Source organism: Oncorhynchus mykiss, chromosome 4, assembly GCF_057628025.1.
Source record: "Oncorhynchus mykiss isolate SJ-2025 chromosome 4, ASM5762802v1, whole genome shotgun sequence".
Lineage (NCBI taxonomy): Eukaryota > Metazoa > Chordata > Actinopteri > Salmoniformes > Salmonidae > Oncorhynchus > Oncorhynchus mykiss.
The window spans coordinates 40,678,918-40,751,006 of NC_143025.1; the positions used below are offsets into that span (position 1 = coordinate 40,678,918).

A 72,089-nucleotide genomic window follows, 5' to 3' on the forward strand; every position below is an offset into this window, starting at 1 on the left:
ACTCTCTGTCTCCTGCATTTGACTCCACACCCACGACACCCGGAGCATTACAGAATCCCGCACCTATCAAATTGATGGAGTCAGCAGGAGCAGCAGCCAACCCTCTCCCATCGATGGAGGAACGGGTTCTCCACCACACCACCGTCCTTCATCGGATCGGATCCGCGATGGATCAAGTGATGGAGAGAATGGACCGATGGGAGAGGAGTGGGCTCCTCTCTCCACCTTCGGCACCCACGGTTCCGGACTCCCCATCTCCCGACTCCAGCACCCTCCATCTGACGCTACCGAGGGCTTATGATGGAGCGGCGGCGGGTTGCCAGGGGTTTCTGCTCCAGCTGGAGCTATACCTGGCCACCATCAGACCCACTCCCTCAGGAGAAGAGAGTGTGAGTGTCCTCATCTCCTGCCTCACGGGTCGTGCCCTGGAATGGGCGAACGCGGTCTGGAATGGTCCAGACTCAGCGCGGGAGCACTACCCAGAGTTTTCCCGTCGCTTCCGCGCCGTGTTTGATCACCCTCTAGACGGCCGAGCGGCGGGAGAACGACTATTTCACCTCAGGCAGGAGAGGAGGAGCGCCCAGGATTACGCGCTGGAGTTCCGGACCTTGGCAGCCAGATCTGGGTGGAACGACAGGGCCCTCATGGACCACTACAGGTGTAGTCTCCGAGAGGATGTCTGCCGGGAGTTAGCGTGTCGGGACACCACTCTGTCACTGGATCAGCTGATTGACATGTCCATTCGACTGGATAATCTGCTGGCTGCCCGCGGGCGTTCAGAGAGGGTCCTGTGCGTTCCACCACCCAGCCCCTCCGCTCCCATTCCGATGGAGTTGGGAGGGGCTGCGCCGAGGGGTACCGGAGGAGGAGGCCTTCCCTGCACCAACTGTGGTCGGAGAGGACACACGTCTGATCGGTGCTGGGGGGGTCCGTCTGGGAGTAGAGATGGCAGGCGGAACGCTTCTCGGTCACCCCAGGTGAGTCAGCATCAAACTCACCCAGAACCCCCTGTTGGCCACATGTTTGTCTTAACTTTTTTCCTTTGCTTTTTTCCCTCTTCCCAGCATAGGGCGCTCGTCGATTCAGGCGCAGCTGGGAACTTTATGGATCGCGGACTCGCCCTTAAGTTAGGGGTTCCGCTGGTGCCGATAGATTCTCCTTTCCCCGTGCACTCCCTAGATAGCCGGCCATTAGGGTCAGGGATGGTCAGGGAGACCACGGTCCCACTGGACATGGTGACGCAGGGGAATCATAGGGAGCGTATCAGTTTCTTTATTATTGACTCGCCTGCGTTTCCAGTGGTGCTGGGGACTCCCTGGCTGGCCCGGCACAATCCTAAAATTTCGTGGAAACAGGGGGTTCTCCAGGGGTGGTCAGAGGAGTGTTCTGGAAGGTGTTTGGGAGTTTCCATCGGTGCCACGTCGGTGGAGAGTCCAGACCAGGGTTCCACGGTGTGCATTCCCCCCGAGTATGCCGATTTGGCAATCGCTTTCAGTAAAGTGAAAGCGACTAAATTACCACCTTATCGACCGGGAAGGGATTGTACGATAGATCTCCAGGTAGACGCTGCGCTTCCCAAGAGTCACGTGTACCCGCTGTCCCAGGAGGAGACGTTGGCAATGGAGACATATGTCACGGAGGCGCTGGGACAGGGGTACATTCGGTCCTCCATTTCACCCGTCTCCTCAAGTTTCTTTTTTGTGAGGAAAAAGGAGGGAGGCTTGCGTCCGTGTATCGATTATAGAGGTCTAAACGCCATCACAGTGGGGTATAGTTACCCTCTACCTCTCATCGCTACGGCGGTGGAATCGTTCCACGGAGCGCAGTTCTTCACAAAACTGGATCTCAGGAGCGCGTATAGTTTGGTGCGTATTCGGAAGGGAGACGAGTGGAAAACCGCATTTAGTACTACATCAGGCCACTATGAGTACCTCATCATGCCGTATGGGTTAAAGAATGCTCCAGCCGTTTTCCAATCCTTTGTAGACGAGATTCTCAGGGACCTGTGCGGGCAGGGAGTGGTGGCTTATATCGATGACATTCTGATCTACTCGGCCACTCACACCGCGCGTGTGTCTCTGGTGCGCAAGGTGCTTGGTAGACTGCTGGAGCATGACCTATACGTCAAGGCTGAGAAATGCGTGTTCTCTAAACGAGCCGTCTCTTTTCTGGGATATCGCATTTCCACCTCGGGGGTAGTGATGGAGGGTGACCGCATTAGGGCCGTGCGTAATTGGCCGACTCCGACCACGGTAAAGGAGGTGCAGCGTTTTCTGGGTTTTGCCAACTACTACCGGAGGTTTATCCGGGGTTTTGGCCAGGTAGCGGCTCCCATCACCTCACTGCTGAAGGGGGGCCCGGTGCGTTTGCAGTGGTCAGCAGAGGCGGACGGAGCATTCAACAAGTTGAAGGCGCTGTTTACTGATGCGCCCGTGTTGGCGCATCCGGACCCCTCTCTAGCATTCATAGTGGAGGTGGACACGTCCGAGGCTGGGGTGGGTGCCGTGCTATCACAGCGCTCGGGTACGCCACCAAAACTCCGACCCTGCGCTTTCTTCTCAAGGAAGCTCAGCCCAGCGGAGCGTAACTATGATGTGGGGGACCGGGAGTTGCTAGCGGTGGTTAGAGCTCTGAAGGTGTGGAGACACTGGCTTGAGGGGGCTAAACACCCCTTTCTCATCTGGACCGACCACCAGAATCTGGAGTATATTCGGGCAGCTAGGAGACTTAACCCACGTCAGGCAAGGTGGGCCATGTTCTTCACCCGGTTCCGATTTACTTTGTCTTATAGACCGGGCTCCCAGAACGTGAAGGCTGACGCACTGTCCCGCCTTTATGACACGGAGGATGGGTCCACCGAACCTACTCCCATCCTTCCCGCCTCGAAGCTGGTAGCCCCAGTGGTATGGGAGGTGGACTCGGACATCGAGCGGGCGTTACGGGCTGAACCCGCGCCTCCTCAGTGTCCAGCGGGGCGAAGGTACGTGCCGCTTGGTGTTCGGGACAAACTGATTCGGTGGGCTCACGTCCTACCCTCCTCGGGTCACCCTGGGGTGACGAGGACAGTGGGGAGCCTTCAGGGGAGGTATTGGTGGCCTACGTTGGCTAAGGACGTTAAGGGTTATGTCTCCTCCTGTTCAGTGTGCGCTCAGAGTAAGGCTCCTAGGCACCTTCCTAGAGGGAAGCTACAACCCCTCCCTGTTCCACAGCGGCCATGGTCACATCTGTCCATAGATTTCCTAACCGATCTCCCGCCGTCTCAGGGGAACACCACGGTTCTGGTAATTGTGGATCGGTTCTCTAAGTCCTGCCGTCTCCTCCCGTTGCCCGGTATCCCTACAGCCCTACAGACTGCGGAGGCGTTATTCACCCATGTCTTCCGGCACTACGGGGTGCCGGAGGACATCGTTTCTGATCGGGGCCCCCAATTCACGTCCCGGGTATGGAGAGCGTTCATGGAACGTTTGGGGGTCTCTGTCAGCCTGACCTCCGGTTATCACCCCGAGAGTAATGGGCAGGTGGAGAGAGTGAACCAGGAGGTGGGTAGGTTTCTGCGGTCGTATTGCCAGGATCGGCCAGGGGAGTGGGCACGATACATTCCCTGGGCTGAAATGGCTCAGAACTCACTACGCCACTCCTCTACTAACGTGTCCCCTTTTCAGTGTGTGTTGGGGTACCAGCCGGTCCTGGCACCATGGCATCCGAGCCAGACCGAGGCTCCTGCGGTGGAGGAATGGGTACAGCGCTCCAAGGAGACCTGGAGGGCCGTCCAGGAATCTCTACGACAAGCGAGTGGACGGCAGAAGAGGAGTGCTGACCGCCACCGCAGTGAGGCCCCCGTGTTTGTACCGGGGGACAGGGTCTGGCTCTCGACCCGAAACCTACCTCTCCGCTTGCCCTGCCGGAAGCTGGGTCCGCAGTGTGTAGGGCCCTTTAAAGTCCTGAGGAGGATAAACGAGGTGTGTTATCGATTACAACTCCCTTCCTATTATCGTATTAACCCCTCGTTTCATGTGTCTCTCCTCAGGCCGGTGGTAGCTGGTCCCCTGCAGGACAGTGAGGTACCGGAGGTCCCTCCCCCCCCGCTGGACATCGAGGGGTCCCCGGCGTACACGATCCGGGCCATTCTGGACTCAAGACGCCGGGTGAGGGGCCTGCAGTACCTCGTGGACTGGGAGGGGTACGGTCCGGAGGAGAGGTGCTGGGTACCGGTGGGGGACATCTTGGATCCCTCCATGTTGAGGGATTTCCATCGCCTCCATCCGGATCGCCCTGCGCCTCGTCCTCCGGGGCGACCTCGAGGCCGGTGTCGGCGCGCTGCGGGAGCCACGCGTCAGGGGGGGGGGTACTGTCACGAGTCCGACCGAGGGTGTTTCCCTTTCCCGGGCAGGTGGCGCTCGGCGGTCGTCGTCACCGGCCTATTAGCTGCCACTGATTGTTTTTCCTTCCCCTCCTTGTATGTTGAGTGGTAGCACCTGTGAATGTTTAATTAGTTTGTCTTTATTAGACAGCCGGCCCGCCTGGTTGTTGTGCGGGATTATTTCTATGTAAACCTTCGGCTCTGTGGTATAGGCACGTGTTAGTGTCCGGTCGGGATTGTTTCCCATTGTACATTTTGATTCCCTGTGTTTTGGGAACGTAACGTTTTTGTGAGCACCCTGTGGTGCATTGGTGCGATTAAAAGACGCGCAGCATTGAACTCTCTGTCTCCTGCATTTGACTCCACACCCACGACACCCGGAGCATTAGAGAATCCCGCACCTATCAAATTGATGGAGTCAGCAGGAGCAGCAGCCAACCCTCTCCCATCGATGGAGGAACGGGTTCTCCACCACACCACCGTCCTTCATCGGATCGGATCCGCGATGGATCAAGTGATGGAGAGAATGGACCGATGGGAGAGGAGTGGGCTCCTCTCTCCACCTTCGGCACCCACGGTTCCGGACTCCCCATCTCCCGACTCCAGCACTGACGCTGACGCTACCGAGGGCTTATGATGGAGCGGCGGCGGGTTGCCAGGGGTTTCTGCTCCAGCTGGAGCTATACCTGGCCACCATCAGACCCACTCCCTCAGGAGAAGAGAGTGTGAGTGTCCTCATCTCCTGCCTCACGGGTCGTGCCCTGGAATGGGCGAACGCGGTCTGGAATGGTCCAGACTCAGCGTGGGAGCACTACCCAGAGTTTTCCCGTCGCTTCCGCGCCGTGTTTGATCACCCTCTAGACGGCCGAGCGGCGGGAGAACGACTATTTCACCTCAGGCAGGAGAGGAGGAGCGCCCAGGATTACGCGCTGGAGTTCCGGACCTTGGCAGCCGGATCTGGGTGGAACGACAGGGCCCTCATGGACCACTACAGGTGTAGTCTCCGAGAGGATGTCTGCCGGGAGTTAGCGTGTCGGGACACCACTCTGTCACTGGATCAGCTGATTGACATGTCCATTCGACTGGATAATCTGCTGGCTGCCCGCGGGCGTTCAGAGAGGGTCCTGTGCGTTCCACCACCCAGCCCCTCCGCTCCCATTCCGATGGAGTTGGGAGGGGCTGCGCCGAGGGGTACCGGAGGAGGAGGCCTTCCCTGCACCAACTGTGGTCGGAGAGGACACACGTCTGATCGGTGCTGGGGGGGTCCGTCTGGGAGTAGAGATGGCAGGCGGAACACTTCTCGGTCACCCCAGGTGAGTCAGCATCAAACTCACCCAGAACCCCCTGTTGGCCACATGTTTGTCTTAACTTTTTTCCTTTGCTTTTTTCCCTCTTCCCAGCATAGGGCGCTCGTCGATTCAGGCGCAGCTGGGAACTTTATGGATTGCGGACTCGCCCTTAAGTTAGGGGTTCCGCTGGTGCCGATAGATTCTCCTTTCCCCGTGCACTCCCTAGATAGCCGGCCATTAGGGTCAGGGATGGTCAGGGAGACCACGGTCCCACTGGACATGGTGACGCAGGGGAATCATAGGGAGCGTATCAGTTTCTTTATTATTGACTCGCCTGCGTTTCCAGTGGTGCTGGGGACTCCCTGGCTGGCCCGGCACAATCCTAAAATTTCGTGGAAACAGGGGGTTCTCCAGGGGTGGTCAGAGGAGTGTTCTGGAAGGTGTTTGGGAGTTTCCATCGGTGCCACGTCGGTGGAGAGTCCAGACCAGGGTTCCACGGTGTGCATTCCCCCCGAGTATGCCGATTTGGCAATCGCTTTCAGTAAAGTGAAAGCGACTAAATTACCACCTTATCGACCGGGAAGGGATTGTACGATAGATCTCCAGGTAGACGCTGCGCTTCCCAAGAGTCACGTGTACCCGCTGTCCCAGGAGGAGACGTTGGCAATGGAGACATATGTCACGGAGGCGCTGGGACAGGGGTACATTCGGTCCTCCATTTCACCCGTCTCCTCAAGTTTCTTTTTTGTGAGGAAAAAGGAGGGAGGCTTGCGTCCGTGTATCGATTATAGAGGTCTAAACGCCATCACAGTGGGGTATAGTTACCCTCTACCTCTCATCGCTACGGCGGTGGAATCGTTCCACGGAGCGCAGTTCTTCACAAAACTGGATCTCAGGAGCGCGTATAGTTTGGTGCGTATTCGGAAGGGAGACGAGTGGAAAACCGCATTTAGTACTACATCAGGCCACTATGAGTACCTCGTCATGCCGTATGGGTTAAAGAATGCTCCAGCCGTTTTCCAATCCTTTGTAGACGAGATTCTCAGGGACCTGTGCGGGCAGGGAGTGGTGGCTTATATCGATGACATTCTGATCTACTCGGCCACTCACACCGCGCGTGTGTCTCTGGTGCGCAAGGTGCTTGGTAGACTGCTGGAGCATGACCTATACGTCAAGGCTGAGAAATGCGTGTTCTCTAAACGAGCCGTCTCTTTTCTGGGATATCGCATTTCCACCTCGGGGGTAGTGATGGAGGGTGACCGCATTAGGGCCGTGCGTAATTGGCCGACTCCGACCACGGTAAAGGAGGTGCAGCGTTTTCTGGGTTTTGCCAACTACTACCGGAGGTTTATCCGGGGTTTTGGCCAGGTAGCGGCTCCCATCACCTCACTGCTGAAGGGGGGCCCGGTGCGTTTGCAGTGGTCAGCAGAGGCGGACGGAGCATTCAACAAGTTGAAGGCGCTGTTTACTGATGCGCCCGTGTTGGCGCATCCGGACCCCTCTCTAGCATTCATAGTGGAGGTGGACGCGTCCGAGGCTGGGGTGGGTGCCGTGCTATCACAGCGCTCGGGTACGCCACCAAAACTCCGACCCTGCGCTTTCTTCTCAAGGAAGCTCAGCCCAGCGGAGCGTAACTATGATGTGGGGGACCGGGAGTTGCTAGCGGTGGTTAGAGCTCTGAAGGTGTGGAGACACTGGCTTGAGGGGGCTAAACACCCCTTTCTCATCTGGACCGACCACCAGAATCTGGAGTATATTCGGGCAGCTAGGAGACTTAACCCACGTCAGGCAAGGTGGGCCATGTTCTTCACCCGGTTCCGATTTACTTTGTCTTATAGACCGGGCTCCCAGAACGTGAAGGCTGACGCACTGTCCCGCCTTTATGACACGGAGGATGGGTCCACCGAACCTACTCCCATCCTTCCCGCCTCGAAGCTGGTAGCCCCAGTGGTATGGGAGGTGGACTCGGACATCGAGCGGGCGTTACGGGCTGAACCCGCGCCTCCTCAGTGTCCAGCGGGGCGAAGGTACGTGCCGCTTGGTGTTCGGGACAAACTGATTCGGTGGGCTCACGTCCTACCCTCCTCGGGTCACCCTGGGGTGACGAGGACAGTGGGGAGCCTTCAGGGGAGGTATTGGTGGCCTACGTTGGCTAAGGACGTTAAGGGTTATGTCTCCTCCTGTTCAGTGTGCGCTCAGAGTAAGGCTCCTAGGCACCTTCCTAGAGGGAAGCTACAACCCCTCCCTGTTCCACAGCGGCCATGGTCACATCTGTCCATAGATTTCCTAACCGATCTCCCGCCGTCTCAGGGGAACACCACGGTTCTGGTAATTGTGGATCGGTTCTCTAAGTCCTGCCGTCTCCTCCCGTTGCCCGGTATCCCTACAGCCCTACAGACTGCGGAGGCGTTATTCACCCATGTCTTCCGGCACTACGGGGTGCCGGAGGACATCGTTTCTGATCGGGGCCCCCAATTCACGTCCCGGGTATGGAGAGCGTTCATGGAACGTTTGGGGGTCTCTGTCAGCCTGACCTCCGGTTATCACCCAGAGAGTAATGGGCAGGTGGAGAGAGTGAACCAGGAGGTGGGTAGGTTTCTGCGGTCGTATTGCCAGGATCGGCCAGGGGAGTGGGCACGATACATTCCCTGGGCTGAAATGGCTCAGAACTCACTACGCCACTCCTCTACTAACGTGTCCCCTTTTCAGTGTGTGTTGGGGTACCAGCCGGTCCTGGCACCATGGCATCCGAGCCAGACCGAGGCTCCTGCGGTGGAGGAATGGGTACAGCGCTCCAAGGAGACCTGGAGGGCCGTCCAGGAATCTCTACGACAAGCGAGTGGACGGCAGAAGAGGAGTGCTGACCGCCACCGCAGTGAGGCCCCCGTGTTTGTACCGGGGGACAGGGTCTGGCTCTCGACCCGAAACCTACCTCTCCGCTTGCCCTGCCGGAAGCTGGGTCCGCAGTGTGTAGGGCCCTTTAAAGTCCTGAGGAGGATAAACGAGGTGTGTTATCGATTACAACTCCCTTCCTATTATCGTATTAACCCCTCGTTTCATGTGTCTCTCCTCAGGCCGGTGGTAGCTGGTCCCCTGCAGGACAGTGAGGTACCGGAGGTCCCTCCCCCCCCGCTGGACATCGAGGGGTCCCCGGCGTACACGATCCGGGCCATTCTGGACTCAAGACGCCGGGTGAGGGGCCTGCAGTACCTCGTGGACTGGGAGGGGTACGGTCCGGAGGAGAGGTGCTGGGTACCGGTGGGGGACATCTTGGATCCCTCCATGTTGAGGGATTTCCATCGCCTCCATCCGGATCGCCCTGCGCCTCGTCCTCCGGGGCGACCTCGAGGCCGGTGTCGGCGCGCTGCGGGAGCCACGCGTCAGGGGGGGGGGTACTGTCACGAGTCCGACCGAGGGTGTTTCCCTTTCCCGGGCAGGTGGCGCTCGGCGGTCGTCGTCACCGGCCTATTAGCTGCCACTGATTGTTTTTCCTTCCCCTCCTTGTATGTTGAGTGGTAGCACCTGTGAATGTTTAATTAGTTTGTCTTTATTAGACAGCCGGCCCGCCTGGTTGTTGTGCGGGATTATTTCTATGTAAACCTTCGGCTCTGTGGTATAGGCACGTGTTAGTGTCCGGTCGGGATTGTTTCCCATTGTACATTTTGATTCCCTGTGTTTTGGGAACGTAACGTTTTTGTGAGCACTGGTGCATTGGTGCGATTAAAAGACGTGCAGCATTGAACTCTCTGTCTCCTGCATTTGACTCCACACCCACGACACCCGGAGCATTACAGAGACGCTAACCAGGCATACATTGACCCACACCGGAGATAAACCTTTTAGCTGTGGTGACTGTGGCAAAAGCTTCAGTCTCCAGAATAACCTAATCAAACATAAAGTCACTCATACAGGAGAGAAATCATTTAGCTGTGGTGACTGTGGGAAAAGTTTCAATCAGAAGGGGCATCTGAACGTGCACGTACTGACTCACACAGGAGAGAAATCATTTAGCTGTGGTGACTGTGGGAAAAGTTTCAATCAGAAGGGGCATCTGAACGTGCACGTACTGACTCACACAGGAGAGAAACTTTTTATGGATATCTTTAAGAAATGGCTTTCTTCTTGCCACTCTTCCATAAAGGCCAGATTTGTGCAATATACGACTGATTGTTGTCCTATGGACAGAGTCTCCCACCTCAGCTGTAGATCTCTGCAGTTCATCCAGAGTGATCATGGGCCTCTTGGCTGCATCTCTGATCAGTCTTGTCCTTGTATGAGCTGAAAGTTTAGAGGGACGGCCAGGTCTTGGTAGATTTGCAATGGTCTGATACTCCTTCCATTTCAATATTATCGCTTGCACAGTGCTCCTTGGGATGTTTAAAGCTTGGGAAATCTTTTTGTATCCAAATCCGGCTTTAAACTTCTTCACAACAGTATCTCGGACCTGCCTGGTGTGTTCCTTGTTCTTCATGATGCTCTCTGCGCTTTTAACGGACCTCTGAGACTATCACAGTGCAGGTGGATTTATACGGAGACTTGATTACACACAGGTGGATTGTATTTATCATCATTAGTCATTTAGGTCAACATTGGATCATTCAGAGATCCTCACTGAACTTCTGGAGAGAGTTTGCTGCACTGAAAGTAAAGGGGCTGAATAATTTTGCACGCCCAATTTTTCAGTTTTTGATTTGTTAAAAAAGTTTGAAATATCCAATAAATGTCGTTCCACTTCATGATTGTGTCCCACTTGTTGTTGATTCTTCACAAACAAATACAGTTTTATATCTTTATGTTTGAAGCCTGAAATGTGGCAAAAGGTCGCAAAGTTCAAGGGGGCCGAATACTTTCGCAAGGCACTGTATATATGTAAACAAAGTTTGATTAGTTTCAATTGATGATGTAATGGTCAAACATTATAACGGGAATCTCCCAGGTTTGCGGTTCAAGGTCTGGTGATGTTCACACTCATTACAAACATGAATATCTGGTTGTTTGTTTTGAAATGTCTCTCTTGGTGGTGAGAAAATAGTCAGACTGATGTTATTTATACATTCCAAATATACAATCCAGACAAAATCTTCCACATGTCCAAGAGTATTTTTTAATTCGTTTTGACATAATGCTGCTCATTCATGTTATTAATTTAAAGTAAGAATCCTTAATTGAAACAATAACAAAGCGGCCTCTGTTTTGCTAAAAAGCTGAGGGATGGGCCAAGAGAAATGGAACCACTCTTAAATTCATAGACAGAGCAATGGAAGCAAGGGCTGACCGTACATATTTTCGAAAGGTATAGTTTTAATAATGTTTTGAGGCTATACTGTGTTTATTTACATTGTTTACAAACATTACCGTAAAACAAAGTTTTTATTCGTCAAGAATCAATTAGTATATATTATTAATTATATTAAAGTCCAAAAATGGATGTAGAAATGAAGGATTCTAGTTTTAAACTTGTATAGGGTAGTGATATACAGTCGACTTCTGAGAACTTCTGAGAACTGATTCTCCCAGATCATCCTGTACGATAACCACTGTTTATCTACATGTAGTTATTGCGTTTCCCTTTACCACTGGCCTGTGTGGGCTGCCTTGCACAATAGTAAACCCCCATCCAGCTGATGGCGCTGTTGTGTGTTTCTGGGCTTGCCACCCACTAGAACCAAGGAGTTCTCTAAAACCTAACTCTCATTTGACTGAAAATAGCTAATCTACAGTTGTTGCGTGTGTTGTTAGATGAGCGCTTAACGGTGGGGCAGTTGTGAAAATGGTAGCTGAGTACGAGGAGGAAATTGATCGGCTACGGAAACTGCTGGTCTCCTGATCACGCCGGAGAAAAAACTATGTAGAATAGGTATGTACAGTCGTGGCCAAAAGTTTTGAGAATTTGTCACAAAGTTTGCTGCTTCAGTGTCTTTAGATATTTTTGTCAGATGTTACTATGGAATACTGAAGTATAATTACAAGCATTTCATATGTTTCAAAGGCTTTTATTGACAATTACGTGAAGTTGATGCAAAGAGTTAATATTTGCAGTGTTGACCCTTCTTTTTCAAGACCTCTGCAATCCGACCTGGCATGCTGTCAATTAACTTATGGGCCACATCCTGACTGATGGCAGCCCATTCTTGCATATTTAATGCTTGGAGTTTGTCAGAATTTGTGGGTTTTTGTTTGTCCACCCACCTCTTGAGGATTGACCACACGTTCTCAATGGGATTAAGGTCTGGGGAGTTTCCTGGCCACTTAGTTATCCCTTTTGCCTTATGGCAAGGTGCTCCATCATGCTGGAAAAGGCATTGTTCGTCACCAAACTGTTCCATGATGGTTGGGAGAAGTTGCTCTCGGAAGATGTGTTGGTACCAACCTTTATTCATGGCTGTGTTTCTTAGGCAAAATTGTGAGTGAGCCCACTCTATTGGCTGAGAAGAAACCCCACACATGCATGGTCTCAGGATGCTTTACTGTTGGAATGAAACAGGACTGATGGTAGAGCTCACCTTGTCTTCTTCGGGTAAGCTTTTTTCCGGATGCCCCAAACAATCGGAAAGGGGATTCATCAGAGAAAATGACTTTACCCCAGTCCTCAGCAGTCCAATCCCTGTACCCTTTGCAGAATATCAGTCTGTCCCTGATGTTTTTCCTGGAGAGAAGTGGCTTCTTTGCTGCCCTTCTTGACACCAGGCCATCCTCCAAAAGTTTTCACCTCACTGTGCATGCAGATGCATTCACACCTGCCTGCTGCCATTCCTGAGCAAGCTCTGTACTGATGGTGCCCGATCACGCAGCTGAATCAACTTTAGGAGACAGTCCTGGTGCTTGCTGGACTTTCTTGGGTGCCCTGAAGCCTTCTTCACAACAATTGATTTAGGTGCAATCTTAATGGCAGCAATATCCTTGTCTGCAAAGCCCTTTTTGTGCAAAGCAATGATGACGGCACATGTTTCCTAACCATAGTTGACAGAGGAAGAACAATGATTCCAAGCACCACTTTCCTTTTGAAGCTTCCAGTCTGTTATTCGAACTCAATCAGCATGACAGAGTGATCTCCAGCCTTGTCCTCGTCAACACAACACCTGTGTTAACGAGAGAATCACTGACATGATGTCAGCTGGTCCTTTTGCGACAGGGCTGAAATGCAGCGGAAATGTTTTTGGGGGGATTCAGTTCATTTGCATAGCAAAGAGGGACTTTGCAATTAATTGCAATTCATCTGATCACTCCTCATAACATTCTGGAGTATATGCAAATTGTTATTTTTGATGCAAGGTGATTTGTAGGTCAGTCAGTCGGCAGTCACCTGCACTGTCGGCTGCAATGTCGAACAAGCCTAGTGTCACGAAAACCTAACCAAAACTACATGCCCCACATTCTGGTCACATGACAAGAGAAAAAAAAACTGTTGGGGGAGGTTCTCTAATGCACTGTTCAACCAATCCAGTAAATGTGGAGTTAAGAGGAAATGTTGCCCATAGAGATGGAAAGAAGCCTCATAATTGGATCTGTGCCATTAAGGCTTCTGTGACAGAATGGACATCGACATTGAGGCTATCACATTTTGAAGTAGTTCATTTCCTTTTCATGATTGGCCAATATACCATGGCAAGGGCTGTGTCCAGGCGTTCCGTGTTGCGTTGTGCATAAGAACAGCCCTTAGCCGTGGTATATTGGCCATATACCATACCTCCTCGGGCCTTATTGCTTAAGTATACCACTCAGCCAGTGGAGGCTCCTCGGAGAAGGAAGGGGAGGACCATCCTCTTCAGTGAATTTCATAAAAGTATAATTGTAAACCAGTTAAAAAGTTATACTTTTTATATAAAACTATACTAAACATATTCATATCACTAAATAATTTAATAGAACAATGTTTTGCAAGGTCTACAGTAGCCTCAACAGTACTCTCTAGGGTAGCACCTTGGTGTAGCCAGAAGATAGCTAGCTTCCGTCCTCCTCTTGGTACATTGACTTCAATACAAAACTTAGGAGGCTCTTTGTTCTCACCCCCTTCCATAGACTTACATAGTAATTATGACAACTTCCGGAGGACGTCCTTCAACCTATCAGAGCTCCAGCAGCATGAACTGACTCGTTGTCCACCCGATCAAATGATCCGAGAATTAATTTAGTACTGAAAGCATAAGCTACAGCTAGTTAGCACTGCAGTGCTTAAAATGTGGTGAGTAGTTGACTCAAAGAGAGAGAAAGACAATAGTTAAACAGTTTTCAACAAATTAATTTCTTCAAAAATGAAGGAGACGTAAGAGAGAGTGAGTGTGCCTTTTTTTCACTCTGTTTCACTTAGCTAGCAAATGCAGCTGGCTAGTTTAGCCTACTCAAAACCCGGCTCAAACAGAGGAATGCTATGTTAGCTAGCTGGCTATGACTATCCAACACAACACTGGAACTCTTCCAAGTCAAGGTAAGCTTTTGGCTTTATTAATGTATGCTTACTGACTATAACCTAACGTTACTGCATGATTGTAGCGGGTTTACTAACGCATTAGTTCTATTAGCTATGTTGACTAGTATGTTACTTTAACTAATATGGAGATCACGATGTAGGCTGTGTGTAGTGGTTATGACATGGTTTGGCTTGGAATGTTTTTTTGCCTGATCACATACAGCTGATGTGTTGTGCAAGTCCACAAACAAAGGGAACGGTGAGAGGAGGAGAGTGCATAGAGGCGAGAAGGAATACAACGTGGCTGCTATGAAAGCGAACTGTGTTTATGTGTGATCAGGTGTGTATTCATTCTGCCGATTCTGTTGAAAAACATTTCTTAAACGGAAGCAAACGAAACAGGGATAAAAATACCTGAATTTGTCCAATAGAAACTCCCGTTTGCAACTGTTGGACTAATGATTACACCCTAGATAAGCTAGATGCAGGCAAGAGTGTGCAGGATGGTGTTTTTAACCTTTATTTAACTAGGCAAGTCACTGTCTGTCACCTCAAATTTTTCTCTCGACCTGTGTGCAACTACATTGTAAACTTTCATTCATAGGCTAGTTTGTAGCAACCTCATGATGGGTATAGAGAACATTTGAGAATCATGTAGTAGCCTAAACCTATCGATGTTACATTGAACTGGGTGAATGGAATATGAAAGACAGTCATCCAACATGCTGTAATAGAAATAAGGCCATGCTCATGAATTTTGTTTTTGTCCTCCCTCATCATAAACGGCACTGACCGCCACTACACAAGTCCATTACGCAGCTCCTCAGATTTGTTTACATAAGACAACACTTCACCAATGTTATGTTGAAGTAGCTGGCTCTTAGGCTCTAAGCCCTTTATGGAGTGGTCCCTTGCTGATGTGTTTGATACAGTGCAGGCAGTTGAGGGGAGTGTGGCTCATAATAATGTCTGGAATGGAGTAGAATGGCTGGAATGGAGTCAATGGAATGGTATCAAACGAATGGTATCAAACACATGAACGTGTGTGACACCATTCTATTGACTCCATTCTGGACATTATTATGAGCCGTCCTCCCCTCACATCCTCCACTGGTTTGATACTCATGTCTTGCCACTGATCGTGGACTTCAGGAGACAGCAGAGGGAGCCTTCCCCCCGTCCACATCGACGGGGCCACAGTGGAGAAGGTGAAAAGATTCAAGTTCATCGGCGTACCCATCACTGACAATCAAATGGTCCACCCAAACAGACAGGCTGAAGAAATTTAGCTTTGCACCTAAGACCCTCACAAACTTTTACAGATGCACCAGAGAGCAACCTTTCGGCTGTATCACAGCCTGGTACTGCAACTGCTCCTTCCGCAACCGCATTGCTCTCCAAAGGGTGGTGCGGTCTGCCCAACGCAGAAGGCAAGGAAGATCATCAATAACCTTAACCACCCGAGCCACGGCCCGTTCATGCCGTTACCATCCAGAGGGCGAGGTCAGTACAGGTGCATCAAAGCTGGAGACCTAGAGACTGAAAAACAGCATCTATCTCAAGGCCATCAGACTGTTAAATAGTCACCACTAGCTTGTCCCCGCTCAGTACCCTGCTCTGAACTTTAGTCACTGTCACTAGCAGGCTACCACCCGGGTTACTGTACCATGAACCTTAGAGGCTGGTCTATGTACATAGTCATTATGTTTACATACTGTTTTACCCACTTCATATGTGAGAGAGAGGGTGGAGAAGGGGGAAGCGAGAGAGAAAGGAATGAAGAAAGGGAGAATGAGGGAGAAGATAAAGAGAAGGGAAGGGAGAAACGAGAGCAGAGACAGGGAAAGATTGCGAGAGAGGGGATAGGATGAGGAGGAAGAGAGAGAGAGAGCTGGAAGGAAAGAGAGGAGGGAGGGAGAGGGAAAAGAGAATGGTTTTTACCTGGTTGAAAGAAGCGTAATTTGTCAGTCATCAAATTAGGTTATGAAAAGAGGAGTGAGAGGAGGATAAAAAGGAAAGAATAGGAAGTGATGTATGAGGTAGTGTAATTATGAAAGCCCTTCTCTCTCCATCCCTCTCTCTCTCCCTTACCCTTTCCCTCTCCCTCCTCACTCTCTCTCCCTTACCCCTTCCCTCTCTCTCGCCCTCCCTATTTCTTTCTCTCCCTCCCTCTTTCTCTCGTCCTCCATCCCTTTTTCTCTCTCTCTTTTCACTGTTCTCCAGACATTTATGACAGCATGCCAAGGTCTCAGACACATCTTATCTGAGTGCACGCACACACACACACAATTAAATGACTGCTACTACACAACACATTACAGTAAACCGCACAAACTTGTGTAGTGGTTCCACACCTCCATCTAGTGGTAAGATTGTATTAACATGTGACATTAGAAAGACATGCATTACAAGATTCAGCGTTTTCTTTCAGATATTGTCTGAAGCCAGGACAAAGGACAATAGGGAGATGCTGTCATCTCTGCCAAAGCATAACGCAAGCACTCTCTAAAATGATATCTCAAGATGCTGTGCAGTTTTGTTTGATTTTCAAAATTGTTAGTTTTCGGGGTTTGATGCAAAGACACAGACGATCATTGATAATCCAAATGAAAATGTTGTTCTGTCTTCTTCATTTTTTTTTCTCTCATCAAAGCAAGCACATCAGTTGAAAACGAAAAACCTGAGTAGCTGGTGTGTGCGGTCACCAAAATGCCAGAGGATTTAAAGAGAGAGGACTTTGTGAGTGTAATCATTTCATTTGTTTGATCACATTTATTCAGAGAGTATGGCTCGTTTGTAAATTGGCAATATGTAACCTAAATGAAACCAGTGAAAAAAAAGCAACAATGCAACATTCCTTCCAGTGCTACATCATAGACGTCCTATTTCTAATATAATAGATCACTATAGATTTCATTCGTTTATGAAAAACACTAACAAGCTGTGATCTCTGTCTCTGAAATTCTAGGTTGATCTAAGCTTTGGCGATCAGGTGGCCAAGGAGAAGTTCCTGATCAGCAACAAAAAACAAGACCTGATTGAGGTGCTCTTCACCAGGGAGGAGATGGTGTTGTTCTCCGTGTCGGGCAGGAAATCAAACAATCGTTCAAGATTCTGTGACAAAGCCAGCTTTGTCAAGCAACAAAGTGCTCGCTCTTGTTGGTATGACTCTAATGAGCTATGCTTAAAATTGTTACATCATTTTTTATTCCAATTTTGATGTAGATCTTCCTTATGACGTTGCTTTCGCAACACTCGCATTAACATCTGCTAACCATCTGTATGTGACAAATAACATTTGATTTGTTTTGATTTATGAATGTAAGAGCGTGCAGGTATATTATTCAAATGATGTACAGTACGTCATGATTCATATTTGTGTTTTATTGAACTTTTTAGCTCATGTCCAGAGATGTTTTGAGGGGGTGGACAAGACCTCAATGAGGACTGCCAGTTATGGTCTACAAGCTACAGGACATCGTCACCCAACTGAAGCCAAAAGCAGAATAAAATAAATGAAAACAACCTATTAATAAATCATGTTTTTTGTGCTAGATGAAAGCTAGGTATTCATTTCTAACCCTTTGGCCACGTTGAATAAATCCCATGAAATACACACAAAAAATCCAATGAATAACCAATGGTAATAGTATAGCAACCCCATCCAATGAATAACCCATTAACATCCAATGGGAATATGAGATAATCCCAATGATAATCTTGTTAATTGAGAGTGGGGGGAATCCAATCCAATGGGATAGTTCCAATGAGAATCCTATGGCATTTTCCCTTTGGGAATCCAATGGTAATTTTTATAGAGGATCCAGCACGTCCAGTCTGCAACTAGCCATGGGGGTTTAGAAGACAGCAGTGCGCTTGCAAGTCGGGAATTGAGGAAGTACCGCCATAGGTTTACAGCTAGTAATGTCGCACTAGCCATTGATTTATGAGCTAGTAGCTACTAAAACAGTAGTTGTCAAACCTCTCCTTGGGGTCCAGAACTAGCACACCTGATTCAACTTGTCAACTAATCATCAAACCCTCGATTAGGTGAATCAGGTGTGCTAGTTCAGGGCTTAAACAAAATGGTGAGATGTCTGGGGGTCCCCTACTGTAGGTGAAGCTATATATAGTACAGTTTGATTATATATAATAGAATTTACGTCCTAATTGTTGAATATTTCAACTGAGTCTGTGTGAACCAAAAAATAAACCTATTTATTCTGATACTGGGAAAGAAGGGGAGGTCTCCCTTTATTATCCGTGGATATTTCAATTGCCACACTTGGCTGATGGTCATTATGAAAAATCTGAATTTAATGATAGGAGACATGCAATGAAGTGGATTCATCATCGGCCGAATTATCAGTGATTTACATAGCACTAAAATGACTTGGATAAGAGTAGTTTCAGACGAGAGCCATTTCCTTCCCCAAAGCATACCCCTTTTGAGTCAATTAAATCAATCAAGAAAAGCATTAGTTTTATATTTTATGGTGCAGTCATTTAAGAGGGATCTTTATAAATGTTACCCTTTAAACATGGTCATGATGTATTTGATAGACTAGACATTCTGTCATCACGGCATATTACACTGAACAGAAATATAAATACAGCATGTAAAATGTCGGTCCCAGGGCCGCATTAATGCAGGGGCTTACTGGGCCTGAAGCCCCTGGGCCCAGAAATGAACATTCAATTCTCTGCCAAAAACTCTGGTGGATATTCCTGCAGTTAGCATGCCAATTGCACACTCTTGACATGTTTGGCATGGTGTTATGTGACAAAACTGCACATTTTAGAGTGGCTTTTTACTGTCCCCAGCACATGGAGCACCTGTGGAATGATCGTGCTGTTTAATCAGCTTCTTGATATGCCACACCTGTCAGGTGGATGGATTATCTTGGCAAAGGAGAAATGTTCACTAACAGGGATGTAAACAAATTTGTGGACAAATTTAGAGAAAAATAAGCTTTTTATGCACATATGGAACATTTCTGGGATCTTTTATCTCAGCTCATGAAACACTTTACATGTTGCTTCTATATTTTTGTTCAGTGTAATAAAATATAATAAATGTTAAAAAATGCTAAATTAATTAAATATATAGGGTATATATTATATATATATATATATATATATATATATATATATGTAGTATATGTGTATATGTAGTATATATTTTGTCTTTTTTCTTTACTCAGGAGCTGCTCTCAGGAGCCCTCTTTCAATGAGTGTAGACAGCCTGCTGCTGCCGGCTGCCACTCTGCTAATCATCTGATGGGGGGAGGAGAGGAGGTAGGGGGCCCATGTGGGTAACTGGGGGGGCCCTGTCTTGATTGGGGAACTGATTCATAAAAATAAAAACTGCATAATAAATAAATGTGACTGGTCAATTCTGTTAGTCAGGGGCTGGGCCCAAGCCCGTAGGTGAGCTCTTGAGGCAAAATGTTAAAAAAATAAAGTGTTTTATTAATTATAATTATTTATCCAACAATAGGAGCCCGCTTCCAATGTTCAAAATACACCAGAGAACATAATTTAGCCCCAGAGGATCAATAGTTTATAAAAAAATAACTGTGGATTCAGTTTTATCGCAAGCGCATACAGGTATCTGCCAAAATAAAGGAAACACCAACATAAAATTTGTTAAAAGAGTGTTGGGCCAAGCATGAGCTGCCAGAACAGCTTCAATGCACCTTGGCATAGATTATTCAAGTGGACCTAAACCATGCCAGGAAAATGCACCCCACACCATAACGTACTTTGTATCCTTTGTTTACTCAAGTGTTTCCTTTATTTTGGCTGTTACCAGTATGCCTACAGATGGGAAGGCTGCAGTTTAGGCAGCATTCTTGTCAAATATACAGCTTGTTGCATTGTGGTCAAAGACATATAATCAATAGAAGGGTTTTGTAACCTCTTGCCCTGTCAACTTGACTGTTAAACTCATGGGTACAATAGCAATGGATGCTAGCCCTGACTTGAATAGGAACTGACATCTATGGATTATATTTCTATGGTTGGTTGCAGCTGTTGGTTTGCCTTATGGGATTTCAAAATACAATTGGGGGATAGAACGTACAGTTTGGAAAGCAAATGACTACTGCTAAAAAAAGAGAAGACAAATCTGTCTGTAGAACCAATAGAAGGAAAAAAATTCTCAACAAGTCCCAATTTTTAGCTAACAGCAGCACTGTTTTTCAAGGTAGCTCATCTTGAGATAGACTACTGCCACGACGAGAGCATCAGCCATCACCGTGAGTAGCCATTGGCTTCATCTTCATAATTAGGTGAGTCAGTGTGCAACTGGAAATTGTGTTTAGTAGCCTACTGTAGCCTATGATATATATATGTTCTCCTAATATTGTACAATCTGAGTCCCGGGCCTTATGATTTCTTAATCTGGCCCTGGTTGGTCCCATGTTTCATGAGCTAAACAAAAAGCTTATTTCTCTCAAATGTTGTGCACAAATTTGATTAGTTAACATTTCTCTTCTGCGAGATAATCCATCCACCTGACAGGTGTGGCATGTCAAGAAGCTAATTAAACAGCATGATCATTACAGAGGAGCACCTTGTGCTGGGCACAGTAAAAGGCCACTCTAAAAAGTGCAGTTTTGATCATCTGAGACCAGCCACCCGGACAGCTGATGAAACTGTGGGTTTGCACAACCAAAGAATTTCTGCACAAACTGTCAGAAACCGTCTCAGGAAAGCTCATCTGCATGCTCGTCATCCTCACCAGGGTCTTGACCTGACTGCAGTTCAGTGTTGTAACCGACTTCAGTGGGAAAATGCTCAACTTCGATGGCCCCTCGCATGCTGGAGAAGTGTGCTCTTCACGGATTAATCCTGGTTTCAACTGTACCGGGCAGATGGTAAACAGTGTGTACAGCGTTGTGTGGGCGAGTGGTTTGTTGATGTCAACGTTGTGAACAGAGTGCCCCATGAGGGTGGTAGGGTTATGGTAATGACAGGCATAAGCTACAGGGAGATATGTATACTGTAGCTAAGAAAGTAATACTAAGTGTATGTTGTGTAGGAAGATGTTAGTAGCCCATGTGCCTATTTACCTCTCTTAATTTCGTCTACTGTTCTGACTGTTCTACTGTAGCCTATAACCTGTTTTAGAGAAATGTAATCATTGAATATTGTAAGAGCTTTCATTGTCTGCTAATATGCCCCCTTTATTTACCTTACGGTTCTAACTTGGTGTACAGGGAGAGCCCTGTAAGAACGGCCCAAGTTCTGAATTCTGTCCCTGTACATTTCAAAAGTGCTAAACAAATAGTTATATTGACTAACGTTACGTCCGTCCTAGCTCGCTCATTGTCTTAATCGAAATTACAGATGGCCTCTTATCCGCTTGTCGTCCCCTTATGCCATAATTTGTACATCTCAATTGTCAGTAGAACCCACATTTGTTTAAGCAAGTAAGCCATATCAGCTATGTTTTTTTTAAAGGCAGTAAACGAGGCTGAATGAATTGTTTCGCTGCCAGTCAAGGCTCCGCTGATAGCCAGGTGTAGAGTGGTAAGATATTGGGACTTTATGTAGGCCCTAACAGTTTGTGAGCACCGTTTGTCGCTGTTATACTGCAATTAATGTATTGTTTAGTGTTGTGATGTGCAGTGCAGTGGCTTTGCTGGCCTGCATTCCACCTTTTTTTGCCCCACCAAGATTTACATGCTAAAATCGCCACTGGAAATGAGTCTCAAACGAAGAAATGAATATAACGACACGTCCTGACCAAACATCCTCAGCATGAAGGTAAACCCAGGAACTTCTTTCAGTACCGGGCAGAATGCTTCAGGAAACACTGCTTTGACAGTGGAAAAGTAGCTAAGTCAGCTAGCAAGGCACTGATGTCATTTTATAACAGAAGCAGAAATGTATTTTATTTAACTAGGCAAGTCATTTAAGAACAAATTATTGTTTTCAACGATGGCCTAGGACACAGTGGGTTAACTGCCTTGTTCAGGGGCAGAACGACAGATTTGTACCTTGTCAGCTCGGGGATTCGATCTTGCAACCGTTACTAGTCCAACGCTCTAACCAGTAGGCTACGCTGGCGCCCCAAAAATAAGGGAGTACTATCTCTTGTAGTTGATGTGAGTTTCTCTTCCAAACAATCCCGTGGCCTAGTACACAGCTAATAGCTAACGTCAACCAAAGCAAGTAAGCTAGCTACCTACTGAGTGCAACCGTAAATTACAGTAAATACAGATGAAGATGAAAAATGATCAGGCTTACTGTACAACTTACTGTAGAAATTATTGTTGAAAACAAATCTAGATTGAAACTGTTGCTGTTAAAATACAAGTAATAATTATTATTCTGAACTGGAATAAATTGATTGAAGCGAGATGCTTTTTGAGGCAAACACACATAGTTCTGGGTTGCTCATCATCTACAGCAGGAAGCGGTCTCCTGCCTGACTGAGAAAGCAGTAGATGTTCTGATCCAGTTTGGCACCACATACTTATGCAAGTCAGGGTTCTCAACTCTGGCATACTTAAAAAACAAGAACAGAAACAGACTCCATCCTGAGCGTGACCTCTGTGTTGCACTGTCAAAACCTGAGCCCAGAATAGTTATTCCAGTTCAGAATAAACACATATTTATTGTATTTTAACAGCAACAGTTCTAATTTAGATTTTGTTTTCAACAATACTTTCTACAGTACAGTAGGCCTAATCATTTCTCATCTGTTCTGTTATCAAAAACTGAGCCTGTGTGTGTGTTTTCTGTTCTAAATCTGTGTGATGTGATCAATCAGTTTATTCCAGTTCAGAATAAAAATGATTTATTGTATTTTAACAGAAACAGTTCCCACCTAGACAGATATGTAGGAGTGTTTTTAATGGGGAAAACAAACACGAAAAGCTATTTATATGGGTATTTCATTTCATTGTTATTTGTTCTTATCTATATTGCTTTTGTTTTAGGCATAAGGGAGATTAAATGTACCAACATTTACGCATAGTTGCATATTTTCATAAACTTGGGTCCCAGGGAAACAAAACACATGTAATTTGGGTCTCAGGCTGAAAACGTTTAAGAACCCCCGGTGTAGAGAATCATTTTACCATCGAAACCGCTGTGAAATATATTTTCCATAAGCAAAAATATTGTATTTTCAGCTGGTGTACAAAACCGAAAGTAAAAGACGAAAAAACTCAATTTGAGAACGGGAAGCATAGAAATAATGCAGATAGAACAGATCTACCACTTCTTAGACTTGCTTTAAATGAGAATGACAGATTGTATGTGCATTTGGTCGGGTTGCCCAAAAAGTTCCATATTGCACTGTTTTAGTAGCATAATCCTACATCTCTAACCTGATTTTAATTCTTTACTTTGGACCTTAATTCATTTGGACCAGGCAACATGTCATCAGATCTAAACTGAAAAGGTCAGTAGCCTCATTTATCAAGGCAAGGTGGGGCCTGGAGGAAATAGTAGTAAATTACATTTTTTTTGTGTCTAATATCACCATGAATTAAAAAGGAAATTGCACTTCCATCATACTATAGCTCCAGTTTGAGATACAGTAGTCTATACGACGGCCTTAACCATGGTTTTGCTCTGGTATTTCCAGGTCATTTCATCCACATTAGGGAGAGTTTATATTTGTGATGCTACTTTTAATAAAAGGAACTGCTCACCCTTTTCATATCGGTCTGAATAATTGATGGTCATTTGTTTTATTGCCATCAGGGGGCAGCAGTGAGCTGAAGTGTTTCTCCTCGAGAGGCTCTGCTGAACTGAAGTGTGAAATGAGGAGACACAGAGAGCTTGGTGAGTGGGGATTTAACCACTTGGTATAACCATACAGTATATGGTATGATGACAAGGGCAATTCAATAAGCTGTAGTGGAACTAAGTCAAGTTATGTGCTCAAAAAGCAATAGTTCCAAGAAGCATTTCGCTACACCCGCCATAACATCTGCTGAATATGTGCATGTGACCAATAAAATTAGATTTTGATTTGAATGTACAGATGTAGGATCTTAATTTGACCTATATTGTCACAGCAAAATGTAAACGTTTGGTCAAAGGGTAGCGACTAGCGGCATGCTAGCTGTTCCCATAGATTTCCAATCATTCAGCCAATAACTATTCATTTAAAAGCGCATCTTGGCAGAAATATATATATATATATATATACTGTATACTGAACAAAATGATAAAACGCAACTTGTAACAATTTCAAATATGTCACTGAGTGACAGTTCATATGTGTAAATCAGTCAATTGAAATGCATTTATTAGGCTCTACTCTATGGATTTCACATGACTGGGAATACAGATATGCATCTGTTGGTTACAGATACCTATACCTACCTAAAACAATGGTCCTCAGTATCTCATCAAGGTATTTGTGTGCATTGAAATTGCCATCGAGGAAATTCAATCGTGTTCGTGGTCAGTAGCTTATGCCTGCCCATACCATAACCCCACCTCCACCATGGGGCACTCTGTTCACAATGTTGACATCAGCAAATCGCTCGGCCACAAGACACATGGTCTGTGGTTGTGAGGCCGGTTGGATGTACTGCCAAATTCTCAAAAACAACGTTGGAGGCAGCTTATGGTAGAGAAATAAACATTCAATTATCTGGCAACAGCTCTGGTGGGCATCCCTGCAGTCAGAATGCCAAATGCACGCTCCCACAAAACTTGAGTTACCTGTGGCATAATGTTGTGTGACAAAACTGCACCTTTTAGAGTGGGATTTTATTGTCGCCAGCACAAGGTGAACCTGTGTAATGATCATGCTGTTTAATCAGCTTCTTGATATGCCACACCTGTCAGGTGGATGGATTATCTTGGAAAAGGATAAATGCTCACTAACAGAGATGTAAACAAATTTATGCACAGCATTTTAGAGAAATAAGCTTTTTGGAACATTTCTGGAAACTTTTCTTTCAGCTCATGAAACAGGGGACCAACACTTTACAAGTTGCGTTTATATTTTTGTTCATTGTACAGTACCAGTCAAATGTTTGGACACACCTACTCATTCCAGGGTATTTCTTTATTTTACTATTTTCTACATTGTAGAATAATAGTGAAGACATCAAAACTATGAAATAACACATATGGAATCATGTAGTAACCAAAAAAGTGTTAATCAACATGAAGGTCAGTCAATGCGGAACATTTCAAGAACTTTGAGAGTTTCTTCAAGTGCAGTCGCAAAAACCATCAAGTGCTATGATGAAACTGGCTCTCATGAGGACTGTCACAGGAAAATAATACCCAGCGTACCTTGCTGCAGAGGATAAGTTAATGAGAGTTAACTGCACCTCAGATTACAGCCCAAATAAAAGCTTCACAGAGTTCAAATAACAGACACATCTCAACATCAACTGTTCAGAGGTGACAGTGTTAATCAGGCCTTCATGGTTGAATTGCTGCAAAGAAACCACTACTAAAGAACACCAATAAGAAGAAGAGACTTGCCAAGAAACACAAGCAATGGACAATAGACCGGTGAAAATCTGTCCTTTGGTCTAACGAGTCCAAATTTGAGACTTTTGGTTCCAACCACCATGTCTTTGTGAGACGCAGAGTAGATGAACGGATGATCTCCATATGTGTGGTTCCCACCGTGAAGCATGGAGGAGGAGTGATGGTGTGGGAGTGCTTTGCTGGTGACACTGTAGCGATAAGCCATCCCATTTGGTAAGCGCTTAGTTGGACTATAGTTTGTTTTTCAACAGGACAATGACCCAACACACTTCCAGGCTGTGTAAGGGCTATTTGACCAAGACGGAGGGTGATGGAGTGCTGCATCAGATGACCTGGCCTCCACATTCACCCGACCTCAACCCAATTGAGATGGTTTGGGATGAATTGTAACGCAGAGTGAAGGAAAAACAGCCAATGGTGCTCAGCATATGTGGGAACTCCTTCAAGACTGTTGGAAAAGCATTCCAGGTGAAGCAGGTTGAGAGAGTGCCAAGAGTGTGCAAAGCTGTCATCAAGGCAGTGTGGATTTGTTTAACATTTTTTGGGGTTACTACATGATTCCATATGTGTTGTTTCATAGTTTTGATGTCTTCACTATTATTCTACAATGTAGCGGAAACACTGATACTGTTTATATAACCGTGTGTGTGTGTGTGATGGGAGGGGGGGTTCAGGGAATTTATGTAAATCACGAAGCTCATCTGCATTTTCTCAGCAACAAAAGAGTGATCAAATTAAGATCCCACATCTGTACCTGGCAAATGTTTAGTTTAGTTTTTAAACTGGATTGAGCTACTTACGTTTCATGAGTAGTTAGTAGGGGCCAGGGGTTAGTTAGGGCAAATAAATGGTTGTAAAATATTTGATTTCACCTCACTTTCTATTTGTCAGTGTGCTTGTTGTTGTGCAAATTTGTTATGCAATTTGGAACATGTATTTTCAGCATCCAAAGCAGAGTCCTGTCTCAGAGTGGATGATGCTGGCCAGAGTTGCTTGCAAGGTAATTGGTACTCTAATTGTGCAATGAACTTATAAATAGTGTTTAGGGGAAACAATACTTTATTGACACAATTATATTGTCTCAGAATATTTTCTTCAAAGATTGTTCGGGGGGCTGTTTACAGCTTTAATTAACATTTTATGATCAGATGATATGTTCTGGGGAAGGACAGTAGGGCCAAAACATTAGCAGCATTTTCAAATAAAAAATTATAACAGTGTGTTGGCGCCTCTCCTTTTGACCAATCAGATAACAACACCTATAACATTAATAGTTGCATTGTCTCTAATGTTCTTGTCCATGACATTCAGATCAGTTACGTCCTTTACTGAATTGGTTCAAATTAGATTGTTATTATGATGGTGACCTGATTCCATAAATGAGGGGACAGTGATTTTTTTGGGGGGGGGGGGATTCCACTGACTGATGACAGGGGTGTGATGGTTTCGAATGCAGTCAACTGGACAGGCTGAGGTTTCCAAGACATGATCTACTGGGCCTTGATCTGATCTATTACTTGGCTCAGTATTAATTTAATCCCAGTATGTGTTTTTCCTTTTCCAATAAAAAAATAATCTTTGGAGAAAAACAATATTTTGTTTTCATAACACAAACAAGTAATTTGCTGTTTGTCATTGTCGATTTCCCAGGCAGATAATTCATTTGGTTATTAGGCACACATTATATTATGCCTCCGGAAAAGCTATACTTGTGCTCCAATCACATAATGGTGATTTGTGGAAAATGAATAGGGGGATTGTCAGGGAAGTCGGGCTTGTTTTCCGATAAGGTCATTAGAAATTGTTTTAATTATTAACAGTGAAGAAGTCTAACATACACTGTATACACAAAAGTATGTGGACACCCCTTCAAATGAGTGGATTGGGCTATTTCAGCCACATTCATTGCTGACAGGTGTATAAAATCAAGCACACAGCCATGCAATCTCCATAGATACAAACATTGGAAGTAGAATGGACTTACTAAAGAGCTCAGTGACTTTCAACGTGGCACCGTTATAGGATGCCACCTTTCCAACAAGTCAGTTCGTCAAATGTCTGTCCTGCTAGAGCTGCTCCGGTCAACTGTAAGTGCTGTTATTGTGAACTGGAAACGTCTAGGAGCAACAACGGCGAAGTGGTAGGCCACACAAGCTCACAGACCGAGACCGCCGAGTGCTGAAGCACGTAGAGTGTAAAAATCGTCTGTCCTCGGTTGCATCACTCACTACCGAGTTCCAAACAGCTTCTGGAACCAACATCTGCACAAGAAGTGTTCGTCGGGAGCTTCATAAAATGGGTTTCCATGGCTGAGCAGCCACACGCAAGCCTAATATCACCATGCTCAATGCCAAGCGCCGGCTGCAGTGGTGTAAAGCTCCCCGCCATTGTACTCTGGAGCAGTGGAAACGGGTTCTCTGGCAGTCCGACGGATGAATCTGAGTTTGGTGGATCCCAGGAGAACGCTACCTGCCCCAATGCATAGTGCCAACTGTAAAGTTTGGTGGAGGAGGAATACAGTTTGGGGCTGTTTTTCATGGTTCGGGCTACACCCCTTAGTTCCAGTGAAGGAAAATCTTTACGCTACAGCATACAATGACATTCTAGACAATTCTGTGCTTCCCACTTTGTGGCAACAGTTTGGGGAAGGCCCTTTCCTATTTTAGCATGACAATGCCCCCGTGCACAAAGCCAGGTCAATATAGAAATGGTTTGTCGAGATCTGTGTGGAAGAACTCGACCGGCCTGCACATGGCTCTGACCTTAAACCCATCAAACACTTTTGGGATGAATTGGAACGCGAGCCAAGCCTAATCGCCCAACATCAGTTCCCGACCTCACTAATGCTCGTGGCTGAATGGAAGCAAGTCCCCGCAGCAATGTTCCAACATCTAGTGGAAAGCCTTCCTAGAAGAGTGGAGGCTGTAATAGCAGGGGGGGCCAACTCCATATCAATGCCCATGATTTTGGAATGAGATGTTCGACAAGCAGGCGTCCACATACTTATGGTCATGTAGTGTATGTGTTGCTTTGTCAAATGTAAAACAATAAATATATCATATGGTGGAGCATGACGTTTATTGTTTGTGCATAAACCCCCTTATAAACAACAAAGTTTACAACGTCAGAGTTGATAGCTCAGGGAGGAGAATCGCTCCTCTGTTGCCTTGAGACACACATTTAAAATAAACAAGCTGTTATTCAAGTCAGAGGAAGAGGAGTGCTGGCACATATCTGTGCTGTGGAGAGAGCATGAAATCCAGACAGATGATGGTGATCGTGTCATGGAGCCTGCCTGACGGAGGCATGGTTCTGCTGCCCAATGTAAAATGTTTGTTTAGACTTGACGCTTGTGGCATTCAGGCGCTGGGTTCACGTGCTAAATGCATGGAGAGGTGTAAGAAGCTGTGTTGAAAAGGGTAACTGCTTTGTCATGCTGACTGCGTTCTTCTGGACCTGCATCACATCTATAGCTATTTTTATTTATTTAGCAGACGTGACTGACAACTCAGTTATGACCAGTAGGCTACATTTAAGAGTGCACTCAAGCGCTTTATATTTAGTCAACTGGGCAAAACTGGTTGAATCAACGTTGTGTCCACATAATTACAACAAGAATCTACGCGATGACGTTGAATCAACGTGGACAACCAATTGGATTTGCAAAAAGTCATCAACGTAAGGGCCTTTCGTCTTTTTATCACCCAACTATTAACCTAAGTCCAATTTTGTTTGTTTGTTGTTGATTTCACATTGAATATTATGTTAGTTGACAAACTCAACCGAATGTAAATCAAATATAGGCGTTGATCTGACGTCTGTGTCCAGTGGGAGAGATGGCAACTGCTGTGACAGATTGTTAACTTGAGAGCCTCTCACGAACATCCTTTCTTGGGTTACTGAAGGTTTGCGTATTTGTTTTTCAGGAAGAGATGGGTAAAACACAGTACTTATAGCAGTAGTATTAGCCTGGCAAGCCACTGATCCTGTAAGCTTACATGAATGTTTTCTGCATGGATATCCACGCGGCGAACATTCATGTACGCTTGCGGGATCAGCGGCTTGCCAGGCTAGGTGAGTAAGTCAATGTGACGTAATGTCAGCTTTCCCTGAGGACCTCGCCAGAATGATTGATCTCCTCTAATTACCTGTCAGCCTTTCATGTCGTCAGTTAGTCCACAATGAATACAATGGCATACAAATATGATTTGGTGAACCGATTATTCCGCCTGCACTTTCCAGGAGAAGCTGTTGGGCTGCTATAAAGCAAACAAACAGTTCTAGTGAAGAAGAAGAAACGGACCCATTCGGGTCAAAACACACGTTCCGTTAACTCTCGGACTAATTCACATAACCGAGGGCCATATTGGGGCTAGGAAATGCCCACTGAGTTCAGTAAGCTTAGTTAGCTCCCTGTCTTATGTAGGTACACTGAGTGTACAAAACATTAAGAATACCTGCTATTTCCATGACACAGATTGACCAGGTGAATCCAGGTTAAAGCTGTGATCCCTCATTGATGTCGCTTGTTATAAATCCACTTCAAATCAGTGTAGATGAAGGGGAGGGAGACGGGTTAAAGATGGATTTTCAAGCCTCGAGACACGGATTGTGCCATTCAGAGGGTGAATTGGCAAGACAAAAGTGCTTTTGAATGGGGTATGGTAGTAGGTGCCCGGGCGCACCAGCTAACTTGACACAACTATGGGAAGCATTGAAGTCAACATAGGCCAGCATCCCTATGGCACGCGTTTGACACCTTGTAGAGTCCATGCCCTGATGAATTGAGGCTGTTCTGAGGGCAAAAGGAGGTGCAACTCAATATTAGGAATAAGTATATGTTTGATATACTCAGTGTATATCTACAGTGTGACAGAGAACCCTAGCCAGCCCTGGAGACGAAGAGTCACCTCAGTGTTACCTGAGCCGTGTGGAGATGACACAAGCTCTTCTTAGATCTGGACTGTAAACCCTGACACTGTCTAAGGGGCCAAGCGAAGCCTCAAGCAGCTCAGTGCCAGGGCAGGACATACATACTGCCATGGCAGCCGGGTCAATCGACAAGGATATTTTAGCATTGACGGCCAAAACCTCTGAAGCCACTTCACTTCCCCCATCTGGTCCATCCTCCTTCCCTCTTTAGTTACAGACAGTAGCAAGCAGCACCCTTTAAAAAAAAAAATCTTTCTTCAAAGTGCCCCGGGCCCGTGGTGTTGAGAAGCGCTTAACGGCCATTCTTTTTAAAAGGTTAAAGAAAGTTTCGTAAGCACTCTGGAGAAGTCACTTTCCGTGAGCATTCAGGCTCTGCCCAGTCTTTTACAAATACACCAGGAGGAGGGACACCTGCCTGTACTGTATGTGCTGACAGCTACAGAATTGAAAAGAGAAGGCCATAATCATGTTGAGATAAGTTCCCCTCAGCAGAAGGTATTGATTATTTGTGTGTGGTTAGATTTGGAAAATTCAATTAAAGGAGTTGTGCAAAGGATGAATAAATTCTCCCCCTCCAACCCATACAGACACGTTGTGTTCTGAATCAATGTTGCACTTCACAATATATTTTCTTAGGAGGATAAAAAAATAAATAACATTTAAACAGTTCTGCTTACGACAGAAACACATTTTAGTTTCTCAGAAACATTTAGTCACGGGCAACCCCCCAACGTGTGGACATCTTCTGGGCAGTAACCGATTTTTACTGTCATTTTCCCCATAAGAAAACCCTATATAATATGAATTTTCAGATGACAAAATGAGGAGAAAGGGGACGGCTCAGCAGTATAAAAATTGATCAGGCCATAGATGGGTCCATGTTGAGGAAGATTTGTATGTCAGCAGTAAAGGGGTGTATTAAAGAAAGGATTCCCTAAATGTAATAAAAGCGATGAGATGGGCTGGTGTTTCCAGGCCCAGGCTTCACCACTATCTGCCACATCAATCCTCTCTCCTCCTCCTCAGACCCATGCCACCTGTTTGGGAGGAGTTTTATGCTTTTTGATTAATAAAAAGGCTGCAAAAAGGAGCAGAGCTGTATATTATTTTAGTGAAACTTTAAGCCTGCTTGCAGAGCTGTATATTATTTTAGTGAAACTTTAAGCCTGCTTGCAGAGCTGTATATTATTTTAGTGAAACTTTAAGCCTGCTTGCAGAGCTGTATATTATTTTAGTGAAACTTTAAGCCTGCTTGCAGAGCTGTATATTATTTTAGTGAAACTTTAAGCCTGCTTGCAGAGCTGTATATTATTTTAGTGAAACTTTAAGCCTGCTTGCAGAGCTGCAGCCTTTAGTTCGATCGCCCCCAGAGGCTTCAGGCTACGCACTCCTTCAGAGATGATTTCTGACACAGACGATGTCGTTGTATTTTCCAGTTCTCCATGTGAAGGAGAACTATGATTTTACTTTATTGTCAATCAATTAGGTGAGTATTTAAAAACAAAAAAATTAAGATATTTATCTCACTGCTAAATCAAACCACTTGGGCCCTCAGATTTGGCCGTTTGGGATGTGAGTTGCAGTGTCAGTTGTAATTTTCCTCTGAAAGCGGTAACTGTATTTAATCTCTAAATGTGAAGTAGTATCTAATAACTTTTTTGTTCCTTACAGATATTGTCTGGCAGCTCCTCTGATTTGATGAAATCCATAATGGCCTTATAAAAGTAAGTTATTATAGAGCCTACAACTTTATCTCAATGTGGTGATATTGCTGTGTGACAGACAGCAGGGTTACGCTCATGTTTTCCTCTCTGATATCCTCTTGTAGGTTACCGAGGGCAACTGGAATAGCTACTCTCTCCTCTTCCTCGGAGATGGCCGGTTGATGAATATAGAACCCAAGCTGTCAGTTGTGAGGCGGAGAGACGTCTCGGAGGTTGCCTGTCAGTCATTGGGGGAACGTGTCAGAAAGTGAAAAGGCAGCGTTAAGACGTCAGACACATTTACATTGAGCCCTTTTCTGCTGGAGAAAGCCTCTCCCTCGCCAGTGACAAATGTTGATTCTACAATAACGGCCGAGACGCAGCGCTGCAAAAATCTTTTTCTTTCAGCGAGCGAACCCCCTCGTCCTATTAGACCTGATGCAGTGTGAAATCCACCCTCACCATTTCCTCTAGCTTCCTGGAAAAGTAAAGTAACATGAATATGGGCTCCGAGGAGAGGCTACAATTTTCACGTACGTGTACACACACTCAGGCACACACTTCAGTCTCCGGCTCTTTATTTGTCTGTGCCTGGGAAGGCCGAGGCCTCTTGCAGCCCAAGCGACCTAAGCAACAGCTGGTGTGCACAGACACATTTCCTATTTCTGCCCAAGGTGGATCATATAACTCTCACTTTATCACCCTTGGAGGCCATGTGAAGGACAAAATGAGCACGCCCATAAACAAAACTAATGTTTTCATACTGGCCCTCTGGAGGTGGTAGAAGGGGCCCTTGGCGAGCCAACACCCCCCCACCACCACTCCCGCTAATCCAACCCACCTCCGGCTTGGCTCCTACCCATATCAACCTAGACCTCGACCCCACCAGCCCTTTCCTCCTCGAGGGTCCCACTTTCCTTCGGTCTCACCCCCGTCTCCAGCCCACTACCCATCATGACACAGGCCACTTAGGCCAGCACTATGGCGATGCTTTGAATGTGGTGCCTGAATTTATGAATTTATACAATTTTCTATGTAATTTCTAGTCATAAATGCAATAGGCCTAGTATGCATTTATGAAAATGACAGCGTTTTGGTAATGGCCATAGACGTTTGTACTTGTTTTTTTTAACTCCACATCTTCATCTGTTGTCCCCTTCCTACCAGTCCTTCCACAGTAGTACTTCTAAAGGCACAGGCCTCTGGATATCTCGCCCTTCCCTCTCCTATCTCGAGTGTTATTGGCTGCAGAGCCAGCGGCTGCAGATACACAGCATAGCAGCCGGCCCTCAGTGACCCGATAACATTTATCGTTGTAATGGATTTTTTTTTATGCCTGTCATTAACTCACAGGCAGAGGGGGAAAAAGATTGCTTGTACCATTTTTTTTCTGTGGTATTTCGACTTTATGACATTATGTTCAGATATGTAATCTTCCATCATCCTAGTTTTAGGGCCTGTCTGACCTGTCACTGCTTTCTGTGTTTAAATGCATAGCCCTTTGTGTGCTGTGTGGACTCTCCTTGTATCTAGCTATTGTAATGAATATTTTATGAAGCTAAATTAAAATGGTTGAAAGACATGGTTTGGCTAATTATTGTCTGGCTACGACACAGTGCAACACTATTACCGCCAGTGATTTAGCTAGCTGAAGACTTGGAGAAGGTGGACACTTTACGAGGGGCTTATTTGAAACTGCTTCCGACGGATCTAATATATGTGCTGGCAATACGGCTGTAAAAATCGAGGTTCATCGAAAAGTCATATGAGGTGATTTTATTTTTCAAGAAAAATACAATTTGTACAAAATAATTGTAATGATGGAACAAACATTTGGAAATATTGAAAAACAATTAAAGTTAAAAAAAACAACATAAAAAATGTAAGTTTGATGTACATAATTAGGCATTGACAAAACACCAACCACTCATGTTGACAGGAGGGTTATCCCTAGAATAAAGATTATAGACTAGTAGCATTTCTCCACGAGTCCTATTGGTCCTTGGTGGTCAGTGACTGAGGCACTGTGCATAGTTTGCTTTTCAGTAAGTTTTCTTTCTACCGGGTAGCGACTACTCTGATTCTTACTCCCAGGTGGAGGCGGCTCGGCAATCTGGACAAGGTTGAAGTAGAAGAGGAGGCCCAGGAAGTGGTGGAAAAGAACACTGACACCAGGAGGGGAAACAAATCAGGCAGCCTGGCCAGAGGGGCCAGCGCCATGCTCATAAAGCACAAACCAGCCATGGCCACGATGGAGATGTAGAACTGCAGGAGAGATTGAGAGAGAGAGAGAGATGGAGAGAGATTTTTCAGGTCTACAGTTTTCTAAGAGAGTTAAGCCGTCACAGTTAGACCACGAGCCAAGGCCCTCTCATAGCCCAGTCAAATCAGAAACTGAATTTGACATGCCATTCAAATTGATAATGTCCTAATGACATTTTACATGAATAGATTTTAGATTAATTAAGGGCTGGATTCTATCAGATCCGCGAAAGCCGATACCAGCATAGCAAGGTTTTTTTGGGGTAGTGTTGGAGGTGGAACTGGGTTAGAGCGGTCAAATCTACAAGTGGCACCCTGCATTATACCTAAAGCAGACATCGCAATTGGCTGCACGGAGTAAGTACCACGAAGAGAAATCTCCATTCCAGTTCGAACACTGGAAGGTGAGACGTAATCTACAACTTGATTAGGCTGGTAGACATCCTCATTACTTCATTTAATGATTTTCAATTTCAAATATTTCTGTATAGCCTACACTTTCTCGTTCTGAACTGCTAACGTGAGTGGGATGGGTGTGGCTTAGTCATAATAACTATGCAAAGTAGACAAGATCAAAAATAAAATGAAGAGGCATCGCATGACGATCCCGCATCACAGGACACTCCCTCATCACAAGCTGACATTTATGTTGCCTCGGCCGGTGCGTCCCGAACAGAAAGGCAAACAGTGTTGGTAGCAGGATCAACATTAACATGTCTATTTGGGACCTACGGGCCAAGGGATCAGTGAGGGTAGGTTGCGTAAGCGCCTCCGTATGAGACCAACCCTATTAAACCCTAGCCTCCTTATTTATGCCTCTTGTGTAAATAAATATATCTAGGCAAAACTTGTGTTAATGACTCTATAAAAAGACACCACTTCCTTCTCATGATCTCCCACACCGCACAGCACCGCCCAGTAGCGGTGTCACTGGCTACGTCCCAATCTCAAATGGCACCCTTTTCCCTATACAGTGCACTACTTTTTTTTACCAGAGCCCAATGGGGCCTGGTCAAAAGTAGTGCACTATAGGGAATAGGGTGACATTTGGGATGCAACCCATTTCTGTGGCTAAGGGAGGGGAGGGTGCAGCTGTAGAGCTGGGCAGGGCCAGGAAGCCATGTCAGACGCCTGTATCTTAAATAAGTGATAAATAATACGTGGGGCCTGGCAGTGGCTTTCATCCCAGGCAGCTTACACAGCTTACAGTCCGTGGCACATTATATTTATTTATACAGTTGCAGAGATATGCATCTTCTCACGTTGATGCAATTCAGGCTATGAAATTACTGTAGCTAGGTTTCCATCCAATAGGTGACAGATTTTCATGCAAATGTTTAAAAAATCTGCATAAAGTTCGGTGCGTGATGACGTAGTGCACACAACATGTACTGTTTCACTTCATTTGTCATGTACGGAAAAAAACTATGTAAAGTTCAATGTGTTTCCATTGGACCAAAACATTGTTAAATAGTTAAATAGCAAATGTGCCTACTCTGGTCTTGGCATGTGCATTCTAGCCAACAGCTTGCTGATACTGTGCGGGTAGGCTAGTCTACATGATGAGATTACTATGGATAAGAGACAGAATATTTTTTATTTGTCAAACGGCAGTCAAGCATCGATCATCATGTCACCAGAATAAGACCCACCAATCTTCCTGTTTCCGTCACAGCTGTCGTGATTTTTTTTGTTTTATACGGTATGACTCTACATAAAAACTGTGGATGGAAACGTGGTTAGCGACAACAACCTTCTGAAATTACTATGAAATCCCTGTGACAAAAACCTCCAGCTCATCTTCCCACCGGGTGGCTGTGAATTATTTTTTTTTTACTTATCTGAAGTAACTTGAGTAAGGTAAAGAAAATATTGGGCAACCCCTGCCCTACCCACTACTAGAACAGACAACATTGCAACTATCTGCCTGGTAAAGAACGCAATCTGTGTTGTCTTTGCAATCGGATAAATGTTTCGCGATGAATTAATACTTTAGCCTTTCCTTCTATCACAGAGAGACATAGAGGTGGTGCAACATGAAAGGGTATATGTTTACACCTCTAGGCTACGCTTACTTTCCACTTGGTGACCCTTCCGAGGTCCATGCTGGGCATACGGATGGGGCGGTGGTAGGGCCCCAGACGCAGCTCTTCTTCTGAGCAATGCTCCAAGGGTGGAAAAGCAGGTATACGCTGACGAACAGGAAGGCCAGGGAGGTGACCACGTACGGCACCAACAGACCATCCTTCAGTAACAATGGCAGCATACTGCGGAGGAAAGATAGAGGGAGAGGGAGCGGGGGAGCACAAGAACAATGTAGTCTCTCAGAAACACATCTCTCCATCCAATAAACTCTGACTATGCCACATAAAGACGTGTGTTTACAATTCAGACAGCCGTAGTAGGGCCTTCTTAAATCCAACAAAACCCCATCTATTCATTGGCAAAATAAATACCCATCACATTTGTTTTTTAAATACATACTTCGCCAGTTCAACAAAGCCAGTACATTCAGACGCTCTTACAATAACTGTGCTTAAGAAACCATTTGACTAAATGATGCAATTATGTCTTCAATTTACCCAAACAAAAGATGTATGTCTCCATCAATGGGTGGAGTGGAGATGCACAATGCGGGCCCTGTCAGTTAGACTGTACTAGAGTTGATACACAGAATACCTTGCTGTCCCTATACAAGACATGCTTAGAGGAGAGGTATGCTGGCAATGCAGTGTAATCCACAGACATCCCTATACTAAACCACACGCACAGCAATTAGTCCTGCTGGAAGAAGTTAATGACAGCTGGTGAAAGTTAGTCCGTTTCGCTTCCTCTCCGACTGTTCCCTTCATACCGACTTCATTTGAATCTGTACGTGACTCTTCCGGGAATAAAACCGTCCATAGAACATCAACACTAACATTCATCTGACAAAGCATCCTATACTTTCCGAGGATTTGTCCAACAGCGATGTTAGGAGTTTAAAATCAATGGACAGGATTGTACTTTTTTTTTTAATAGTCTCTCCTATGACCTTTAACCTGGTCTGTTGGTCTGCTATTATTGGCCAGTATACTTTCTCCATCAGTGGGTCCCCCTACTGGAGCTTCTTACGTGAACAGGGAGGCCTGTAAAAAACAGATGGCTGGCAGAGGGAGGTCATTCAGTAGTAGGCATACTTGGTCTAGGGGAAGACAGAAAGAATTGGAGGAGAAAAGGTTAAACACCCCTAAATTATACACACTTCATTGAACAATAAACACCCTACCGTCCCTGGTCAAAAGTAGTGCACTACATAGGGATTAGGGTGCCCATTTGGACGCAGGCCATCCCTCCCCGATTGTATAACCACAGTGGTACTCTTTGCGTATCCAGTTACACTCCTTCCTATAGCCCCGAGAATTGATCAACCACAAACAGCGCCCTCCTCTGCTCCACATCCCGGCGTTCCTCCCTAAGCCATGGACATTGCATTACTGATTGATCCGGGGACAGACAGGTGGGAGATAGAACTCAATCGTTAACGCAGCAACAGATCAGCAAAATCTGAAACCAAATCCCACTGTGCAGTAAAACCTAGATAACCTAGCGCTTACAGTTGCCTGTTTCTTTTTATATACTGCACTGCGGTTGGTGAGGTTAATGATTAGCAACCGCATGCAGGCAGGAAGGCACACACACACATGCATGTGAGCACGCACACCCCTACTCCCCTCTACTCACAAGGCAGGCAGGATGATTGATTTTTCGTGAACTTGGAAGGAGAAGAGGAAGAATGCCAGAGAGGAATTTACCTCAAATGGAATCAAACATCAGAAGACAAGAATACTCACTTACCAAGGGAAGTTTGAACTGCCATAGAGTAGGGTTCACCAATAGTTTGATTGACATAGGTAGGATAGCCAGGAGAGTGGTGGCCAAACTAAAAACAAAACAATAACAGAGAAGAATGAAGTAATCTATCATCATTCATAGAAACAATGCTATGATAAATCGGACCAAATAGTGAATGGCCCAGCCCAGAAACCTAAACCTCATGGTGAAACCGAACTGTGCGGCTGCTGGCTCGTTTTAACCCCAGTATGGTCCACCCATAAGACCACCAGCTATGTGGGAAATGTATCAAATACTGGCCCGCTTAGGGCACCCCAGCATTAGTTTAACCCTTCAATTGTCACTCACTGGGGATAGACAGAGGAAGGGAGGGGTGAGAGGGGAGGGGACCAGAGGGGTACCTCCACTCCGGCTGAAGGGTTAGGGATAGGGTAAGGTAGGGCAGCACATGAGTGAGAGGTGAGGGCAGCTGTGTCATGGGCCCCATTAAGGCCTAAAGGGCCCCTGGGGAGAAGGGGCAACAGGGCCCCCAACATGGGGCAAGAGGAGTGCTTAGAGGGGTAATGGATGGGTGGGCTATGGAAGTGGGCTGGAGGGTCAGGGTGATTTAGAGTACAGTTCACAGATCATTTTCTGGGGTTCTTGAGAACCATTTAGTGGTATTCCACATCCATAAATAGTCAGCACAGTAGTTCACATCAACTGTAACAGTAAGGTGACCAGTGATACCAGGCCATAGAAAGACGTATACCCTTCCTCCCCTCACAACATACAGTTATTATAATATTCACCCATGACCAACAATATCTAGTGTTTTCGTTTGTGTTAAATACGCTGCAGTCACAGAACTCCCAGTTAATCCCTGGTCTTAACAGTCTGGCAGGAACTCGTCCATCCTGTTCAGAGTGCACACCCCTAAATATAGCCCCACGGGTTATTCAAGCACACGCCACCATGACGATGAGAGAAGGGTTCTATGACTGACTGTAGCCTCTCCTCATTCATGTGGACCTTAGGGGAGAATAGTCTTTGACTGGCATAACATTTCATGTCGCCACAGAAAAGTTAGCTGTATCTTGCTCCCCCCCCCCAAACAGAAATGGTTCAAATAGTTTATTGTGGATTTCCAAATCTGAAATCTCATCAGCAAATTGCCAACAGTTGTCAGAGGGCCGATAAAAGCCCATAGCAGCTGGTAGTGCTCAGTATTCAGAAGCTGCTCTCGCATATTATTACAAGGGATAATCTTAATTTCACTCTGCTATAACACAGAGGCTCTCGTGTGAGGCTTCTCAGAGAGCGAGAGAGAGAGAGAGAGTAGGGACAGAATGAAAGATAATGAAATGGAGTGAGAGAGAGAACGATAAAGAGATGGAGAGGGGGATTACCCGAGGTAGAGCTGGGTATCAGTGGACAGGATGGTCTTGATCTTTATCAGGCCGTTCAAGCTGCACCCATGTGTTGGCCACTTGATCCTGTCAACACACACACACACACACACACACACACCTTTAAATACAAAAATAGCTCACTTCCTATACTGATATACTTTAGATTTTTAATGAAGTGTTGATAATCCATGTGAATCAAATACAATGTGTTACAAAACTCATCACAAGCCAAGGGTTTCAAATGTAGAAACTCACATATATGGTATTGCAGTATGCAATGTTTTGAAGAGAAGCAAACAAGTGGCGTTGCTCCAAGTAAAAATGGCCCAACTGAAAGTGCAATAAAAATCCCTTCTGTGCATTCCACAGTGCATTGACACAGGAGCGCTTCGGGAAGCATTACCAGCCTCATAAATCGCCCCTGCCAGGGTCCAGGGAATGGGATGTCACTAGAAGCAATGCACTTATTTGTACACTTGGGGACAGAGGGTTAAATGTTCAAAAGATAATCACATTACAACAACTTCTGCATACTTCGGCACATTCACATTCAGACCACCCCATAGAAGACCACTGTAGTGTCACAGTGTCCACCCACCACACCCACCTAAGGCAGATGGAGTTAGGACCGTTGTGATTTAAGTGCCCTAGAAGTTGTTCTGGGATCAGATATTAAGGCGCTTCGGTTTCTGTGATATGAAACAATGTAGAAATGCAATGCATAGATCAGTGTAACCCAGGGTTTCCCAAACCTGGTCCTCTAGTACCCCAACAGCACACATTTGTATTGTAACCCTGGACAAGCACACCTGATTCAACCTGACAAGTAATCATCAAGCCCTCGATGAGCTGAATGAGGTGTGTTTGTCCAGGACTACAACAAAAGTGTGTACTGTTGGGGGTACTGGAGGACCAGGGTTGGGAAACACTGGTCTAACCATGTCTTGCGATAGTGTGGTCCCTTCTATAATGTGAATTTCTACAAGGTCCTCTGGGCCTTGCTACAGCTGCTCAGAGCACAGCTGTGTGTGTGGAGGTTACGGACAGGCCCAGTCAGCAGGCAGGCCGTCCTGCCGACATCTAGGCCTCATCTCTGCTCGAACACCCCCCTCCTATAGTCTCGCCAAATAAGTACCCTACCGGAATGTCCCCCCAATGCCGCCTGGGCTGAGTTCAACACATGAACCATGGGGTTCGGCAGCAAATGTGGGTTGGTGCTGTTGGTGGCGCTCCTCACCTATAAGCCTCTGTGGAATGTCACAGGCTGCAGCATTTGGTGCCATTTTTGTGAAGCAGGAAAACTGAGATGGCCAGAGTGCTGTTTGATGGGTAAACTTACAACTTATTCTCCCGCCCCTCCCCTTCTCACCCCCGATCCCCTCCTCCTCACCCTCCCACCACTTCTCGCCATGTCCGCTTTTCTTGGCCCGGCTTCCGCTTACACAATTTCACAATTAGTTCAGAGAGGCTTCACCTGGAGCCCCTCGCACCGCGGCCCGTAGGGCTATGGAGTCACTCACACCCTGTGTATTATGTTTGTATCGTTTCATAAACAAACAACTGCCATGCATACTGCCATCCTGACCAGCCTCACAGAATTTTCAATTACTTCTCACTTCACCGCACCTTGGGTGCCACCTCCGGGAATGGGTAGGTCTACAGGACACGGCGGGCATAGGGGAGGTTTCAAAAAGCTGAGCCGCGAGCCTTGGCCTCAGCTGCCGACCCCCTCTACACCCCCGACCCCCCCCCTCATCCTCCTCCCCCATAACAGTGTTACTTTACCTCAGCACCTCGATCATGACACGCTTTCAACGGTGCCGCGGAAGTGTTTGCGATGCTGCTCTCACTAATGTCCCCTGTGTGATCCATCATTGTCCGTTCATCTTTAATTTCCTCCCCTCTCTCCCGCCCGCCTTCCCTCGTTCTTTCTCCCTTCTCTTCCAGTGTGGCCTCGCTGTGTGTACATACACACGTGTAAGTTCACTTATCAAGGACGCAGCGGTTTGGCTGACAACATTTTGCACAACGAATGGATGAACTCTGACACGGATAGCATTGGACCCTGGCACCACATCACATCACATGGCCCCACAATGATGTGCTGAAATGACCCTGGCAGTAAATTAGCTAGATTTATCTGTATCCTCCCCACCTAGTCACAATGACCCCCCCCCCCCCCCCCCCCCATTCAACATTGTATTCCTCTGTTTTCTACAATCCTGCATGGGATCCATTTCCAATTGGCTAAGCACAGAGGAATTGAGCGTGTGTGTGTGTGTGTGTGTGTGTGTGTGTGTGTGTGTGTGTGTGTGTGTGTGTGTGTGTGTGAGAGAGAGAGAGCATGTAGGCTGTGCTTTAAAGAACTGGGGGCACAACGCACCACTCCTGTCTATAAGGGGCAGCACTGTGTTAACTACCTTAGCCCCCTCGTCTTTCTACCACCAACTGATTTCAACTTGGCAGATATTGTGGTCCCTCAGGTAAAAAACGCAGTTATCACTGTAGATCACGACGGTCTCCTAAACGATAGGTAGGCATCCTCTACATCCTAAATCAGGGCTATTCATACAGGGGTGGAGCAGCAGAGGTACTGCAGGGCCTCCTCAAATTATTATTTTTTGATTGAATATCACTAGCGACAACAGAATAAATAGATTTTGAATGACATACCTACAGTAGAAAACAGGAAAATATTTGATATTTCTAATGATGTCAACTTAATAGCTAATTACACTGGAGTAATCTGACATAGGCCTGGAAAAAGCACCCGGGCTTCACTAGTCGTGGCAAGTGCTGTTGCTTTCTCGACCAAAACATGGCTAACCTTTATTTAACCAGCCTAGCGGCTGCTATTAGCTAGGAATGTGTTTGGCGTTATATTACCTTTCTAATAGGCTATGTTAGAGACTACACTTCATCTTCCGATTACAGAACTGTGGGGATGTCAAAATAATGAAAAGCTATCTACCAAATATAGTCATATTAAAATGTTGATTACTTCTTCCCATTATCCTTCACCTGATGATGATACACGATGTTAAAAAAGTGTTTTGCTAACATATGATGGGGGGGTCCCTGTGTTACCAGTTTGCCTGGGCAGGGGCAGTGTTGTAAATTAACTGAGTAAAAATATTTTGAAGTACTACTTAAGTCATTTTTTTGGGGTACTTTATTATTCATATTTTTTTACAACTTTTACGCCACTACACTCCTTAAGAAAATGCACTTTTTACACCCATACATTTTTCCTGACACTCAAAAGTACTTGTTACATTTTGAAGGCTTAGTAGGACAGGAAAATGGTCCAATTCACACACTTATCAAGAGAAAGTGTGGTCATCACTACTGCCCCTGATCTAGCGGACTCAAAAAACTGAAATGCTTGTTGTGTAAATTATGTCTGAGTGTTGAAGTGTGCCCCTGGCTATTTGTAAAAAAAAAAAAAAGGAAGAAAATCGTGCTGTCTGGTTTGCTTAATAAAAGGAATTTGAAATTATTTATAGCATTTACTTCTACTTTTGATACTTAAGTATATTTAAAAACCAAATACTTTTAGATTTTTACTCAAGTAGTATTTTACTGGGGGACTTTCACTTTTACTTGAGTCATGTTCTATTAAGGTATCTTTACTTTTACTCAAACATGACATTTGGGTACTTTTCCCGCCACTGGGTGGGGTTCCCTAGGCAACAAAAGTCTGAAAACTCATGTCTTTGTCTCATGTCTTTATGTCAAAAGACTGGGCTGTGGGATGAAGAACCTGGTTTGGTCACCATAACATTGGTTGGTCACCATAACATTCCAGAACAGGGATCTAGATTCAGCCGTGGGACGATTTTGGTTGGAGAACCGGAACATAATTATAATTATTTGTGCACTGCAAATTGCCCAAAAATAGATTGTACTTGAAAATAACAATCATTTGATACCTTGATTACATTGAGACACGATCATGTCTCCTGCTTTATTTGTGGGAAAACATGGTGAACAGACTTCCTAAATTAAACACGTTTAGCTGAAATCCTGGTGAATTTAGTAAAAAAAAATGTTTACTAAAACTTTGGGGGGCCAAAAAACACAATTTACTGTTGTCGACCCGTTCTAGAAACTTTAGGTGACTCATGTCGCAGGATATTAGGGAAAGAACTTGACCCTGTGTGGTTCTGTTGGTAGAGCATGATGCTTGCAACGCCAGGGTTGTGGGTTCGATTCCCACTGGGGACCAGTACGAAAATGTATGCACTCACTACTGTAAGTCGCTCTGGATAAGAGCGTCTGCTTAATTATGTAAAACGTAAACTTGAGAGTATGACTAATTGGCTTGAACACTGAAAAATGTTGGGGACACTATCAATTACACAGTATGTACCTCGAAGAGGCCCCACTCCACAGGAAAGAGGCAGTACAGGGCCTGGCTGGGGTCAGACAGGAATGGCAGCCAGCAAACGTCACCAGGACTGTTACATCGATCTTTACTAGCAGGAACAACCTCGGTAGAAGGTGGGTGAGAAGACAAATGGTAAAGAACACCGAACCTTGAAATGGAACCCTTATCTACTGCACCAGAGTCAGATGAAATCCTTACAAGTCCTTAACCATTATGCGCTATAAATGCACTTGTAAAGCAGTAAAACATTTAAATTCATATTTTCAACAGTATGCATGGGCTGAATCTCAGCTCTCTCTGTTATTCTCTCTCACATGTTCCTCTGAGAATTAAGATTGATGTAGCGGACTCCAAAAAGACAACAGCTGTGTACCATGACTGTCCGTGCATCCCAAGTTAGTCAATGTATGTTGTGAAGACCATGCATCAGCTAAAAGTATTTCACAGTAGGTCAGCTGTAGAAGTTGTGTGGTGGTAAAGTTGCACACACAGGAATAGCTGAGGAGCTTGGGCATGGCGATAGTGTCATCTGGACATATCTTCCCCTACCCATCTAATCCAGCTATCCATTTGCTACCAGATGCCCTTGGTACATTGTTACTAGATAAACAAATGTGAGGACACTAGTAACAGTCATCCAACCGGATTGCCTCGCCTCAATAACTCCGCTATTGTGTGTGGCAGAGTGGACATAGTATAGGCTACTTCATGGGGCCATGTTTTGTCCACTGGCTACAGGAAGTTGTTGATTCAGAGTATTTCTTTAAAAATAATCATTCTGACTGTGATTCAGAGTTAATGAAAATAATCTGATCTTTGATGCTTTTTTCCCCATCAGACTTGATGGTAAACTGATTGTCTGATTGATTAATTTTACACAGTGAAATCATACATTCTCTGCTGGCTCTCACACAACATCTTTCCACACACACAAACCTCCTTAGCCAGGGCTGTAAGTCTAAGTCGGCTAACTCACCCTCGGCCTGCCAGGCCCTGCTTGAAACACTTGCCCAGTAAGTAGCAGAAGAAGGGCAGGGAGTGGTAGAGCTCCATCTGTTTGTAGTTGAGGGGCCAGGACGAAGGCCAGAGAGCCTAGCATGTCCCAGCCCAGACCCAAACCCACCACACCCCATAGGGCCAGCCCCAGGCTTACACTGTTGTATTTGACGCCCGGTTAAAGAATATAGACATGACGATACGGTTAACCCCGAAAACACGTGGACATTGGTCTATATGGATAGGGCCAAATTGAAATGTTTCCAACAGAAGAAACTATAAAAAGCATACGCATGACCATGGTAGTAATTGAAACAGAACACTTTGGAGATTATGGAGAAAGGATCAGTCCAAAGAGGAAGACACAACAGTTCACCTGACACAAGCCTGAATCCCAAACATTATACACGGTTGATTGTTTGTGCATTTTACATTTACTGTACTTTACACAGCATTTGTCAATAGCGAAATCGGAAAATACTCCTGATACATTCAGAAACATTTAAAAAAATATGATTTGAAATGTTGGAGTGGGTGCAAGATAAGAAGGGGGGAAAACGATGACAAGGGTTTGAATGACAAGTCTAAGTGGTGTTTCCAAGTGGCCACACACCTCTCCAAAGTGTCCCCAGAACCTAAGTCCTTTCAATGCAATTTTATGACTCAATGAAAGAGCCTACAACTATCAGATGCTTTTTTTGAGCTCACCTAGCTTTGCCATTGAGGAACTAAAGGAAGCACACTTGCCGTTTTTTTTTGGTCTGGAACACAGCCCTGTGTCCCCAACATCCCAAAATAAATCACAATCTTTTGACCGCTTATCCTATTGCCGACATGCTATAAAATACAATCTTACAGCGTTAGGCTTTCCAAAGGCACATCAGACAAACAGATTGTAATTTTGGTGCGCATAGAATGGAGTCACGAGTGCATTCAAGTGCGTGTTTGGCGGCTCATTTTCCTCACAGTACGACAAACACAGGCTCATTGTGTTCAGGACAACCCAGGGTATAACACCTGTCATCCTTATCACTGTAGATCCATCACAGTGATGATAAAACGTTGATCATGTAAATGACATGAGTTTTCAAATATGGGACTGTTAACATTTGGGCTCAGGGGTGTGTGGTTTGCTTGTATGACATCAAAGCAGTATTTATTATACTCCTCAACGTCTGCAGCAATTCGCTCATTCAGACAAAAAAAGAGTAGCCCGATTAGAGGGAGGAATGGGGGGCATTTTCTTGTCGTGAGCGGTGCTCAAGTTTATAACGGTTGTCAGTCAAAACCCCTACAGAACTATGAAGTGGAGAACCTGACCTCTGATGTCATGTACTGTACACCATGTTGCTGTACAGCCGCTGCGTTCCAACTTAGGCGCTTATCAATGACAACATTTTCAACCCGTATATGGGATGACAGGGGCTGTGAGTGGAAAGGGCTCCAGCTCATAGAGTTTCTAACGCTGGTCAGTCAGAATCTGTAGTGCAGTGACAGAGACAGCTTTGGTTTTTAAAAGACAACTGGAAATGCCCGAGGTCGATGAGAATAAGGCCTGGATAGAGCAGGATACAGGACTGTGCAGACCTAGTATCTTCATTTTTCTAGTTCTACAGTATATTTGCTTTTCTAGTTTGAGTATCTTTGTTTTTCTAGTAACGTTTTAGTTACAAGCAAACAGAGGACATGTACATGACAGAATTCTGCCTTACCTTCTCTTGTTTGATCCTTCACTGAGGTAAAAAAAAAGAAAAAAAAATGTAAAGCACAACAGCAGGAACATATATCAGCAGATCTGCAACAGGAACTGAGAAAAGATACATATATTATTCAGTCCCCAAAAAATGAATAATAAGTGAATCATCCTATTCATTGTCTTCCGACAGGTGGCGTCTTCCAACAACTCTTTGACGCTCGTCCCTCAACCGACAGTTAATGCCGAGGGAGTCGTAATGCTATCTGATGTAAGACATTGCTTCCTCTTGTGATAAATGAATGTCATACAGTACAATCAGTATATATATATATTCTCAAACAGGATAGGAATGTGCAGAAAGAAAGCAAATTCTTCATATCGAGCCATGAAATGAGTCCCTTTTGCGTTCCATTGATATTTTTTGGTAGAAATAATGCACCAATTCTGTATTTTAAAAGCTTGATATACAGTCTGCTCCAACTGTATTGGGACAGTGACACATTTTCGGTTGGTTTTGTCTCTGTGCTCCAGAACTTTGGATTTGAAATGATACAATGACTATGAGGTTAAAGTACAGACTTTCAGCTTTAATTTGAGGGTATTTTCATCCATAACGGGTGAAACGTTTAAAAATGACATCCCTTTCGTACATAATCCACCCATTTTAGAGGACCAAAGTATAGGGACAAATTCACTTACATGTGAATTAAAGTAGTCAAATGTTTAGTATTTGGTCCCATATTCCTAGCACGTAATGATTATATCAAGCTTGTGACTCTACAAACTTGTTGGATGCATTTGCTGTTTGTTTTGGTTGTGTTTCAGAGTATTTTGTGCCCAATAGAAATGAATGAATGGTAAATAATTTCTAAACACTTCTACAGTACATACATGTGGACGCTACCATGATTACGGATAGTCCAGAATGAATCGTTAATAATGACGAGTGAGAAAGTTGCACTCACAAATATCATATTTGTGCATAATCATGGTAGCATCCATATTAATGCCCCTGAACAAGGCAGTTAACCCACTGTTCCTAGGCTGCCATTGAAAATAAGAATTTGTTCTTAACTGACTAAAAGGTCAAAAATCATATATATATATATTTTTTGTGTAGAAGTGTTTAGAAACACATTCTATTCTTATTTACAATAAAAGTGACTCCAAAATGACACAATACATTATTTACCATTCATTTCTATTGGGCACAAAATAACCTGAAACACAACCAAAACAAACAGAAAATGCATCCAACAAGTTTGTAGAGTAACAATCTTGATGTAATTATTGCGTGCTAGCAACATGACACCAAATACTAAGCTTTTGACTACTTTAATACACATAAGTGAATTTGTCCCAATACTTTTGGTCCCCTAAAATGGGGGGACTATGAACAAAAAGTGCTGTAATTTATAAACGGGTTTCCCCGAGATGGATGAAAATACCCTCAAATGAAAGCTGACAGTCTGCACTTTAACCTCAGTCATTGTATCATTTCAAATCCAAAGTGCTGGAGTACAGAGCCAAAATAACAGAACATGTGTCACTGTCCCAATACTTTTGGAGCTCACTGTATTAAATGAAGAGTAAGATTTGCTTAAATGCCCAAATTCAGCATTTTGACATGATTTTAACCCACTTAACCACAAAATATCCCCTAAGTTTTCACCATCATTGTAAAGCCATAGTTATTTTATTGCTTTGATAAGTCATTTCTGAAGACTATTATTTATTTAATGTGATTAGTGACTCATTTTAAGGTGAAATAAAACACCTGTCCCCCATTTTAAGGTCAACCCTGTTATGTCAACTAAGCTCTCCTTTTAATATGATGAAACTATTCCCCTTTAAATATATATATAAAAAAACAACAACATTGAACATCTAACAGTCTAATCATAGTGTAAAAGCAGGTGGGCTGTTTCTACTCTTTCTGGCCATTTTCTGGTATTTTGTGGTGGAAAACTGAGTGGGTCGAGCATAACACATCAACCCTGTTACCAATAGATAGACAGGCTAGAAATGTCTTAACAATTGCATTTTTTGTTGTTGTGAAGCTTGCATTCAATTGCTCCTCCTTATGGCTGATTTTAAGATAAATCGTCAACCTTGTTGCAGTTAACCTGTTACTTTATTTGGCACATACTAAAACAAAATGTAACCTCTTGATATGGGAAAACATGTTTTTTTAATTCAATTGAACATGTGACAGAATGTAATAATTTGGTGAAATACGTTTTTTTCCCCCCCACCAAGTTACACTACCCAAAAGGGACTCATTTCGTGGATAACCCAGTAAACAAATAATCACCTATAGAACTTGTATGTAAAATGTATCTTCTAAAATGTATCGTAGATGATGTGCAACGGTTTAACAACTGTTTGATACCTGTCCTTCAGTAGTCTTAGCTGTGGTTCTCGTAAACATCTTATGGGCTAAGCTTTCATAACCTTGAGACGTGTGCAGTTCCACCCACTCTGGGTTTATCCGCTTGGCTCTGCAGGGAAGCACATACACATGGTGACATAGTGTTAGAAATAACTTGTGTGTGTGTGTGTACAAACAGACTTAGACATGAGCACAGAGTAGGCTATGTTAGGCTGTTAGGAGGGAGGGGGGGGGGGGGGGGGGGGGTCAGTCTAAACCCCAGCATTTCAAGTTGTTGAAGTACCTGGATGGATAAAGAAAAAGTTGAGTTCCTTAGCTAAAAACCCATACAAATGCAAGACAATAGCATAGGCTATTGGACAGGTGCATCTAGACCAGCCTACCATTCATAAACAGGCAGATTATATGTCACTTCTTGCCAGTGCCGTTGAGTTTCGCCCCTTACATAGGTGGTTTGCCAGCCCCTGGAAACAAGATAAATGTGTGAATATGCTGCTAAATGATAATATCTACTAGCTAGCTACAGCAATAATATGCAGAGGAAGAGAGCACAGTCATGCTGCTGAAGAGTGTCAGCAAGATGACTCTCATATTTTTGTTCGTCTAATGGCCATAATAATTGCACCAAAATACCGGCTGCCTTTCACCACTCAAAAATCAGCAATTTGATACGTTCACATTGCCACGCTAGCTAGCTAGCTATGTTTGAAACTGAGAGCTGTCAGTGAGCACTGCAGGTGCAGCATTAGCACAAATAAAGCTAGCTAGTCCACTTCCTACCTGAATACGAGTTCAAGGATTACAGCCCATCTCGCCGTAAAACCGAGCAAAACACAAAGGGATACAAGACTCCAGTTCTCCATGCCCGCGAGCATAAAATAGCTTTATTATCGGCAACGAAATGCTTTAATTTTCGGTGCATGTTGCAGATTCCTGCAGGATTGTTGTTTACACCCCATGAACGCGTCATAGCAGGCGCTGGGTGATGACGTACCTCTCTTCCTCTCTGTGCCTTTTGGATTAGAGATGGATGATGCTGAATGAGGTCGATATATAGAATATTCGATCCCCATCAAAAGTGGCATAAACCGACATGTTCACATCATGTGTCAAATATGCACAGGTAAGAGGTGAAAAAGCAGAGATAGTAAAGGATGTATCCATTTTGTTTGTTCATTTGTGATTTGGAGATTTATGGAACCAGTTTTCCACAAATGTCCTTTTAAAATGGCAGTGGTAGGCACACATGAGTTTGAACGCTTAGCAACCGTTTCCAGGTGTTGGTCTAAATGATAAACGAATGCCTAGTCTGAACATTAGACTGACTTATTTTCATACAAATGATTAACCTGAAACGTCTGTGATGAGTGCTATGAAAGCCATGATTCTCTGGAGGATTGACATAAAGGAGAGAGGCTATAGACTAATCACAACAATATGTGACAACAATATGAGGTCATTTATGAATATCAAAATACTGTAGCAGATTATACTGTGTCACCAAGGTGCTTGTTGTCACCTTCAGTCCAGTTACTTTCTGCCAGAGGCACATCCTGTATGACCTTTCAATCCAGTGACATCTACATTACAACCATGTCTCTGTTTCCATTCTGAGGGGTAAGAAGGTATTGGATAAAACACATCACTTCTTTGTGGTTCACGCATCAATTATTTATAAATAATAATAACCTCGGACAACTGCTGATTTGCAATGACTTTCATTACAATGAGAAGCCTATAACTCATTGATGGCCATTAGTTATTAATACCCTGGTGTGCCAGCTTTACTTTGTCATTTATTGCTTAATCTCTGTGCCTTTTAAATATTCAGTAACTGCTGTATCTACATTTACTGTCTATGATCTGGCCTGGCTTGTCACCCCTGCTATAATTCTATATTGAAGGCTTTCCAGGTCTTGCCTGACCATGCACTGTGTCTGAACTGGCACCATATTCCCTAATGCACTATATAGTGAATAGGGTGCCATTTCAAATGCAGACCCAGTCGTGGGTTATTCCTTTACCCATGTTTTGAATGTATAGAATAGAGTAGGCAATGGTTGTGGAGAAAGAGATGAAGCAATGCAGCCTTGTTCTTTGCTTGCCAATGCCACATGAGTGTATATGTTTTTTACTATACCTATGTTTTCTACCAATCCAATAGAGTGGGGAATGGATGTGGAGCAGGAGACCAAGGAACAGAAACAGCTTAAGCTGGGGTACTCTTATCATCATCACCATCATCAGGGTGGCCAATGACTGAAGGTGCTGCTACTGGACTCTAGTGGATGCTTGTCTGTTTGCCCTTAGGGGATGAAGGGATCAATTAAGTAATGAAGTAACTCTATCCAATAGGTGACACTTGTTGTTGCTACAACACAGTATTATGGCAATAACAACATTGTAATGGCACAATGGCAGTGGTAGCTAAATGCAACAACCAGGTATGCGACCATATTATTAATAATAATAATGTAATAATAAAAATATGCAACCATTTTGTTTTGTTTGCACAGTTAATATAATTATTGACCATTTGCCATAGATCGTAGGAAATTATTGAAATGTATTTGTAGATTTCATTACACACACACCCACACACACATACACATTCCCAGTAAATTGCACTTTGGATAAACTGAAACACCTTGGAAATGGATCAATAAAGTATTCTCATTTTTAAGAAACAGTGGGAAATAGGCCTACAAAACAGATATTATTTTGGGAATGTCACCTGGAATATTAGCTATGTGTCACCTGGAAAATGGATCAATAAAGTATTCTTCCTTGTATAAAAATAGGCTACACAAATCGTAGCCTACATTCCCAACTGAAACACCTTTTATAGCTAATAAAGTAGGCAGTACAAAACAGAGTGATCATCATGGGAATCTGTCATTTGCAATATTAGAGGTCCGAGTTCCATATTAGAGAATTTATTTCATATGGTGAATCAATTTGTGTCAACCAGATGACATAGGCCAGTATAAGGCCCTTTTATGTGCAACTATATGGGGAAATGTGTTCCTTGTTTTCTCTGTTGTAGGCCTAGTACATGTCAAATACAAACATTTAGAACACATTTATACACAGACACAACTGTAAATAAACGTAAATAATAGGTGAGGCTATACTGTAATATTGCTATTAGTATTACTCAATCTTCACTCAAAATGCCTTGCTATATACTGTATACTCAGCTAAGCTTTCATTTACAGCCCGATTTAGATTTTATATAGGCCTACTGTATTAATGCAAGACTCTTTTTATGTAATTTATGTCAAGTATACGAGAGAATCTCTGTGGTGTTCCATGCTGACTGTGCTGTCAGTATTGAGAGTGTGTTAAAGGGTTGTGGGAACCGCTTGTCCTCGCTATCCATACACCCCACCTGTGCAGGGCGCGAGAGCAGGTGCAGCTGCAAAGGTCAACGTCGTGTGTGATTGTGAGCCCCGCGCAATCTACTAAGCGCAGCAACTTTCAACAGAGCTCTATAGGATTTTTAGGCCACCCGAAAACGGAAACGCGTCCAAACATTTGTGCGCAGGTGATCATTCTTCCCGTGTTGTAAGCCGTTTCGTTGGACAAGACGTGGCTATGTCAGTATGAATATTAGCCTATTCATCATATTTGACATATAGTAGCTTACTATATACCCTATCTATACGGCAAAACCTTAAAACCTTCAAAATGGCTAAACCAGGCGTCATTTCCATCCAAAAACGTATTTGATCGAGACCTGTAATAAATATGAATGTTTAAATACCAATTTGAAGTTTATTCATATAAATAATATCTATACATATTATCGTTATTGTTGTCCATAAATAGGTTATGCTTGTTTTTTCGTCTTAATTCAAGTCAAAATAGTTTTATTATAGTAGCTTATTTTTCATATCGGCTCCGATTTGTTTTTCTAATAATATATTATGGGAAAGACAATTATTTCATTGTGCACAATATGAAAATACTTACATATTGTGCTCAACAATTCATCAAAGCAACCTGAGACTGCAACAAGAATAAAAAAGTATATTAACTTTGTCCTGGTATTTAAGCTTACATTATGCAGCCAATTATTTTGAGGATTGTGATTGTCAAAACGAGTTGGCAGCCCCTGTCAGTCTGCTTAAGGAGCTCTGGTGGTCCACGGTTGCAATACCCATCGAAGGTTACTACTTGACGTCAGGTATATTAAAAGCATGGGATCTATTATAACCTTGCACTTGTTAAAGAGTCAACTATTTCCCACCAGCTGCCCCTAAAATAGACACACTATTAAATCCCGTTGAATCCAAACAATGTCACAGTGTCCCTATTCCAAGATAAATAAGATCTACCAAATCCCTCCAGTATAGGAACCTACTTATTCTAACAGAACAGTAGCCCCTGATGAAAGTCACCCATATAATGCCCCAGGGCAGATATTTAGGACTTGCCTTGTGTTTCTCTGTGTTTAAATTGCTTTGCACAAGAATACAGGTGTCAATAAACGCCACCTAGCGATGTTCACAAGTCATTGCTGTTACGCGGTCATGTGTGTGTTATTTGTGTGTTACATCGAATAAAAGCCATATTCTTATCAAACTAAAGCCTACCGGTATTGCATGACAATATAGACTGTAGACCTATGTAGGCTTAAGTGTTCTCAATTGCTGATGTTTTTGTTTAGCTAGAGATGAATTGTTATACTGCCTGCTTAATTAAAATGTATTACTCTTACTTAAGACATAATAGAGAACATGGTAATAATTATGATACACATACCCACATTGCGTCAGTTAGAGTTTTTTGGAAAATAACCAGCTTGCCAATTAAAAATAAACGTTTTAATGAATAACCGTCGGTTGATAAGAGTTCGTTTATTAATGCACAAATTTCAATTAGACATTACAGCCTAATATACCATCAACAATCGCCTATCGAAGTGATTGTAGGCCTTACAAATCTCCCCTCACAACGAAGTCCCAAGGTCTACATTTTACTACAGTATTTTTCCTCGAAAGCCAGTAGACCTGGGCTTATATGGCATCATATTAGATATACGTCTTCTAAGAGAAGCCTCTGCATCGCTACGTCCTGTAAATCATCGGTGGTATGTGATATCAAATCGGAGCAATGCGCATAACAATGCAGTCTCATCTGAATGAATAAGAAGTCAGTCGTGGAATGGGCGCCCCGTTATCCAGTGTCATTGAGAAGCACTGCCTCAGCAGCTTCTTCAGACTGAAAGGGAATTCAAGTAGATAGCCCTTTCTCTGTTCACATGAGTATCCGTTAAAAAATACCCCCCCCCCCCCCCCCCCAACCCTTGTGCACTGCACCGGCCACACACACCATCCACCATTTGCTGTTTGTGTAAAACTGATTAGCCAGACACAACTGTGAAACTAAGTGTTACTTTTATAGTAGCGACATGCAAACATGTTTATATCTTCTTAGTTTTTCTTGTAATAGGACACCTTAATGTCTCGACATCTGCACTGCATAAGCTTTCTCATTATGAAATCCAGTTTCATTTTCAAGTTAATAATGTCAGTGAAAACATTAGAAACAACTTATTTGATAATATAGTATTTTACTATTTTGAGACATCAAAATCATTTGCATACCGGCTCTAATGCTTCTATGTTTGTTTCAAGTTTTACCTTTATATAACTAGGGAAGTCAGTTTTAAGAAGAAATTCTTATTTTCAATGACGGCCTAGAAATAGTGAGTTTTTTACCCTAGCTCGGGGATTCGATCTTGCAACATTTCCGTTACTAGCCCAACGCTCTAACTACTAGGCTACCTCCCGCCCAAGGAGGCAGAATGTTGAATCGAGCGTTCTGTGGCCTTATAATTTCAAGACATCAGAGTAGCCTAATTTCTGATTTGTGTTTAGGCCTATATTCTATTCCTGTTCAAATATATTTAATTGTTTTCACATCTGTAAATAAGCCATCATAAGGCACTAGCACAAATAGGCTATAATGATATAGTTATTGTCATGCGAAATTCTAAGACGATATCATAATAACAAGCCACAAACTACTTTTAAAGACAGTTGAATTTAGGCCTAACTGTAAATTGATATTGATAATGAAGGGATATTAAATGAAATATGTCCTCATTTGTAATATCAATAGGCATATTTTATATCGATATTACATTTTAACTTTAGGAAATTACCTGTGTTTTAAGTTACTAATTTATTACTTGCTCGCGGTACTAAACACGTCACGACCCTCTCACCTAATTATCATAAGCATGGCAGTAGAAATATTGAAAGGATAGAGGCCTACCTTAATTATTGGCCTTAGATTAAATGCACCGGTTTGCAATCTGTTTTAATTGTTAAATATGTTTACATTTTTATCTGGGCTATTTGCTTACAAATCCATACTGGTAGTTTGTCATATCCAAGTCTACTTTCAGATTATTTCCAACTATTAAAATGGTTTCAATTAGAGACGTTTCAATAGTAATTATCACACAGCAGATCTATATCAGATAATTCAAAAACTACATAAAGAAAATGAATACTGTTAATGCTTATTTTTTGGTGGATTTATTAACAAATGAATCCATTTTACAACACAATAGAGCTACATAGAATACATATATTTGAATTTATAAACAGACTATTTGTCCAGACTTAGAATAAGAACATGTTGTATCTTGTATGAAAAATCAAAGCAAAATAGTTGATCATTTTGAACTAACAGTGAGCTCCCATACAAAAGAAAATATAAAATAATATCAGGAACACTCGTATAACTACAACTGTTGTACAGTTCAAACACCAAAGAGAAAATAGGTAAAAGGTCAAACAAGTCAAATTCTTTATTTTTTTACAAATATGTACAAATATTACCTGTACAAAAAGCATTCCTTTTCTCTCTTTTTGTTGTTTTTACATGGCTACAGATTGGCGGACGTCAGAGTCCAGTGCTGCTTATATCGTGCTGTATACAGTCCCTCCAAGTCTCTAGAAAAATGTAAGTATTTTATTGAGAAGGCCATTTGGACACTGCTGACGTTACTGAGGGTAAAAACTGTCCCGACATGATATTAGATGGCATGCTAAGAATTGGTGCAATAGCTGCCGTTGTCCTGGTTAGGCCATGTGCGCTCAACAACGCAGACTGAACAGTCACCGGAGGCCGCATGAAAGTCTGTGCACTCGAGGACGTGGATACCCCGATGATGTTTTCTATACTGAAAGACGGTCTGCTGGAGGGCTCGGACTTGATCATAGACGCTGTGCTAAGGCTGTTAAGCTGCATCTGAAGGCTGGGGCTGAGCTGGGAGTTGAAGGCTTTTCTGTTCAGCTCAGCGGAGGACAAAAGAGGGACAGTCGGGGGGAGCATGGGACCTACCGGGTGCATGTAAGGGTACATCCCCGCTGGATGGGTGTAGGCTGGGTGAATTCCATAGTGACGTCCGTAAGGATTCCCAATACTGTAAGCCCCAAAACTTTGCATCATGAGGGCTGTCTGGTCCCTGAGAATATCTGGCTGGTGCCTCTTGAAACGTTTCCTCCTCCGGAGGAAGCTGCCGTTGTCAAACATATCTTCCGATTGTGGGTCCAGGGTCCAGTAGTTGCCTTTGCCAGGGTTGCCCGGCTCCCGGGGGATTTTCACGAAACAGTCGTTCAGCGACAGGTTGTGGCGGATGGAGTTCTGCCAGGCTGGAAACTTCTCCCGGTAATACGGGAACCGGCTACTGATAAACTCGCAGATCCCGCTGAGTGTGAGTTTCTTCTGCGGGCTCTGGAGTATAGACATGGTGATGAGCGCGATGTAGGAGTAGGGTGGCTTCACCAGGCTGTTTTTTGGCTTGCTGCTTATGGAACCCGACGCGCTTTCCGCGCCGTCTGCTTTGGTCTCTCCCTCCCCGGCGCTCTCGCAGGGACTCCCGGACCTCTCCTTCACTTCTATCTCCTCCACCTCCTCCGAGCGGTCGTGCATGCCCCCCTGGCTGTCGCAGTCGCTGTCCCGCTCCATTCCATCATCGCATTCGCCGACCACGTCGATATCCACATCCTCGGCAGTGAGCACTGTCTGACCGGACATGTCGTTGGCACTGTTGCCACCAGACAGGGTCATCACAACTTACTTTACCGAGAAACAACCAGGGATCTAGGTGCGTGGGTGCGCACGCGGCACGTAGTGGTTAGATCAGATGTCGCCGGATTCTAAATGCAGGTCGGACAGGCCTGCCAGAGAAACTTAAACGTCTGAAAATATTTATCCAGTCTACTAGTCTTCTTCTTTAGGGTTTGGTGTGGGTGCGCTTCACGCCACGATGTCCTTCAACCGCTATTTCATAGTAAGAGTGATTTTTGAGTGCGAAGTTTAGATGACAAGTGCTTTTAAAGCCAATGTTAAGGACTGTCTGAAAGATTACTTTTTCAGTTTAAGATATACTATCAGTCCTGCCACGTGATTGGGTGACGTCACACGTCCCCCTGCTAAGCCATGCAAACTGAAGTTGTTTCATGGATTTGTCAACAAAGGGACAACAGTAATGCTGCTTTCCACTTTCTGGCTGTGTTCGTCCGTCATAGACAATTTAACCGTAGCTGGGGGAAGAAAAAAATACAATTGGCCTGCGTGATTGGAAAATCTGATGCGCATTAACTCGGGGCTGCGCTAAATCCAAATCTTAACATTGCTTAAAACAAATTGCTTGTGTTGAAAGCTGCTGAATGAAAACGTCGACAGCTAAGTTAATTGAATCTCTTCTAGTTATTGTTGTGTATGCATTGAATATAATAATGTTATTTAATTGGGAAATAGGCTATAGGCTAGTCTATAATGTTTGCTTGCTCAGTACTCACATTACTTTACGCATAATTATTACTTTAGGCATAAGACTAATTTGGTAAAATACATACTTATTTTACTGTCTATAAGAAAAACTAGTATAGGCCTACGAAAAATATCAAGTTTCACTTTCACGCTGGATTTTGCAAATATAACCAGATAATGTATGGCAAATATTCAGTCGATTAATTCAGTGGATTTGTCAAAGGTGAGAAGGGTATTAGGCAACAACAATGGAAAATAATAAATAAAGAATTGTTAGCCTATTTTGCCAGAGGTGTTAAGACCTAATCATTGTAAGTGTTGTCATTTGAATAAGTAGGAAATACGGGACCGGGTGAACGCAGAAGTTTCATTCACAACCATGAAGATGCGCCAAAAATGTGGGCTGTTCTCATGAAAGAAGGTAGAAACCAATAGAGAAGTTTCCTGCGTCTTATGAGAAAATGTTGCCCTATGTCATTGTAGCGAGCGGATGGGGCTGATCAGGAGAAGTATGTATTATTTCCATCCACGTTCTGATAATAGCGTGCAAACAGCCTGATGATGGTCGGACAAAAAGCACTGTTTATCTTTTCAAAAGAGGAATGGTCCATTGCTCATTTATTAGGTCTGCCGTTGCATGGTTTGTTTAGAATAAATTGAAAAGGAGAATCTTCCTATCTTACATGTTCTATGTGCACAAGCAATATAAAGTCCTATTGATTCGGTCTGAAACCCACCTCCTGCCTTAATGAAAATATATTTAATTGACAACAGAATCAATTATTCTTACCACCCCTCCATTAGAACTAACAAAAATGTGTAAATTACTTTACGATGGGAACGGAGTAGCAGTTAACCATGACAAGGTCTATTTCGCTCAGTTCAAAGCCCCTCGTCTGGCCTCCATTGAAAAGCTAAACAGCAATTGGCGTTGCAACTCCCTCAGACAGCACATAGCCCTAATAATTTGATTATTTGCGTATAAAACACTATTATGTAGACAACATCATCTTTATTTAGGTCTTAAAATGAAACTATTATTAATACTCAATTTGGCCTATTGTTAATAATAATATACCTAATTATTATTTGAATGTTATAATTTTGCAATATTATTACAATATTATAACCATTATATTTATAGGCTATATTTTACATTGTTATCGAGAAACCGTCCAAATTATTTTATTTCAAACAATATGCTCTCATAGGCTATACGTAAATCGAAAATAGACCTTTACCAAGGCATAAAGGAAACCTATTCTACAATTTGAGGATCTAATATTAGGCTACATAATTTCTGGCATCATTAGATTCCTCATTCCCGAGCCTGTATTTTGTTATCGAGGGTTTGGATGATATTTAATCTGAAAACAGGCGCCTCGCTGCCGCGACCTCGGTCTTCTCTCCCTGGCATTCTCCCTGGCACGTGGGGCTCGTGCCTAGTGCTGCACCTATGACGCGGCTGCTCCTTTTGTTGAATAAAAGTCGTATTAATTCAATCGTATCGTTAATAATTGTGTCATAGTGAAAAGGGACAAGGCCCTCCGATTAGACATGCATTCGGCTAATATTTTGCTCTTGCAAGCATCCGGTGACCTGTGTGATGTGTAGTCTATCAATACTGGGCTACTTAGCAGATGAAATCACAGCACACCAACTCCTTTCCATAGCCTATCTAGCTACCAATGACACCACACAACTATTTGCGTAACATGTTTGTTTTCCTTTTCACAAGGTAGTTTTTATGTTTATATCATATTGTTTTTTTTTTTTTTTTTTTTTTTTGGGGGGGGGGGGGGGTGGGATACTTTTCTTTTTATTTGTGCATTATTGACTAGATTTGGGCATCTTAGAAACATTTAGAGACCGGTCTAGGCTATCCTAAAAGGCTCATTTAAAAAAAATCCGACGTGCAGCATGTTGTGAAAGACGGGCAGCGTAAATGGGTTATTACGATATTACACCAAAAAGGGGTTCAAACCCCTCCTTGCTGTGATCTTTCGAAGCCTCATAAATCCGCTTTTATTCCTTCGCAGTTCAATAATAAAATGTAGCCTACATTTAAAGCACATGCACGGCTTAGCCCGACAAAACCTTTTTAGAATAATAAGCTAACTCTCTCACTATGAACCATTAGAGGACGCAGCAGCGATAGCAGATAGCAGTTGACAGACCGTATACAGTCGACGCGTCGCTGCGTTGCAATGTGATTACCAAGCAAGGTCAGAAACAAATGCCACCCTATACGGCAAAACCGTATAGAATTTCTGCCTAATTAAATTGCTTAAATAAAAAAGATAAGGTTGAAATTGAAAGGTGTGGCAGAGAGAGAGGGAGAGAGCGAGAGAATGTGTGCTCTGAAGAAAAATACATTCCTAGAATGGAAACGGGAAGGGGTGTAGAAGGCTGCACTTGAAGCAAGAACGGCGCGTAATAGTTACGCACGGCTACATATTTAATTACGCACAGCCATATATTCCCGCACTGTACTTGTATACGCCATAATGCTCCATTATTTTCACTATTATTACTACTACTATCATACACAATTAAAACATCCTAAACATCGAATAATGTGTTATTGTCTGCAGAGGAAAAATAATCAGAAGACTCGGCGCGTTCTTGGTGAACTGTGCATAATCGCTTTAGTGGTGGCTACAGAATCAAAGGATGCTCTCTCCTCTGTTTAAACCCTTCCCTTCCAGGAAAATGTGGAGCTGGAGCTGCCGCAGATTAAGGGCTATGGCTCCTGGTATTAGCCTGATGCTTATGAGTCTGTTTGGCGTTGACCACGTTTCGTTTCAGCGTTTCAGACTGTATTTTTAGATTTATTTTATCCAAGGTTGAGATTACTGTAACCAATCTAATCAAGATGGGTTTTATATATCAATCTGACGTGAACATGTTGGTTTGGCCCAACGACTCGTTTCAAAATATTTCCAGTTGGTGTTCTGGTTGATATAGCAGTGTATTGTCGATAAGGTTCATTTAACGATTTGTGCAACTTGACTAGGCCACTGATCTTATATATTTTAAAAATGGGTCCATTTCGCTAATAACATGAGGGGCCTTTTGTCAGAGTATGATACCACAAGGATGTAGGTGTTCAATGGGTTCACAAAAGGTGCAGGAAATAACCATTTTTATAATGAGGAAGATTGACAGCAAAAATGCGAAGTTAGAATTTGTTCAAGTGTGCAAAGAGCTGCTCCTGAAAAACAGATTTTTGAAAGGCAACTGATTTAATTAATTATCGGAGAGCAGTTGGGGGCAGTAAGCGAGTAAAACGGTATGATAAATTAATGCCATTGTTAGCGGTCTTTTAATTACGGCTATTATGTTAATTATTTTACATCACTGCCGAGTGATCAGCTCGTCACGTGCCATTCTCTGGAAAACTGTTATTTTCATCTAGGAAAAGGAAAAAGGAAGGTGCCATGGGAGGTGTCATGTTATAGGCTACTTGAGTGAGAAAAAAAAACTTTTAATTTAAACGCAATCTCAAATTAGATTTTTTCACGGTAGACACGGCGATTCCCTCAAGGCTATAAACTACCCACCAGAAGGCAGGATCTCAGCCGTTCCTTTTTGGGGGAATTCGCCATTTCACCCCGTTGAAGAATCCACTCTATCAAGCTGCAACTTTCTGTCAAACAATATGATGTAGCCCATTTTTAACCGTCCCTTTTGTAGAATCATCGCAGAGCCTCGCACCGTCATAACAATGCATTAAAGTGGCCAAAACAGAGAATGTGTGTCGCGCTCTGCAGATGCGCCGGAATGATAACGACAAAATTGCTTTGGTAGGCCTATACAAAATACAAAATGACAGGATGATACTGTTAAAAGCCAAGAGGAAACAACATGGACTATCTGTAATATCACGGCCTGTAAACTGGTCTATGGCTGATTTATCGAATGGACACCTGAGTTAGAACACCTTAAATGTAGAGCTGGCAGCACTGATGATGGAAATTAAAGTGATTTGCTATGGACACATGATCAATTGATCACGATAATATCACACATTACAATATGATTCTAGGCCTTCACTTTCGATGCATGAATTTGCTTCATATTGCTCTTCTTCCATACCTTTTGATAGATAATATCCTCCTGGTCCCTAAAATAACAATTCTAAGTCGCATCATATTTTCAGTTATTTAGTCAATATTGTCTGAAATTTAAGTTAATTTCACTCAATTTGTGTGCAAATTTGAGTGTCGTTTTTCGTTTTATCCCCAACATTTGACAAATCCATTGACAGATTTTTGTAACGAAATATACAGTGTACAAAAAATTAGGAGCACCTTCCTAATATTGAGTTGCACCCACTGTTGTCCTCAGAACAGCATTAATTCATCGGTGCGTGGACTCTGCAAGGTATCGAAAGCGTTCCCCAGGGATAATGCCCCGTCTTCACTCCAATCCTTCCCACAGTTGTGTCATGTTGGCTGGATATCCTTTTGGGTGGTGGACCATACTTGATTCACACGGGAATCTATTGAGCGTGAAAAACGTAGCAGCGTTGAAGTTCTTGACACAAACCATACCACTTTCAAAGGCACTTAAATATTTTGTCTTGCCCATTCACCCTCTGAATGGCACACACATACACACACACACTCTCCATGTCTCAATAGTCTGAGGCATAACATCCTATATTTTGTCTCCTCCCCTTCATCGACACTGACTGAAGTGGATTTAACAGGTGACATTAATAAGGGATCACAGCTTTCACCTGGACTCACCTGGTCAATCTGTCATTGAAATCAGGTGTTCCTAATGTTTTGTACACTCAGTGTACTCAAGGTTATTGTTATTCATTTTTGACTTCATTGCTGGGTAATCATTATTTTATTTTTATTTACCCAGCAGTGGGTAATTTCGTACTCTCTTGCTGGGTTATATTTTTTCTACCTTCTTTCTATTACAGAACCTGATCATTTGTAAAAGTACAAATACTTCTAGCAATAACAATGTTGCAATGTTAACACACAGTCTAGAAGAAATTCATAATGACATATGGCCAATCATGACAAATTGTAGGTAAAACACAAACATTTACATTTTCAGCTATTAATTTCCAGCTACAAACTGAAGTCGTGCAAAAGATAAACAACAAATAAGGGACACACAAATAAGCAAACAATTTAGAAGCACAATTCATAATTTAAAATCACAGTAGCCCTGCCAATTAAAGCTGAGGAATGGGGCTGAAGAAAAGTAAACTTTCATTTATGTAAAATAACAAAGAAAACATAATGTCTTCTGCTCCAGAGCCTGCCCATTCATGATGATGAATGCCAGTGAGTAGTAGCGATTGTCCCCGGGAGTCAGAATGAATGATTGGGGTTAGAGGTCTACACCGGTACACGCGAACCCGAATACCCGAAAACCGACCTGGGACCCGAGCCGGTCTGGGTCCAAAATTAAAACCTGTCCCTCAGGGGTGGATCGGGTCCTGTTTGATTGTCATGGGGTCATGGGTCTATTTAACTACAGCTGATAAACCAGAGTGGACCCTAATGGCCCCGACCATGGCTCTGCATAGCCTACATCATATTTATTTTACACTAATAAGGTGAATTTATTAACTTATAGAAGACCCATCCAACATATAAAGACCTAGTCTTTAACCAGAAGAGCAACTTGGCTCATAAAGATAATTATTTGGTCACTCGGTTCCCATCGGGTCTGGTCTAGACCAGGAACTGTTAGGGTACAGGTCGGGTCTAGGTCGGGTTGTCCTCGGGTCAGTTCTGGTCTAGGTACACATTTTTGGACCTGATAAAACCTCTAGTTCTGGTCTCTAATTTTTCTGGTCGCCTGGTGGAGATATTCAGCCTTGTTGGTTTCAAACCAGCGATTGGAGAATATGATTACAACATGTTGAACAATAATCAAGACACACAGCACTTTTTGCGCAAGCCTGCGCGCACGAACACACACGAATTGTGGCCTTTCCTATTGCTCAGGGCCTCTTTTCCCAGTTGCACTGTAACTTAAGCATTATGAGAATCGTACCAGGTGTATCGTTATTTACAAGCCAACTTTGGTTTCCCAAACAAGCAAGTAGAGTGAACATTCGCTAGGTTCGTCGTTATACCACGTGTCGATATTTATAGGATCAAAAGAAAAACAGCAGATCAGCTGTCTCCATTCAAATCTTACCTAGAATTATTCCACAATAAGTCTACTGTCGACGGATCAGCTCCTGGAGAGATATTAGGCCTACCACCTATGGCTACAAATAGGTTATTGAGGCTGATTATTACGCCTACCCAATAATAATGCACCAAATCACAGATTGGGCACATCATTGCGCACATTTTATCAGACATCATGAAACACATTGAGGCAAAAAAATTACAGACAGTAGCCTAGTTACGCAATACAACTCAATTGATTGAACATGACATTGACTTCAATATGATTGAAATAGCCTATGTATCTTTTAATGTGGTCATCTCGGTTTTCATTTGAAGCATCATTTTACCCTTCACTTGTTTGTAACCGTTGCAAATACTTTGGCAACTTTGTGATCGTAGACAACTTCTTTCTGAAGTTATCGGCAGTCACAATCAGACAGATAGCCTAAACATCTTGATTCTATGTTTAGCTGAGAGATCATCTATGAATAAAGTGACATGGAAATGCAAAAAAAAAAAGCATGTACTGAGGTTCTGCACTTTGGCTGCCCTAGGCGTGGTCTGGATCACTCATAGATGTGCAAATGTTTTTAAGAGCCCAGCACGTTACTAACGAAGACTCCGGGAAACACATCGGCTACTGAAGATACATCAGAAGAAGATTCGGTAACACGTTACTTGACTTTCAGCGTCTGTTGTGACATATATTGCATTACTTTATGGCTGGTTATGACAGCTACATAAGAGCGTAAAATACCACACAACCTACCAGGTAGTTATTTTATAGCTGGTTATGACACCTACATAAGAGCGCAAAAACCAACGTAACCTACCACACAAGGCAAAACATTCCATTACACTATAGTCTAAAGGTGTCAACAATATGTTTATGTTATATATACAGTACCGGTCAACATTTTGGACACACTTACTCATTCCAGGGTTTTTCTTTATTTGTATTATTTTCGACATTGCAGAATAATAGTGAAGACAACAAAACTATGAAATAAAACATGGAATCATGTAATAACCAGAAAAAGTGTTTAACAAATTAAAATATATTTTAGATTATTCAAAGTAGCCACCCTTTGCCTTGATGACAGCTTTGCACATTCTTGGCATTCTCTCAACCAGCTTCATCAGGTAGTCACCCGGAATGCATTTAAATTAAAAGGTGTGCCTTGTTAAAAGTTAATTTGTGGAATTTATTTCATTCTTAATGTGTTTGAGCCAATCAGTTGTGTTGTGACAAGGTAAGGGTGGTATACAGAAGATAGCCCTATTTGGTAAAAGACCGAGTCTATATTATGGCAAGAACAGCTCAAATGAGCAAAGCGAAATGACAGTCCATTAATTTAAGACATGAAGGTCAGTCAATGTAGAACATTTCAAGAACTTTTAGAGTTTCTTCAAGTGCAGTCGCAAACAACATCAAGTGCTATCATTTAACTGGCTCTCATTAGGACCGCCACAGGAAAGGAAAACCAAGAGTGATCTCTGCTGCAGAGGATAAGTTCATTAGAGTTACCAACCTCAGAAATTGCAGCCCAAATAAATGCTTCACAGAGTTCAAGTAACAGACACATCTCAACATTACTGTTCAGAGGAGACTGCGTGAATCAGGCCTTTATCAGCCTTTATGGTCGTATTGCTGCCAATAAACTACAACTAAAGGACAACAATAAGAAAAAGAGACTTGCATGGGCCAAGAAACACAAGCAATGGACATTAGACTGGTGGAAATCTGTCCTTAGGTTTGATGAGTCCAAATGTGAGATTTTTGATTACAACTGCCATGTCTTTGTAGGTGAACGGATGATCTCTGCATGTATGGTTCCCACCGTGAAGCATGGAGGAGGTGTGAGCCAGTTAAATGATAGCACTTGATGGTGTTTGCGACTGCACTTGAAGAAGCTTTCAAAGTTCTTGACATTTTCTGCATTGACTGACTTTCATGTCTTAAAGTAATGATGGACTGTCGTTTCTCTTTGCTTATTTGAGCAGTTTTTGCCATAATATGGACTAGGTCTTTTACCAAATAGGGTTATCTTCTGTATACCACCCCTACCTTGACACAACACAACTGATTAGCTCAAATGCATGAAGGAAATAAATTACACAAATTAACTTTTAACAAGACAAACCTGTTAACTGAAATGTATTGCAGATGACTACCTCATGAAGCTGGTGGAGAGAATGCCAAGGGCGTGCAAAGCTGTTATCAAAGCAAAGTGTGGCTACCCCCCTACTTTTTTCAATTTCCACCTGAAGACATACCCAAATCTAACAGCCTGTAGCTCAGGCACAGAACCAAGGATATGTATATTCTTGGTACCATTTTAAAGAAAACACTCTGAAGTTTGTGTGAATTGAATGTAGGAGAATGTAACACAATAGATCTGGTTTCGATAATACAATGAAAAAAAACATATGTTTTTTTCTTTTTATTGTTGTATCATCATCTTTAAAATGAACAAGATAAAACAAACATTCAGATAGGATGATGGGGATAATTTCAGTGAAAAACATAAGAGGGCAACAGTACTTGTGCAAAGTTTCAGAATGATAACTTCCAAAATGAGTGTGCTACATGACATTTATCATGAAGTCACCCAGGTGTCCCACAGAAGTAGCCCAAATGTACCCAAGTGGCCAAATTTGTGAAGTTATACATTTTGAATGGAATAACTATATACAAAATACCAAAATGGTATTCTAACACCCCCCCCCCCCCCCCCCCCCCCCCAAAAAAAAAATGGAGAAAAGCATGAAGAAAAAATATATATACATTTACAAAATAACACTTTCAATATTTGGAAGACCCTCAGTCCTCTACACAATATTATGCTGCTGATGTCAGGTGCCATAGCACATCCATGCCTGCAGAAATACATTTGGGCAGATGAACACCACTTGTGGCGGGAGCTGGATGAACCAGCTTCAGTGGGGATGGACACCTTGGCACTGAGGGCTGCCATTCGGAGTCAGTGTCACTGTGAAAGAAAATGTTCAGTTAGAATAGTTTCACATATGAGCCCTGTATCAACAGGTATAATAAACAGATATTTATATATATATATATATATATATATAGAGTACAGGGAACATAACATTGAATATATTATTATAGACCTGCTAGATGTCTCATTTATATTATGATATTTCAGCTAGATCTACTGTCTCTATTATATTATGACAGACCAGCAAGATCTACTGTCTTTATTATATTACAACAGACCAGCTGTTTCTACGGTCTCCATTTCACTTTGGCCATTGTTGTGGGCCTGCCCTCCCCCCAACAGCCTCAAATAGGCTATTTAATTTCACGAATAATATTTTATATTATTAATTTCAAACAACAGCATTAGCATGAGAAGAACTTACCAGTCCAAAACGATCGCCATACTGATTGATATATAAACAGCTGAATATGCGCTTTACCAAAACAACGCTGTGCGCAACATGCTTTACTCCTTCCGGTATGAAACTTCAATGGCGAATGACCCTCGTTACGCCAGAGTTTACTACATGGGTTGGTCTTCCAACACATAAACATTACATATTGCCATTTACCTCAGCTCATTGGCTATCTACCCAGCTAGATTTCAAGATGATCAGTGGTCATTGGGTTAAAATACAGTCAATCAACGAAACAGCGGGCAAATCATTGGTGCACAATGATGTCATTATTTGTTGTCTTCAAATTGGTTTCTTTCAGTCAATACGTCCCGCGAAATGACCCATCAGGTTTGGTTGTGTTACAAACAAACCAGTTGAATGCAATGAAACCAAACATGACTGGAAAATTCACATTCCGTGTGTGTATTTACCTCGAGTGTGTTGTCGAAAATGGAATGAGACTGAATTAACGACAAGCGGTTCACAAAATGTTTCGTTTTAGGCTATAAAAATTGATTTGATCAAACAATAGACCATTCATTGTGTAACAATGAGCATTGGGATTGCAAACAGAGGAAGATCGTCAAAGGTAAACAATTTATTTTATTGCAGTTTGTGATTTTGTTACGCCTGTGCTGGTTGAAATAGTTGTTTTTATGGGGCTCTATCCTCAGAAAATCGCATGGTATTCTTTCGCAGTAAATCCTTTTTTAAACGCAGTTGGATTAGCAAGATTCTAGGCTTTCGAAACATGTGAGACACTTGTATTTTCATGAATGTTTAATATGACTATTTATGTAGCGATCACCGTATGTTGTCGAATTTCATCCCGCTACCGGGTTCCGTGCGCAGAGAGATTAACAAGGCAAACCTGTTAACTGAAATGTAATTCCAGATGACTGCCTCATGAAGCTGGTGGAGAGAATGCCAAGGGCGTGCAAAGCTGTTATCAAAGCAAAGTCTGGCTTCTTTGAAGAATCTCAAATATAAAATATGCTTGAATTTATTTAACACATTTTTTGGTTACTACATGATTCCATATGTGTTATTTCATAGTTCTGATGTCTTCACTATTATTCTACAATAAAGGAAACCCTGGAATGAGTAGTTGTCCAAACTTTTGACTGGTATTGTTTATATACAGTGCATTTGGAAAGTATTCAGACCCCTTTTACAAAGCAAAAAGTTTAAAAAAAATGTTTGCAAATGTATAAAAAATAAACTGAAATAGTATATTTACATACATATTCAGACCCTTTACTCAGTGCTTTGTTGAAGCACCTTTGGGTAGCGAATTCAGCCTCAAGTCTTCTTGGGTATGACGCTACAAGCTTGGCACACCTATATTTGGGGAGTTTCTCCCATTCTTCTCTACAGATCCTCTCAAGCTCTGTTAGGTTGGATGGGGAGGGTCACTGTACAGCTATTTTCAGGTCTCTCCAGAGATGTTAGATCGGGTTCAAGTCCTTGCTTTGGCTGGGCCACTCAAGGACAGTCAGAGACTTGTGGGGGATGGTGCAAGGTTTCCTCCAGATGTGACGCTTGGCATTCAGGCGAAAGAGTTCAATCTTGGTTACATGGCAAACTCCATGCGGGCTGTCATCTGCCTTTTACTGAGGAGTGGCTTCTGTCTGGCCACTCTACCATAAAGGCCTAATTGGTGTAGTTCTGCAGAGATGGTTGTCCTTTTAGGAAGGTTCTCGCATCTCCACAGAGGAACTCTGGACCTCTATCAGAGTGACAATCGGGTTCTTGGTGTCACGAGTCCGACCGAGGGTGTTTCCCTATCCCGGGCAGGTGGCGCTCGGCGGTCGTCGTCACCGGCCTATTAGCTGCCACCGATTGATTTTCCTTCCCCTCCTTGTATGTTGAGTGGTAGCACCTGTGAATGTTTAATTAGTTTGTCTTTATTAGACAGCCGGCCCGCCTGGTTGTTGTGCGGGATTATTTCTATGTAAACCTTCGGCTCTGTGGTATAGGCACATGTTAGTGTCCGGTCGGGATTGTTTCCCATTGTACATTTTGATTTCCCTGTGTTTTGGGAACGTAACGTTTTTGTGAGCACCCTGTGGTGCATTGGTGCGATTAAAAGACGCGCAGCATTGAACTCTCTGTCTCCTGCATTTGACTCCACACCCACGACACCCGGAGCATTACAGAATCCCGCACCTATCAAATTGATGGAGTCAGCAGGAGCAGCAGCCAACCCTCTCCCATCGATGGAGGAACGGGTTCTCCACCACACCACCGTCCTTCATCGGATCAGATCCGCGATGGATCAAGTGATGGAGAGAATGGACAGATGGGAGAGGAGTGGGCTCCTCTCTCCACCTTCGGCACCCACGGTTCCGGACTCCCCATCTCCCGACTCCAGCACCCTCCGTCTGACGCTACCGAGGGCTTATGATGGAGCGGCGGCGGGTTGCCAGGGGTTTCTGCTCCAGCTGGAGCTATACCTGGCCACCATCAGACCCACTCCCTCAGGAGAAGAGAGGGTGAGTGTCCTCATCTCCTGCCTCACGGGTCGTGCCCTGGAATGGGCGAACGCGGTCTGGAATGGTCCAGACTCAGCGCGGGAGCACTACCCAGAGTTTTCCCGTCGCTTCCGCGCCGTGTTTGATCACCCTCTAGACGGCCGAGCGGCGGGAGAACGACTATTTCACCTCAGGCAGGAGAGGAGGAGCGTCCAGGATTACGCGCTGGAGTTCCGGACCTTGGCAGCCGGATCTGGGTGGAACGACAGGGCCCTCATGGACCACTACAGGTGTAGTCTCCGAGAGGATGTCCGCCGGGAGTTAGCGTGTCGGGACACCACTCTGTCACTGGATCAGCTGATTGACATGTCCATTCGACTGGATAATCTGCTGGCTGCCCGCGGGCGTTCAGAGAGGGTCCTGTGCGTTCCACCACCCAGCCCCTCCGCTCCCATTCCGATGGAGTTGGGAGGGGCTGCGCCGAGGGGTACCGGAGGAGGAGGCCTTCCCTGCACCAACTGTGGTCGGAGAGGACACACGTCTGATCGGTGCTGGGGGGGTCCGTCTGGGAGTAGAGATGGCAGGCGGAACGCTTCTCGGTCACCCCAGGTGAGTCAGCATCAAACTCACCCAGAACCCCCTGTTGGCCACATGTTTGTCTTAACTTTTTTCCTTTGCTTTTTTCCCTCTTCCCAGCATAGGGCGCTCGTCGATTCAGGCGCAGCTGGGAACTTTATGGATCGCGGACTCGCCCTTAAGTTAGGGGTTCCGCTGGTGCCGATAGATTCTCCTTTCCCCGTGCACTCCCTAGATAGCCGGCCATTAGGGTCAGGGATGGTCAGGGAGACCACGGTCCCACTGGACATGGTGACGCAGGGGAATCATAGGGAGCGTATCAGTTTCTTTATTATTGACTCGCCTGCGTTTCCAGTGGTGCTGGGGACTCCCTGGCTGGCCCGGCACAATCCTAAAATTTCGTGGAAACAGGGGGTTCTCCAGGGGTGGTCAGAGGAGTGTTCTGGAAGGTGTTTGGGAGTTTCCATCGGTGCCACGTCGGTGGAGAGTCCAGACCAGGGTTCCACGGTGTGCATTCCCCCCGAGTATGCCGATTTGGCAATCGCTTTCAGTAAAGTGAAAGCGACTAAATTACCACCTTATCGACCGGGAAGGGATTGTACGATAGATCTCCAGGTAGACGCTGCGCTTCCCAAGAGTCACGTGTACCCGCTGTCCCAGGAGGAGACGTTGGCAATGGAGACATATGTCACGGAGGCGCTGGGACAGGGGTACATTCGGTCCTCCATTTCACCCGTCTCCTCAAGTTTCTTTTTTGTGAGGAAAAAGGAGGGAGGCTTGCGTCCGTGTATCGATTATAGAGGTCTAAACGCCATCACAGTGGGGTATAGTTACCCTCTACCTCTCATCGCTACGGCGGTGGAATCGTTCCACGGAGCGCAGTTCTTCACAAAACTGGATCTCAGGAGCGCGTATAGTTTGGTGCGTATTCGGAAGGGAGACGAGTGGAAAACCGCATTTAGTACTACATCAGGCCACTATGAGTACCTCGTCATGCCGTATGGGTTAAAGAATGCTCCAGCCGTTTTCCAATCCTTTGTAGACGAGATTCTCAGGGACCTGTGCGGGCAGGGAGTGGTGGCTTATATCGATGACATTCTGATCTACTCGGCCACTCACACCGCGCATGTGTCTCTGGTGCGCAAGGTGCTTGGTAGACTGCTGGAGCATGACCTATACGTCAAGGCTGAGAAATGCGTGTTCTCTAAACGAGCCGTCTCTTTTCTGGGATATCGCATTTCCACCTCGGGGGTAGTGATGGAGGGTGACCGCATTAGGGCCGTGCGTAATTGGCCGACTCCGACCACGGTAAAGGAGGTGCAGCGTTTTCTGGGTTTTGCCAACTACTACCGGAGGTTTATCCGGGGTTTTGGCCAGGTAGCGGCTCCCATCACCTCACTGCTGAAGGGGGGCCCGGTGCGTTTGCAGTGGTCAGCAGAGGCGGACGGAGCATTCAACAAGTTGAAGGCGCTGTTTACTGATGCGCCCGTGTTGGCGCATCCGGACCCCTCTCTAGCATTCATAGTGGAGGTGGACGCGTCCGAGGCTGGGGTGGG

General features: G+C 44.0%; 1 protein-coding gene, 2 long non-coding RNA genes and 1 other non-coding gene across 4 annotated transcripts; 1 reads left to right on the forward strand and 3 right to left on the reverse strand.

The window, feature by feature from the left end:
• Positions 1-28,745: 28,745 nt before the first annotated feature.
• On the forward strand, positions 28,746-33,754 carry LOC110521807 (uncharacterized). The gene is made up of 3 exons (XR_002473217.3): positions 28,746-29,215; positions 32,141-32,193; positions 32,298-33,754. It is a non-coding gene; the product is annotated as an uncharacterized LOC110521807 (long non-coding RNA).
• Positions 33,755-33,933: 179 nt separating this feature from the next.
• On the reverse strand, positions 33,934-46,633 carry LOC110521806 (dolichyl pyrophosphate Man9GlcNAc2 alpha-1,3-glucosyltransferase). Its single transcript, XR_016495260.1, has 6 exons — positions 44,032-46,633; positions 39,657-39,743; positions 38,272-38,356; positions 37,549-37,618; positions 36,510-36,701; positions 33,934-34,437 (listed from the first exon to the last, which is right to left on the reverse strand). It is a non-coding gene; the product is annotated as a dolichyl pyrophosphate Man9GlcNAc2 alpha-1,3-glucosyltransferase (transcript).
• A 1,192-nt stretch (positions 46,634-47,825) lies between these two features.
• LOC149984012 (uncharacterized) lies at positions 47,826-50,130 on the reverse strand. Its single transcript, XR_016495261.1, has 3 exons — positions 49,914-50,130; positions 49,517-49,597; positions 47,826-49,242 (listed from the first exon to the last, which is right to left on the reverse strand). It is a non-coding gene; the product is annotated as an uncharacterized LOC149984012 (long non-coding RNA).
• Positions 50,131-55,934: 5,804 nt separating this feature from the next.
• LOC110521808 (forkhead box protein D3-B-like) lies at positions 55,935-58,668 on the reverse strand. Its single transcript, XM_021599685.3, has one exon. It carries the CDS (start codon positions 57,222-57,224, stop codon positions 56,124-56,126), a length of 1,101 nt encoding a protein of 366 aa, XP_021455360.1. The 5' UTR covers positions 57,225-58,668; the 3' UTR covers positions 55,935-56,123.
• Positions 58,669-72,089: the final 13,421 nt, after the last annotated feature.

Bases quoted from the DNA above. Each gene is read 5' to 3' on its own strand.
- LOC110521808 (XM_021599685.3), bottom strand. From the start codon at position 57,224: ATGACCCTGTCTGGTGGCAACAGTGCCAACGACATGTCCGGTCAGACA.